Source organism: Sorex araneus, chromosome 6 (genome assembly GCF_027595985.1).
Source record: "Sorex araneus isolate mSorAra2 chromosome 6, mSorAra2.pri, whole genome shotgun sequence".
Taxonomy (NCBI): domain Eukaryota; kingdom Metazoa; phylum Chordata; class Mammalia; order Eulipotyphla; family Soricidae; genus Sorex; species Sorex araneus.
Genome location: NC_073307.1, coordinates 120,718,119 through 120,790,207, shown reverse-complemented (window position 1 = coordinate 120,790,207; position 72,089 = coordinate 120,718,119). Strand labels below are relative to the sequence as shown.

The following is a 72,089-nucleotide window of genomic DNA, read 5'->3' as shown; positions in this document are numbered from 1 at the left end:
CCAAATATAAATGCTTATATATTAGTACTCATGACAATAGAAACAAACAAAAAAATTAGACCTCACCATTCTCAAACATTCCTGTACAACTAAGGAAACATGGGCTAAAACTGAAAGAAGCTACATGAAGAGGGAGACAATATGAGCATTCAACATCAGATAAGGGTTTCCTATTTTATATTTTATGATTATGTCTTTAAGTTTATAAGTATTTATATTTAAACATGTAAAATATTATATGTACATTTATATATGTTTATTTTATATATAATACATATTTATACATGTATTTGTGTATAAATATGTATTTATACATATATGTATACATTTTATATGTATATGTTTATCTTTTATATAATATAAATTTATACACATTTATATGTCTTAATACATATTTTAAAAGGCTTACTTGCCAATTCTGTGAAATTTTACTTCTGTCAAAAATATGAGAATTTTTCACCCACATTGTCAACACAGCTGATAAAGAAATCGTTTGCACTTTTATTTAATACTGGAAAAAAACACAATTGTGAAAAATTTAAATTAACAAGCAAGTCATTGAAAACTGTGACTTTGGACTGTTTCTAATTGTCTATACTTGGGTTATTTTGTATATTATACAATATTTTTAAAGCGTTGTCATAATATTATCAAATAAATTTTATTAGAAGAGCGCTCGAATCCCCCGTGCCCACGGCCTAGGGCCCCAGAGACCCCAGGCCCGTCAGTCTCCCGCCTCTCAGTCTCCCTGCAGCGGGCCTGACCCCTCCCATCTCTATCAGGTTGTTAGGGGTGTGTCCACAGGTCAGGGGGCGTGGTCTCAAAAGGGGGCGTGGCCTCCTAGAGCCGAAGCCGCTTACTCAGACGAAGATATTTTTCCCACTCAATGCATTGTGCTCTGGTCATAATAGATAGAATCTATCCCTCTGAAGAATACCCTGGTCATCTTAGTCACTATATGTTAATAGTCAACTGACCTAGCCTATCCTCATTTCACAAAAACTGTTAATGAACTCACCGAACCACAGATAGAGTGCTTTGTAAAAAGATCATAGCCCCACGCTTTCTCTTGAGACCCCTCTCAAGCTAAGGAGAACGCCTAATAGTAAAACCCATATCAACATGAAGAAACAGCGAAAATCCCCACCACCAGCAGAGATGGAAGGGAGGATCTCTGCAACCCCAGCAATGACTCCCCAGAAACAAAGTCTCCTCTCTGATAAAAAATTCAAAGAGAAAATCGTGAAGATGGTTGAAGAACTCAAAGCAACTATGGAGCGAACATCCAATAAATTAAGGGAGGATATGGATGCAGCATTGGAACGATCCACCAAGATAATCCAAAAAGAAATGAGAGCAGAAATTTCAAAGCTATGAACAGAAGTGACATAATTAAAAGAAGCATTAGATGAAATAAAAAACTCAGTAGGAGCCCTTAACAGTAGAATGACTGCTGCCGAAGAAAGAATCAGTGATCTTGAAGACGAGCTGCAAAAGGCATATAGGCAACAACAAATAATGGCAAAAAAACTCAAAATGGCTCTAGAGTGAATTAGAGACCTAGGGGATGACCTCAAGAGAAACAACGTAAGAATCATTGGAGTACCAGAACCACAGTGGACCAATCTTAATGAAAAAGACACAATAAAAGACATCATTGCTAAGAAATTCCCAGAGCTAGAAAATATGGACATCCAGATCCAAGTAGTCCGAAGGGTACCAGCTAAAAGGGACCCAAATAAAAAATCCCCAAGGCATATCATAGTCAGAATGATGGATGCTATGGATAGAGACACAATACTGCAAGCAGCAAGATCAAAGAAGGAGATCATATACAAAGGAGCACACCTTGGATTCACAGCAGACCTATCAGAAGAAACCTTCCAAGCCCGAAGACAATGGTGGGATATAGTGAAAAAACTCAATGAAATGAATGCCTCACCAAGAATACTCTACCCGGCTAAACTCTCCATTAAACTTGAAGGAACCATACACTATTTCACGGAGAAACAACAACTCAGGAACTTCATAGACTCAAGACCAAATTTAAAAGAAGGACTCAAAGGGCTACTATAAGACAAGGAAAAAAACCTATAAGAACAACAAACCCACCAGAAAAATGGCACAAAATCCCATGACAATAATTTCTCTTAATGTTAACAATCTAAATGCACCAATCAAGAGGCACACAGTGGCAAAATGGATTCGGAAACTAAACCCAACTTTCTGCTGTCTACAAGAAACACATCTGAATAGTCAGAACAAAGACAGACTCAAAATCAAGGATGGAAAACAATCCTGCAAGCAAAGAGTTCCCTCAAAAAAAGTGGGGGTGGCCATACTAGTATCCGACAACATAGATTTCAGGCTGAAAAGATTAGAAGGGACAGCGAAGGTCATTTCCTATTCATGAAAGGATATTTACAACAGGAAGAAATCACACTATTAAACGTATATGCACCTAAAGAACGACCAGCTAAATACTTAAAAGAACTCCTAACAGAATTTAAGGAGGACATAACTAGCAACACGATAGTAGGGGACTTCAACACTGCTTTATCACCTCTGGATAGATCGACAAGAACAACACTCAGCAAGGAAACAATGGCTCTGAAGGAAGAAATGGAATATTCAGGCCTAATAGACCTATACAGGGCTATATACCCCCAAAAGAAAGAATACACATTCTTTTCCAGCGCACATGGATCATTTTCCAAAATAGACCAACGTTCTGGGTCACAAATTATACCTTAATAGAATTGGGAAGATAGAAATTGTATCAACTATCTTCTCAGACCATGATACACTGAAGATGGAAATTAATCACGCACAGACGCGGAGAACCAAATCAAACACTTGGAAATTAAACAACTCACTATTGAACAATGAGTGGGTCACAAAGGAAATCAAGGAAGAAATAAAAAAATACCTTGAAATAAATGAGAATGAAGACACAAGCTACCAGAACCTATGGGACGCAGCTAACGCTGTATTAAGGGGAAAATTTATAGCTTTGCAAGCTTTCCTCAGAAAGGAAGAAAGGGCCTATATAGATAGCTTGACTTCGCAGCTCAAGATCTTAGAAGAGGACCAGCAAAAGGAACGCAACCCAGATCGAAGGAAAGAAATAATAAAAATTAGAGCAGAAATTAACGATATGGAAACCCGAAAAACAATCCGAAAGATAAATGAGACAAAAAGCTGGTTCTTCGAGAAAATAAATAAGATTGATAAACCGCTAGCAAGACTCAAAAAGCAAGAAAGAGAGAAAACCCTATAAACCGAATCAGAAATGAAAAGGGGGACATCACAACAGAAACCAAGGAGATTCAAAATATCATCAGAGGCTACTTTGAAAGTCTATATGCCACGAAACAGGAGAACCTAAAAGAAATGGACGAATTCCTTGATTCCTACAATCTCCCAAGACTGAATCAAGAAGACTTGAAATACCTGAATAGGCCCATAAATATCGAGGAAATCGAAACTGTAATCAAAAGTCTCCCCAAAAACAAAAGCCCAGGTCCAGACGGATTCACTGGCGAATTCTTCCAAACATTTAAGGAAGATTGTTGCCAGTTCTCCTCAAGCTTTTCCAGGAAATTGAAAAGACAGGAACCCTTCCGAACAGTTTCTATGAGGCACATATCTTCCTAATACCAAAAGCAAACAAAGACACCACTAACAAAGAAAACTATAGACCAATATCCTTGATGAACACCAATGCGAAGATCCTCAACAAAATACTAGCAAATAGAATCCAACAACTCATCAAAAATATCATACACCATGACCAAGTGGGATTCATCCCGGGGATGCAAGGATGGTTTGACATTCAAAAATCAATCAACATAATTCATCATATCAACAAAAGTAAAGATAAAAACCATATGATCATATGAATAGATGCAGAGAACGTATTTGACAATATCCAACACCCATTCATGATAAAAACTCTCACCAAAATGGGTTTTGGAGGAACTTTCCTCAAGATAGACAAACCCATCTACCACGAACATATGCCAAGCATTATGATCAATGGAGAAAAACTAAGGGCCTTTCCTCTAAGATCGGGGACTAGGCAAGGATGCCCACTCTCACCACTTCACTTTAATATAGTACTGGAAGTATTAGCAATAGCCATCAGGCAAGAAAAAGATATTAAGGGGATTCAGATCGGAAAGGAAGAAATCAAGCTCTCACTATTCGCAGACGATATGATACTATACCTAGAGAAGCCTAAAAGCTCTAGTAAGAAATTCTAATAAATAATTGGCCTGTACTGTAAAGTCGCAGGCTATAAAATCAATACCCAAAAATCCATGGCCTTCCTATATGCAAACAATGAGACATAGAAAAGGGACATGAAAAAAGCTATCCTCTTCACAATCTTGCCCCAGAAAATCAAATAACTTGGAATCAGCTTAAATAAAGAAGTAAAGGACCTCTACAAAGAAATCTATAAAACGCTACTCCATGAAATAAAAGAGGACATGAGGAAATGGAAATATATACCCTGCTCATGGATAGGGAGAAAAAACATTGTCAAAATGGCAATACTCCCCAAAGCATTATACAGATTTAATGCGATCCCTATAAGGATACCCATGTCATTTTTCAAAGAGATGGATCAAGCAATCCTGAAATTCATAAGGAGCAATAAACGCTCACAGATAGCTAAAACAAGTCTTGGGAAAAAGACGATGGGAGGCATCACCCTCCCCAAACTTAAACTCTACTACAAAGCGGTAACAATTAAAACAGCATGGTACTGGAACAAAGGTAGAGCCGAAGACCAATGGAACAGGGTGGAATATCCCTACACACAACCTCAAATGTATGATCATCTAATCTTTGATAAGGGAACAAGAGATGTGAAGTGGAACAAGGAAAGCCTCTTCAACAAATGGTGCTGGCACAACTGGACAGCCACATGCAAAAGAATGGGCTTAGACCTCGACCTGACACCATGCACAAAAGTCAGATCAAAATGGATTAAAGACCTCAACATCAGATCACAAACCATAAGGTACATTGAAGACATGGTCGGCAAAACCCTCCACGATATTGAAGATAAAGGTATCTTCAAAGATGATACAGAACTAAGCAATCTAGTAAAAACAGAGATCAACAAATGGGACTACATTAAACTAAAAAGCTTCTGCACCGCAAAAGATACAGTGACCAGAATACAAAGACTATGTACAGAATGGGAAAGGATATTTACACAATACCCATCAGATAAGGGGTTGATTTCAATGGTATATAAAGCACTGGTTGAACTCTACAAGAAGAAAACTTCCAACCCCATCAAAAAATGAGGCGAAGAAATGAACAGAAACTTTACCAAGGAAGAGATACGAATGGCCAAAAGGCACATGAAAAAGTGCTCTACATCACTAATCGTCAGGGAGATCCAGATCAAAACAACCATGAGATACCACCTCCCACCACAGAGGCTAGCACACATACAAAAGAACCAAAGCAACCACTGTTGGAGAGGATGTGGGGAGAAAGGGACCCTTCTACACTGCTGGTGGGAATGCCGACTAGTTCAGCCCTTTTGGAAATCAATATGGAAGATTCTCAAAAAACTAGAGGTTGAGCTCCCATTTGACCCAGCAATACCACTGCTGGGAATATATCCCAGAGAAGCAAAAAAGTATAGTCGAAATGATATCTGCACCTATATGTTCATCGTAGCACTGTTTACAATAGCCAGAATCTGGAAAAAACCTGAGTGCCCTAGAACATATGACTGGTTGAAGAAACTTTGGTACATCTATACAATGGAATACTATGCAGCTGTTACAAAAAATGAGTTCATGAACTTTGCATATAAGTGGATCAGCATGGAAAGTATCATGCAAAGTGAAATGAGTCAGAAAGAGAGAGACAGACATAGAAAGATTGCACTCATCTGTGGAATATAGAATAATAAACTAGGAGACTAACACCCAAGAATAGTAGAAATAAGTACCAGGAGGTTGACTCCATGGCTTGGAGGCTGGTCTCTCATTCTGGGTAAGTCAGGGAAGGGACCACCAAGTAAAATGTGGTCGGAGTTCATGTAGGGAAAGGGTGATGCGTGCCGAATGTAGACTAGAGACTGAACACAATGGCCACTCAACACCTTTATTGCAAACCACAACACCTAATCAGAGAGAGAGAACAAAAGGCAATACCCTGCCATAGTGGTAGTGTGGGGTGGGGTTGGAGACGGGACTGGGGAGGGTGGGAGAGATGCTGGGTTTACTGGTGGTAGAGAATGGGCACTGGTGAAAGGATGGGTTCTCGAACTTTGTATGGGGGAAACATGAGCACAATAATGTATAATTCATTTCAATTCTTAATGTAATTTTATTAGATCAATGAATTCCAGATGACAAAAAAAAGAAATTTCAAAAAGTATAAATTTCCAGTCATTTCCTAAAATATTATGTGGGAAGAAAAATGATTCTATATGGGAATAAAATGATTCTATATGGGAAGAAAAATGATTCTATATGGGAAGAAAATGACAAAGAAAAATAAACATAAATGTATTCAAATCAATAATCATAGAAAAAGAATTTAGATGCAAAATATAATAAAACTTTTAGTTCTAGAAATGACATTAGCAAATTTTATATGAGTTGATACACTGTTGTAGCATTTATAAGGAATATAAAAGCTAAAAAGACATTACCATATTAACATAAAATTTAAGTGTCAAGTAGAGTTTGAGTCTCAGATAAGCAAAGTGTACTTTATTTCTAATATTCACAGATTCAATTCACATTGCTTTGTTGCTGGCCAGCCACAGGGCTGTCAGTGAGATAATCCACAATAACCACTAGCAGGGAAGTGTTTCACTTGGGGGTGGGGAAGCACAGGTTGAGAAAGAGATTTAATCAGACCTAATGTTGAGACACATCCTCAGGGTGGTCATGACATCAAAGACATTGTGGTCTCATTGGACAGCAGATCTTTGAAAAGGAAAATAGATGTTCACGGGAATCTTGATAAGCCTCCTTTTCATCAACTTCTACTTCTTCTGGGAGTCTTCTGAGGGCGGCAGAGAGGGTTCAAAATGAAGGAGAATCTCTATAGACTCTTCCTGTCAAAAGGAGACAGCTTGCCACCTAAAGGAAGAATGCAAAGCAGGTCATTTTATCAGGCTTATTTCCAAAGCCACTGCTGTGTTTTTGTCCTAAGGCACATCTATAACCTCAAACTTGGAGCCACTTGAGTGCGCCAAGTAAAGATAGAATTCAGGGGCCAGTGAGAAAATCCAACAGGTAGGATGTTTGCCTACCTCACTACATACTCAAAGCCTGGTAGGGAGAAAGTATTTCCAATAGCTGTCATCACCATTTTTTTACTCTCATTTTCCTGGATGCATCAGAGTCAGAGGAAATGGGAATCAGTCTGTGAGGCACAAAGATATTGTCTCTTGGATGCATAATCAATGGAGAATATGCAAATGGTTTTGGTGAAAAAGGCAAAATATTCTATCTTCATTAGATTTTTCAGAAAAGAAAGTTTCTGGGACTTTCTCTGGGTGATGGATCTCCTCTTTATACATTCCATCAAATAGTTTGCTTTACTTTTTTGTTGTCATAACAAATATAGATTTTATATTTGTTATATATACATTAATTTAAATAAATGTATGTTATATTATACATCCGCATAATTTCTTTGGAATATAATCTCAAAGGTACATCATTGTCAGTATAATTTTATTTTTATTTGAAAATAAGGTGGTATTTATAATTATTCATAAATATTTATTTTTAAATTATTTTTGGTTTATGATTTTTAATTTGTAATAAAGAATAGCAACTGTGTTTTAAATGAACTTCAATTACTAAAAAGGACCTAAGTCTTGAAACCCATGCCTCTCCCATTTTTGTGTGTAACCATATAAAAAAATTCTGGTAACACTGCGTGGCCCTCTGTAATATTTAGCAACCAGCTAGGGAAAACGAAAGGCAGAATACAAGGAGTAGGTGCTTTATTTATGCCATCCTCAAAGCAGGTACCCAATAATGAAAGGGCCCAGTTGCTTGGTACCATCCAGAATCAGGTAGCCCTGTTCCCATATCCTCAATATTATTTGTGAGGAGAATGGAAGTAATAGGTAACTGCAGTCTCTACAACCGTCATTCTCCCTCAGAAACTGCTCCATTAAAAGATATTTCTCTGGTGGGGCTGGCAGAAAATATGTGGTGCTCTAGATCCTGGCTTTCCGCATGCAGAGGAATGCTTTCTTTTCTACATGAACTTGACATGAGTTGATTTTGTCTGTCTGTCCACCCAGATGTTATTCTCCATTAAATACTTTGCCAGAAATTTCAAATTATACTTCGTCTCCATTTCTGATTTTCTCTTCATAGTGTTTCCTTTTCCCTATATTGCAAATCTAAGCATTCTTACTGCCATTAGCACTGAGCACTGCCTATCTGTTCTATAACCTATCTGGCATCTCTGCCATCGCCCAGAACAAATGTCATCTGTCATGGGTGCCCTGCTCTGGGCACTGTCCCTGGCCCTGAATGGAGCTCAGTGGTATTCTGTTTTGAGAACCTAATAAACATTTGTGAAAGTTAATTGATTTCAGCATTGCCATGTGGCTGATTTTCTCCTTTGTGCTTCTATTTGTATCCAGCTTAGTACTGATGACCAGACTGCTATGTGGCTCCTGGAAGATAAAGCTGACCAGGCTCACATTGTGCTCACAGTGCTGGCCTTCCTTCTCTGTGCCCTGCTTTTGGGCATCCACTGGTTTCTTATATGCTGGATTACAAATTTGGATATTAGGCACAACTTTACACTTTATCTAGTCACAGAAATATTAACCTGTCTCAGTAGCTGTGCCAATCCCATCATTTACTTCTTTGTTGGCTCTTACAGACAGCAGCAAGGAAAGCAAAGGAGCCACAAAATAATCCTGCCAAGAGCTTTGCAGGATGTTCCTGAGGATGATTGAATTCAAGCCAGCTCTCTTAGGAGACTCTGGAGTTGACAGGAAATAGTCACGGGTCCTAACTCATCACAATGTAAAAAATTTCTTTTCAGAAAATTTTTCACTGCATTTCAGTCATCTGGCATTTCTCACCATTTAAAGCTGAGCATTATTTCTTTTTTTTTTCATTTTTTTTGGGTCCCACCAGGCAATGCACAGGAGTTACTCCTGGCTCTTCACTCAGTAATTACTCCTGGCGGTGCTCAGGGGACCATATGGGATGCTGGGATTCAAACCTGGGTTGGCCATGTGCAAAGCAAACGCTCTACCCACTGTGCTATCGCTCCAGCCCCAAAGCTGAGTATTATTTCATTGCATAAGTATACTATCATTTATTTTCATAGTACTTATACATAGACAAAAAGTCTATTTTTTCTAGTGCTTACATGAAATAAATTTTCTATTAGCATTCATCTTTGCAAGTTTTCAGGACCTGTTTGTATTTCTCACAGATAAATAATAAAACGGGAAATCTGGATAATATGAAAGAAGTTGCATATGGATCTTGAAGTAATTTCCAAGGCCTTTTCTAGACGGGTGATTCTATATCTGTTTGTTTCATCTACTGTGTGGTGACAGTGCTTTGAACTTACTCTTTCTCCAAGAATTGCTCTCTTGCATCATACCATTTCTTATAAATTAAGTACGCAAGAAAACAGAAACAAAAATAAGCAAATGTGACTTCACCAAACCCAAAATTTCTACACAACTAAAGATACATGGCCTAATACTAAAAGATACCAACAGAATATGGAAAAAAGTGCATTCAGCACATGAGATAAACAATTCACATCTTCTCCCACGACCTCCCAGACCCTGTTCCCATTGCCATGACTCTCTGCTCACTCCCCAACTGCATCTACCCTGTCCTGCAGGTAATCGGCCCACCGTGAACTCCTCCTACTGGGCTTTGCAAGGCTCTCAGGCAGCCCCAACTATTCCCGGCTCTCCCCCAACCTCCCAGACCTGAGCATTGCCAGTGTCCCAAGTGGTTACTGTGGGCATGGCCTGTATCTCAGGGTGCGTGGTCTCAAAAGGGGCATGGCCTCCTGCCAGAGCAGTGGCCACAGTTATTATTATTTTTAGCATAATCTATATAATCTGTTTCTTTGAAAAATACCCTGACCATCTCAATCACTCTATGTCAGCAGTCTATTAGCTTATTCTATATTCACAAACACTATCAGTGAACAATAGAAACATTGCAAGGAGAGCATAGCCTTAAACCTTAACTAGAGGACCCACATAAATCAGGATGAATGCCTGAGAGTAAGGAAGAATTCTAGAGTAGGAACAAGGCTACCATTATCAATTTAGCACAAACAGTTCCCCTCCTCCCTCAGCAAGAGGGAATAGGAATAGACAACCAGAACGTTTCAAATCTATACTTCCATACCAATATGAAGAAACAGTAAAAATCCCCTCCACGAAAAGAGGATGAAGAAAAGAGTCTAAAAGCCTCAAGAGGTGCTACACACCTATACGACCTTTCAGAAAAAGAATTCAGAGAGGAAATCTTGAGGAGAGTAGATGTACTACAAGCAACCATGCAACAGACATTCAATAAACTAAGGGAGATATAAATGAAGCATTGGATCGGTCCACCAAGAAAATGCAGGAAGAAATGAGAGAAGAAATTTCAAAGCTACGAAGAGAAGTCACACAAATAAAGGAATCGATAGAAGAATTAAAAATCTCAGTAGGAGCCCTCAACAGTAGAAGGACTACAGCCAAAGACAGAATCAGCAAGCTCGAAGATGAGCTGCACAGAGCTTGCAGGCAACAATAAATAATGGCAAAAGACCTCAAAATGGCACTAGAGTAAATCAGAGTCCTTGGGGATGACCTCAAGAGGAGCAACATAAGAATCATTGAAGTACCAGAAGCACAGGGAAGTAACCCCAATGAAAATAATGCAGTGAAAGACATCATTGCTAAGAAATTTCCAGAGCTGGAAGAGGCAGGCATCCAGATCCAAGGAGCACGAAGAGTACCAGCAAAAAGAGACCCAAATATAAAGACTCCAAGGCACATCATAGTCAGAATGAGGGAAGCTGTGGATAAAGACACAATACTGCCAGCAGCAAGGTCAAAGATGGAAATCACATACAAAGGAGCACCCCTTACATTTACAGCAGACCTATCAGAGGAATCCCTCCAAGCCCGAAGACGATGGTGGGACATAGTGAAAAAACTCAATGAAATGAACGCTTCACCAAAAATACTTTATCCAGCTAAACTCTTACTCAAACTCAAAGGAACCACACACTATTTCTCAGATAAACAACAGCTCAGGAACTTCATAGATTCAAAACCAAACTAAAAAGAAGGACTAAAGGGGCTATTGTAAGACAAGGAAGAACCCCACAAGAACAACAAACCCAAAAGAAAGATGACATAAACCCCATGACAATAATCTCTCTCAATGTCAATGGCCTAAATGCACCAATTAAGAGACACAGAGTGGCAAAATGGATCTGAAAACTAAACCGCAACATTCTGCTGCCTGCAAGAAACACACCTGAACAATCAGAACAAACACAGACTCAAAGTCAAAGGATGAAAAATAATCTGGCAAAAAAACTCCCTCAAAAAAGCTGAGGTGCCCATACTAATATCCAACAACATATATTTCAGGTTGAAAAAGATTTAAAGGGACAGTGAAGGTCATTTTCTATTTATCAAGAGATATGCACAACAGGAAGAAATCACACTCTTAAACGTATACGCACCTAATGAATGACTGGCTAAAAACTTAAAACAACTCCTAACAGACTTTAAAGAGAACATCGCTAGCAGCACAATAATAGTTGGAGACTTCAACACTGCCTTATCACCTCTAGATAGATCGACAAGAACAAAACTCATCAAGGAAACACTGACTCTGAAAGAAGAAATGGAAGAGAGAGGCCTAATCGACTTATACAGGGCTTTACACCCCAAAAAGAAAGAATACACATTCTTTTCCAGTGCACATGGTACATTTTCCAAGATAGACCATGTACTGGGCCACAAAACATACCTCAATAGAATCAGAAAAATAGAAATTGTATCAACTACCCTTTCAGACCACAATGCGCCGAAGATAGAAGCTAATCACACACGGACACGGAGAACCAAATTAAACACCTGGAAATTAACACCTCTGTGTTGAACAATGAGTGGGTCAGGAAGGAAATCAAGGAAGAAATCAAGAGATACCTTGAAACAAAAGAGAATAAAGACACGAGCTACCAAAATTTATGGGACGCAGATAAAGCCATGTTAAGGGGAAAATTTATAGCTCTGCAAGCATTCCTTAGGAAGGAAGAAAGGGCCTACATAGATAGCTTGACTTCACAGCTCAAGATCTTAGAAAAGGACCAGAAAAAGGAACCCGAAACTGATGGAAGGAAAGAAATAATAAAAATTAGAGCAGAAATTAACAACATGGAAACCCAGAAAACAATACAAAAGGTCAATGGAAACAAAAGTTGGTTCTTTGGAAAATAAAGATTGATAAACCACTAGCAAGAATCACAAAGAAAGAGAGAGAGAACCCTAATAAACCAAATAAGAAATTAAAAGGGGGACATCATGACAGAAGCAAAGGAGATTCAAAAGATCATCAGAGACTACTTTGAAAGTCTGTATGCCATGAAACAAGAGAACCTAAAAGAAATGGATGAATTCCTTGATTCATACAATCTCCCAAGACTAAACCAAGAAGACCTGGAATACCTGAATATACCCATTAATATCAAGGAAATTGAAACTGTAATCAAAAGTCTCCCCAAAAACAAAAGCCCAGGTCCAGACATTCACTGCCTAATTCTTTCAAACATTTAAAGAGGACCTGTTGCCAGTTCTTCTCAAGCTTTTCCAGGAAATTGAAAAAACAGGAACCCTCCCAAACAGTTTCTATGAGGCACATATCTCCCTAATACCAAAAGCAAACAAAGACACCACAAAAAAAGAAAACTATAAACCAAACCCCTGATGAATACCGATGCAAAGATCCTCCACAAAATATTAGTAAATAGAATCCAACAACTCATTAAAAAGGTCATAAATCATGACCAAGTGGGATTCATCCCAGGGATGAATTATACAAATTCAAATTTATACAGAGCATTATACAGATTCAACGCAATCCCTATAAAAATACCCATGAAATTATTCAAAGAAATGGATCGAGCTATCCTGAAATTCATATGGAACAACAAACACCCACGGAGAGATAAAACAATTCTTGGGAAAAAGATGATGGGAGGCATCACTCTCCCCAACCTTAAACCTTACTACAAAGAGGTGCCAATTTAAACAGCATGGTTTTGGAACAAAGGCAGAGCCGCAGACCAGTGCAACAGGATGGAATATCCCTACACACAACCCCAAAAGTATGATCATCTGATCTTTGATAAGGGAGCAAGAAATGTGAATTGGAACAAGTAAAGTCTCTTTAACAAATGGAGATGGCATAACTGGACAACCACATGCAAAAGAATGTGCTTAGACCTCGACCTGACACTATGCACGAAAATCAGATCAAAATAGATTAAAGATCTCAACATCAGACCAAAATCTATAAGGTACATTTAAGACAAGGTCGGCAAAACCCTCCACGATATTGAAGCTACAGGTATCTTCAAAGATGACATGCAACTGACCTACCAAGTGGAAACAGAGATAAACAAATGGGACTATATTAAACTAAGAAGCTTCTGCACCTCAAAAGATACAGTAAAATACAAATGCAATCTACAGAATGGGAAAGGATATTCACCCAATACCCATCTGATAAAGGGTTGATATTAAGGGTATATAAAACACTGGCTGAACTCTACAAGAAGAAAACATCCAACCCCATCAGAAAATGGGCCAAAGAAATGAATAGAAACTTTTCCAAGGAAGAGATACGAATGGCCAAAATGCACATGAAAAAATGCTCTGCATCACTAATAATCAGGGAGATGCAGATCAAAACAACTATGAGATACAACCTCACACCACAGAGAATGGCACACTTCCAAAAGAACAAAAGCAACTGCTGTTGGAGAGGATGTGGGGAGAAAGGGACCCTTCAAACTGCTGGTAGGAATGCCGACTGGTTCAGCCCTTTTGGAAAACAATATGGACACTTCTCAAAAAATTACAAATTGAGCTTCCATTTGATCCAGCAATACCACTTCTGGGAATATATCCTGGAGGAACATAAAGGTATAGTTGAAATGACATCTGCTCTTATATGTTCATCGAGGCACTGTTTACAATAGCCAGAATCTGGAAAAAACCCGAATGCTCGAGAACAGGTGACTGGTTAAAGAAACTTTGATACAACTATACAAGGAATACTATGCAGCTGTTAGAAAAGATAAAGTCATGAACTTTGCATATAAGTGGATCAACATGGAAAGTATCATGCTAAGTGAAATGGGTCAGAAAGAGAGGGACAGACATAGAAAGATTGCACTCATCTGTGGAATATAAAATAACAGAGTAGGAGACTAACACCCAAGAATAGTGATATATAATACAAGGAGGATTGCTCCATAGCTTGGAAGCTGGCCTCACATGCTGGAGTAAATGCAGCCCAGATAGAGAAGGTAACACCAAGTAAAATGTGGTTGGGGACCCCGCGCGAGAAGAGAGAAGCGTGCTGAAAGTAGACTAGAGACTGAACATGATGGCCACTCAATACCCCTATCGCGAACCACAACACGCAAAAGGAGAGAGATCAAAATGGAAATGGAGTGCCCTGACACAGAGGTAAGGTGGGGTCTGGGGGGTGGATACTGGGTTTATTGGTGGTAGAGAATGGACACTGGTGGAGTTCTCGAACATTGTGTGAGGGAAACACATGCATGATGATGGGTAAATTTGTAACTGTACCCTCACGGTGACTCACTTGTTAATAAATAAATAAATAATGAAAAAAATATATAAATAAAAAACAATTCACATCTGACATATATATAAAACACAAAGTTTAACAGCAGAAAATAGTACAAAATACGATCCAAAAATGTTGAGAGAATATAAGGCACTTTTCTAATGGAGACAGATGGCCATTAGACACATGAAAAAAATGCAAGAATTATTGCCATGCTAATGCAAAATTTAAACAAATCTAATAGAGAATGACCCTCATAAGGAATGTGCAATTTATTCCTAATTATGTAGACATAGGATATATGTATTTATCTATACTTCAAAGCCAACAATACTGTAAGTATAAAATACAAATGCAACAATCAAATTTAGAAATGTGCCTGTCAAAATGCAATCTGGGATTGGGGAAACACCTGGACACATCAGTGGTAGGAAATCAGCACTGCTGGTGGGAATTTATTGCAACAATGCATGCCTCAAACTCTGCTAAGAATAACTACGTATATCATGGTACCATAAAATCTAGTGAAATATAATAAACAAATGAAGTAATAAAAGTTAGCTGCTCACATATGCATATAAATATATTTCTGGAGCTTAATGTTAACCCACTAGCATGTGTGGGTTTTTGTTCCGATTCCATTATTTGATTACTACTTTTATACTATCTCTTGAAGTCAAAAATTATGACGTATCTTCTTTATACTTCTTGTTCTCAGACTATGTTTATCACACAGAAACTTTAGCTTTTCATGTAAAAATGAAACAAAGCCCACTAACTGCCTCTGGAGCCATATAAGTTCATTTGTCCTAATCCAGAATCACTGTTTTGTCATGCTGGCATGGCTTTGAGAGTCAGTTGTCCTTTTAGTTTGAGAGATTTTTTGTTGTTGTTTATTCAGACATGGGTGCCTGACCTGAAAACCTCTTCCTCCTGAAAAACTATAATTTTTGTGCCTGTGTCAAGGACACTCTAAACCATATCATTCGCCACCATGTCAAGGCAGCATTAGCAAACATGTGTCTAGGGTGCATGAAATTTTACTTTGAAAAAATCCTCCCTCAGTAGAAATTGAAAGCAGAGCATAAAAATTCTGGTCTTGAAAGGAAGTCAGAGAACATTAGGGTTTCAGAGAAGTCTTTCATCACATTTCTAGAAACTCTAGAGAAAACTCAGAGTAAGAGTTCAAACTAGGTCTCTAGGTGGCTCTTTCTTGATGCAAGGTATCTTCCTAACAATGCATGTTGCTTGACTAAGTGACCTGACGAACAGTAGCGCATTACATTAAGAATGTGCTAGGACTGGAGAGATAGTGTAGTACATAAAGCACTTGCCTTGCACATAATCTGGGTTTGTGCCCAGGGCCACATGCGGTTCCCCCTATACCTCCAGAAGAGATTTCTGAGAACTTCTGGGTATGGTTCAATACTGCCCCCTATCCCCACAATCCCCAAACATACACAATGAGCTAAATCCATTTACCAGACTTGATTTACCTTTTAATTTCCCTAATTGATTGCTTCACCATTTTCAGGTTTTCATGCCTGAAGTTGAGTTTTATAACCAAATACATAATGTTAAAGCATATTCATGATTTCAGACAGTTCTCCTCCAGTGGTTTCTGGGCTCTTGCTCCTAGTGAAACCCAAGTGATACCTTCTGTCTCTTTTCCTTCATCCAGATTCTCTGTCTCTAGGGCTCTCTGATCCCTTATGGAAGGACTATTTGCTCTCTACTTTCTTGAAGAACAGAATCTCAGAACATTAATATCATTAGTCTCATTACATAAAAAGTTTCATTCTATGTTATCTAAATAATAAGTGTATATAATACATTTTATGATTATTTCATATTCTTTGGAAGTAAAGTTATAAAAACGTGTTAAGTGCAGATAAAATGCACAGTTGGATATGTTTTGAAAATAACTATACTCAAATGACTCAAACTTTAATCAAGATATAGAAAACATTATCATCACCTTTGCAAGGTCCCTCATGTATTTTCTAGTCATAATGCCCCAGAATTATTATTGTTCTCTCTTAATCACCAATGTCTATTTTGGCTTGACCTTTGGCTTCTTTGTATTAGTGATCATGCTATACATTATTATTTATACCTTCTTTGAATTAGCTAAATGCTTCAGAGTGTTAACCACAGATTATTTTATTTAATATTGATACATCACGAATCACAAATCATGAATCACGAAATCCCGTTGATCGTCGATTTCTCGAGCCAGCTCAGTAACCTCTCCATTCATCTTATCCGTTTTAGCAGCCTTTCTCCACTTGGCCTTCCCAAAGATGCCACATTAGAGGTTCTTTCAGGGTCAGGGGAATGAGATCCAGCTTGTTACTGGCTTTAGCATATGAATACACATTGGGAAGCTTGCAAGACTGTACCATGTGGGCAGAAAACTCTCAGTAGCTTGCTAGTTTCTCCCAGCGGGAGAAGTAGGTCATAAAATAACTCCTGGGAGCTTGCTTTTAAGTCTCTGGATGTTGGCCATTGATGGGATTACACATACCTGGGTTCTTCTGCCACTACCTTCATGCAAGAGGCTTGTCCAAATGTGTGGAGAGGGGCCTTCAGCATGGCTGTGGCTAGGTTCCGGTGGTTTTCAACCACCAGGAGCTCTGCTCAGAATGGGGAGGGAAGCTGGATCCCATCCCCTCTGAGGGGCCCCAGGGAAGATAGCCAGGCGTGCGGGCAGAGACTCTCTGCGGACAGTGAAAATAAGGCCAATAAATGAGCTTGTATAGCTGAGCCACCGGTGGTTTGTGGGTGTGGCTCCCACATACCTAACTTTTTTTTCCCCAAGTTGATGGGATCTGGCAACAGGCACAATGACAATATCAAGGTATCAGGAAGTCTGATGGCACCATCAGGCTGCTGAAGCACTTGCCCCGCAGGTACAGACTAACATGCTGGTGGCACCATACTCCCAAACTTTTTAATAGCTAAGCAGTACTGCATTCTATATTTATACCATATATTCTTTGTGTTTTTTTCTTTCGGGCCACATCAGTGGTGCTCATGAACTACTCAGAGCTGTCAATCAAGTCTGGGGCCTCTCGTATGCAAAGCATTCAGTCCATTCCATTGAGTCATTTCTCTAGTTCCTATACCACATTTTCTTAATTAATCCTTAATTGATGAACACTCTATGATGTTAATAAAAAATAAACATAGTCGGTGAGGGGAAAATGTTTTAAACATTTTTTTCATGTTTTAGTTATTTTATTTAGTACTAGAATAAATATAGTTTGTTCATATGTTTTACAAATAAGAGTTCTTCATTTTCATTATCAAGAAGTTGAACTGCAGAAATAATAGTTCTCATATGGTTTTGAAACTGTATACTATTTTCTAAATAAGTTGAATCAATTTACAGTCTACCAAAGTATGAAAGGGTTCTCATTACTCTACACACCCAGTAGTGACACCTCATTGAGTTTTGATTTTTATTCTCCTAAAAATAAGTCATAAGGAGCATTTAAAAATATCTCTATTAGCAACTAGAAAAACATTTTGTCTAATGGACTATTTTAGATCGGTTCTTTGGCACATGAAATAGCACTGGGGGGAGGGGGTAAGAATGTGTTAATCTATGGGTTCCCAGAAGAGATTAAAAAGGGAGAGAAATAGAAAGGGAGAAAGAATTATAGTCTTCTAGCAAAGTTAATGAGCTAGAGTGTAAAATTCAAGGTCAAATTTGGGCCAGATGAAAATGAAAAAATAAATTGTGAAATAGTTTCAGAGCCTAGGGGAAAATATCAAACCCTACAATACCCATCTAATAAATTCCCTTTATTTAAAAAAAATATATATCTCTATTGACCATCTATATATAGGACCTCTTTGCATATGTAAAGTCGGTTCTTCAGTTATTTTTTAAATAGAATTTTTCTTTTTTTTGCTTTTTATGTCACACCCGGCAATGCACAGAGGTTACTCCTGGCTTTGCACTCAGGAATCATCCCTGGCAGTGCTCAGAGGACCATATGGGATGCTGGGAATTGAGCCCAGGTCAGCCGCATGCAAGGCAAATGCCCTACCCGCTATACTATTGCTCTAGCCCCTTAAACAGAATTTTTTAAAAAATTAAACATTTTATTATTCATTGGGGTTCTGTGATTTAGAATACTACTGATGATGGCTTCCTGTTCACAAAACTCCAACACCACACCCATCACCAGAGTATCCAACTCCCTACCCCAAGTTTGTCCTCAATCCTCCTTTCCACCACCCCTCCCACCATCAACTCAATTGTGTAGATCAATTCTCCAATTGTGCTGCCTTTGGTCTTTTGTTGTGTGTCTTTAAGAGCCACATATGAGTGAAGTTATTCTGTATCTATCACACTGAAAATAAGAATTATTCATTTTATTAATATTGAGCAGGTAACAATAAAGTACATTGATTTATAAAGTATGTTGGACACTTTGACTTTTACCAATTTGTTTGATACAAATAGTTGTACATTTATTAATTTTGCACCTATATCTTTGGGACATGTCCATATATTTGTTTAAGACAAATTTCTATATACTGATCTAGAAGAGAAAAGGCATATTTCATATATGCTTGTATGTATTTAGAAATTTCCTACCTTAATGATACTTTCAATTTTGTTTCCATAAAAATGTGTAATCAGCAGGCTTTTCAGAGATGGTTGGAAGCTCGGAGACAAATGGTTGAGGAAGGTTACAGTGGTGGTGGGCCTTATGTTGGAATGTTGAATGCCTGTAACAAATCATATTAAACAACTTTGCAAATCTTGGTGTTTAAACAAGGTAGGAGGAACATGATTTTCTGTTGTCCCCCAACTTGTAAATCAATTTGTAGATTTATATTTCAATGAGAAAAATCTAATTCTGTAAAAGTTTAAGTTACAAATTGTAATTTTTTACCATTTTTGGATGTCTGTAATTTGGATACAAAAGAAATGGATCCTTGTCATATAATACACTTTTCCCATTTTTAGTATTAGCATATTCTTTACAATTCATTTTCTAGTTTAATTCTAATTTTTTTGTACCATAAAGTTTTGTCATCTACTGTAAAAATGTATAAACTGCTTGAGTCATTGCAATAAAACCAAAAGAAGTTGGAGATAGAATACAAAGAGTCTTGTTTTATCTTTTGGTTGGGGCTATTCATTTGCTTGCTTTCGATTTGGGGTCACGCTCAGCTGTGCTCAGAGATTACTCCTGGTTCAACACCCTAGGTTCACTCCTGACAGGCTCTGGAGATTGAGCCTGGGTTGGCTGCTTGCAGAGCATTTCCACATGCACTGTACTATCGCTTGATGCAAGAGAGATTTTTGGTTTTGTATGTGGGCCACACCCGACAATGCTCAGCGGTTATTCCTGGATCTACTCCCAGGAATTAGTCCTGGTAATCCTTGGGGAACCATGTGGGATGCGAGGGATCAACCTTGGTAGGCCACTTGCAAGGTAAATGCCCTACCTGATGTACTATCACTCCGGCCCCGAAATAGAGTTTTTTAATGTTCATCGAGTGGGCACCAGTAACGTCTCATTGTGAGACTAGTTGTTACTATTTGGGGCATATCAAATACACCACGGGTAGCTTGCCAGGCTCTGCCGTGCAGATGGGATACTCTAGGGTTCTCCGAGATGGACGAAAGAATCGAACCCGGGTCAGCTACATGCAAGGCAAACACCTTACCTACTGTGCTATCGCTCCAGCCCTTTTTAATATTAAATAAAGAAATTGCATTTTATGTTTAGATAAATAAATGCCCACTCACATTGCTTGATAGTAGTGTCCAGGCATATAGCTGACACTGAGATAATATACAACAATCACATGCAAGGAAGTGCACATGTTGCGTTGGGGATGTGTAGATTGAGAGATAGGGGATTAATCATCAAGTGTTGAGGGGTGTAATGTATCCAGAATGGTCAAGACTATATATCATTTACAGTTATCTTACTAGGAGGAAATCACAAGACTTGTTTGGAAACTTGATATTCTTCCCTCCTTCACCAGATTCCATTCCTCCACAGGCTCTGCTTCGGGGCAGAGAAGCATTCTGAAACACCCTCAATCTCTGAAGATTCTTCATTTCAACACAAGTCAACTTGTTACTTCTAAGGAAGGATGGAGGAAAGGTATGTTTTATCAATTTTATTACCAAAATCACATTTGTCCTTTGATGGCTGGTACACTTAACTGAATATCTAAGAATAAAAGCAAGACTGTTTGCTTTTACTGCTGCCTCTTCCCATTCTATCCTCCCCCTCTTTCAAATTTGCTATCATAGGAAGAAGTATGTTGTTTTACTGATTTAGTAGCAGAGAAATCTAAGTGTATGTATCCCTTGCCAAAATTGTGGTGAATAATCCTGTCCTCTATTTTACCTTGGAAAAGTTCTTTTTCTTACACACACACACACACACACACACACACACACGAGACACACATAATCTAAAATTGGATGACTTAAGAAGACTTAGAAGACTTAAGAAGAATTTAGTCAAGGAAAATGTTAGCGAAATGGGTGGCTTAGGTAAATTTGCATGGAGTGGTAGTCACAATTTGTTAATAAAATTAATAGCAAAGAGTTTTGATGTCACTACACTTGAAAGATAAAAGCAATGAAGTTAGCAAAATTCAGAAAAGGTTATGGCTATATAACCTATGTTACATATATAGCCATATACATATGGCTATATAACATATGTACTATTGTATAAGTACAATACATACCTATACCATATGGGGTTTGATGATAAGAATAGAAGATTATATATTTTAACTGCTTTTGGAACAGACAACAACTAATTATTATTCCCTCTACTGTTCAGCGTCATGAATAAGAAGCATAGGTGCCTGATAGAGAGCAACATTCTTATGGTTTTACTCCGTCTCTTTACAGGCCACCATGAATAGCAGAACCAAGAGACACTTGCTGGTTAATTCAATCCTCTCAGTTCTGGAGGAATGAAAACTCTTTGAACTAGGAGGTCTCATACTATGTGACTCTTCCTCTTTTTAGAGAAATGATTGTCTTTTCTTTGCAGAAAAGGGCTCATGCATTGATTATTTTCCTCAAGAGATTTCTAATAACACGCAGTTTTCTCCTAGTTACTTATTTCTACTCAGTGGCCCACTACACGAATCATCTGCTTCTGCTCACATCAATTTTTCTCCTTCATCACTGTATCACTGTGTCACTGTCATCCTGTTGTTCATCAATTTACTCGAGCGGGCACCAGTAATGTCTCCATTCATCCCAGCCTTGAGATTTTAACAGCCTCTCCTTACTTGTCTTTTCCAGCGATTGGAGACTCTTTTCTGGGTCAGAGGAATGAGACTGTTATTGTTACTGTATTTCGCATATCAAATACACGACAGGGAGCTTGCCAGGCTCTTCCATGTAGGCAGGATACTTTCGGGAGCTTGCCAGGCTCTCTGAGAGGCATAAATACATCCATACATCCATACATACATACATATATATGTGTATATATACATATATATATATATAAAATTTCCCTCTATGATGATGTGTCGTGGCCTTGGTCCAGGAATACGTTCACTCATGCATGAGGTTCAGCCCAAGTGTGTGGAGAGTGTCCTGAAGCGTAGTGGCCATTAGGTAGTAGATGTCGGCTACCAGGGCTTCGTCCCTTGGGGTGGGGAGGGCTCTCACCTGCCCCCCTCTGTGGCGCCTCTCAGGCAGAGTCTGGTGGCATGGTTATGGGGGTCTCATTTTATGCTCCCTTCCGGGGAGAAGCAGCCATAAGTTCTGGAGGGTGGCCAATGAGAAGATTATCTCTTATTCTCCTTCATTCTTTTGTTTATTCTCTTTACTTTCTGTAATTGTTTTACCTAATGTTGGAATATAGCTCTAAATATTTTAGGCCTGACTTTGGTTTGTCCTTTCTCCCTTGCCACAGAGTTTGGGTTTCTCTGGTAATAATCTCTGAACAATTCTAGACTACATTGGTATGTTCTGCTCCTCTTGCCACTAGGAGCTTAGGTATATCAGTCACGCCCATCAAGGTGCTCCCGAGTCACTCCCATTCCTTTGTTTATTCTTAATCACTTCTATGCTCCCTTCCCAAACTAGTTATTCAGTCCTTCCCCTAATCAAACTCTGTTAATCTGTAAGGTCAGAACTTGTATTGTAGGTTAATATTGTCTTTGTCCTCTCTTATGTCTTTTGAATAGTTTACTTTAAAACAATATCCTTTTTGTATGGACAAAGAAAGACATTTGTTAATATGCTTTGGTAACATGGGATTTAATTGGCTTCAAATATTATTTACTCCTGGACATCTGCTTTCTTGACTTAAGCCTCAGCTACCCTTACTTCCTAGCACACCCAAAAGCAGGGTCCCAATGAGGGATGGGACGTACCCAGGGCAAGCGGTGAGTTGTGTGCTACCCTGGCATCGATATGGGCCTGGCCAAAGAGCCTAATGCTTAACTATATGTTAAGAGCTTGGTCATGGACAAATCATGTCATGATCCAAAAGCAACGACAAGACTAGGACCCTGCTAGGGATAGAAAAGACTAATCTGGCCTAGGAAGTGGGGAAATCAGGAACTTGGAATATTTCCTGTTTGTGAAGAGTTGATATTCAGAAATAAAATTCAGGATTTAATCAGATCAGATTGAATCCAAGTAGAAGACTCCAAAGTTGTGTGGCCTCCTTAAACTATTTCAATCTCTTCCAGCTTCTGTTTCTCTCTTCTATCATAGGGGATGTCACTTCATGAATTAAACAAGGGCAGAAATATGTCCGTGAGAATAAGTGATGATAACAAAAACTCTTCTTCTGTATGTTTGTTTTGTTTTTCTTTGTTTTATTTTATTGCGAGCCATGATTTTTTCTGTATGTTTTATGTTCCCAGGAACACCACTAGAGAATATCTGAGCCTGAATACAACTGTGACAACCTGGGTGACAGTAAGCACACCACGGAATGAAAATGACAGGGGGAACTTTCTACAAACAATCGACAGGGCTTTCTTGATCACATGGATTCTGGAATGTATCGTTGCCCTGGTGGGGCTGGCAGGAAATGCTGTGGTGCTCTGGCTCCTGGGTTTCCGCATGCAGAGGAATGCTTTCTCCGTCTACATCCTCAACTGGGCAGCAGCCGATTTTGTCTTTCTCTTTATGGGGATGACATCGTCCATTAGCTCACTCTTTCCAGGATTACGGTATTTTTATGAATACACTGTTCGAATTTTTTGTTTATTTTTTGTCTTTACCTATATTGCAAGCCTGAGCATTCTCACTGCCATTAGCACTGAGCGCTGCCTGTCTGTCCTAAAGCCCATCTGGTACTATAGCCACCGCCCAAAATACTTATCTACTGTTGTGTGTGCCCTGCTTTGGGTCCTGTCCCTGCTCCTAAGCATCCTGAAAATTGCATTCTGTGACTACCTGAGTGAAATCTATGATGAATATTTGTGTAAACTAACTGATCTAAGCATTGCCGTGTGGCTGATTTTCTGGTCTATGCTTCTATTAGTATCTAGCCTGGTGCTGCTGACCAGATTGCTGTGTGGCTCCTGGAAGTTGAAGCTGACCAGGATGTATGTAATCATTGGACTCACAGTGCTGGTCTTTCTCACCTGTGGCCTACCTTGGGGCATCTGCATGTTCCTCCGAATATGGGATGGTATATACAACTTTAGATTTTATCTTGCGACAGAGATACTATCCTGTGTCAATAGCTGTGCCAATCCCATCATTTACTTTTTCGTTGGCTCTTATAGAAATCAGAAAAGTCAGCAAAGAAGAAGCCTCAAAATAATTCTGCAGAGGGCTTTGCAGGACATTCCTGAGGAAAATGGAAGTGAAGGCCGCCCTCCTCAGGAGACTCTGGAAATGTCAGGAAGAAGTAATGATTCCTGTCTCAGAGTCATGCTTTAGTCATAATTTTCAGAAACTTTGTCATTGCATTTCAGGTATCTGAGTGTTGTCTCTTTTTTAAGTTGAATTCTAATTCATAGTACTAATAAACCACTGTTTATTTTCATGTATGCCATATAGGTAGAGCTAGAGTCATAGCACAGCAAGTAGGGCTTTTGTGTTGCACGCAGACGACCCAGGTTTGATTCCTTTGCCCATGTCGGAGACCCCGGCAAGCTACTGAGAGTATCTTGCCCACACGGCAGCGCCTGGTAAGCTACCAGTGGCATATTCGACATGCCAAAAACAGTAACAAGTCTCGCAATGGAGACATTACTGGTGCCCGCTCGAGCAAATCAATGAGCAATGGGATGACAATGACACAGTGATACAGTATAGGTAAACATCTATTTTTACTAGTATTAACAAAATTATACTATGGACATTCATCTTCAAGTTTTTTCACGACCCTTTTGATTTTTTTATGATAAATAATCAGAAGGGATACATCTGGATAAGATCAAAGAAGTGGCATGTGGATATCTACAGTAATGGCCAATGATTTTCCTGAAGCCTTAGTTTTATATCTGTTTGCTATGTCTGCTTTGTGGTATTAAAGATCTTGAGTTACTTGGTTTGATGATATAGTACTTGCATGGGTTACTTTTGCTCTAACCGCATATGTTATAAACTTAGGTGCTCAAGAGAAAAGAAACAAACAAGCAAAAAAAGGGAATGAGACTCTGTCAAACTACAAAGTTTCTGCACAGAGAAGAAAACATGGACTAACATAAAAAAACATAATTAAAAGAGAATATGGTTGCATACAAGACATCAAACAAGAGATGAACACCCAAGACATATAAAGCACTCATAAATATTGAGAACAAACCTGCCAAAGATTTAGGCTATTGATTCAGGACTTAAGTGAAACCTCTGGACAAGAACTGAGTGCTGAAATTAGGTGGACAGACAAAAATGATAAATTTCCAGTATGTGTATTGCAAACCATGATACCCAAAATGAAAGAGAAAGAAAGAGAGCAAGAGAAAAAAAGAATAAAAATGTTTGCCATGGAAATAGGCTGGGGTGCCTGGGAGTGGCAGGGAGGGTGGGAAACGGGGGACATTAGTGGTGGGAAATGTACAATGGTGAAGGGACGGGTGTCCAACATTTTATGACCGAAACCCAAGGTGAACAAATTTACAACTGTGCGTCTTGCAGTGATTCAATTTTTAATAAAGTATTAACAATAAATCATAATCCACAAGACCTATCCATCTAAAACTGGGAAAGGAAATTATCAGGCAGCTCTCCAATGCATATAGCTGAAAGACACACAAACAAAAAGACACATGAAAAATTACTGATCATTTATTATTAAGAAATTCAAAAAATGAAGACAATGAGATATCACCTGTCTTCTGACACCAGTACAAATGGTACTCACATTCTAAAAATGGGAACAATTTATGTTGGCAGTATGTAGTGAAAAGGGAGACCTCACCCACTAAGGCAGAAACGTTGTCTGTACAGCCCAGTATGGATATTTTTCAGAAGAGTGAAAATAGTATTACCATTGGACCCAACAATTCACAATTTCAGAGATGGGGTACATATATATGTGTATATATGCATATGCACATATATGTAATATAGCTATACTATAGAGCGAATATTGTAAGTATGAAATCTAAACTAAAACAATCAAATTTAGAAATGCGTATGTCAGGAGTCAGGCTGGGGTTTGGGAGGAAATCTGGACATCAGTGTAGGAAAGTCAACACCACTGGTGGTATAGGTGTTGAGACGTTATACTCCTAAAAGTCAGCAAAGAATAACTGTAGGATAACATTGGCTTTGTCCTCTTAGCCTTGCCACAGGGAATTTATTTTACCTTAAAGCAATGTCCTTTCTGTGTGGACACAGGAAGACTATTAATATTATGCTTTGTAATTTGGGAGTTGATTGACTGCAATAATAATTACTCCTGGGCATCTGCTTTCTCTTCTCAGTTGCCCTTATTTCCTAGCACCCCCAAAAGCAGGGTCCTGACAAGAGACTGATTGGACCCAGGGAAAGCTGTGAGCTACCCTGACATTGAAATCAGAGTAGGGCCAGGCCAAAGTGCCACAATCCTCAATTATAAATTGAGAACATGGTCATAAACAAACGCTGTCATGATCCAAAAGTAACAATGAGACTAGGACCCTGATGGAGTTAGGAAGACTAATCTGACCGAGGACTGTGGTCTGGAATATATAGTGAATGTCTTCAGGAAGAACCAAACTTTAAGTTTGATATATCTCTTACTGTGCTTATACAGAAAAACATTGCTAGAAATATTAGAAGTAAATTTTCTATAGCTATTTAAGTGGATTACTAGCTGAGAAAAAAAGAAAGTGACATACCCTGGATGGGATCCAGCCTTTAAGCGGATCTCCTGGTAATCTGAAGTAATCTCCTTAGATGAGATTTTGTTAATCTCCTTGAGGAGTGGTCTTACCCCTCTTTGTTGATTTGTTAATGTTCAACACACTTATGTGTTACATCCTATGTGATTTCTATATAAACTAAGACTGTAAGAGAAGTAGAGAGAGAAAACACAGAAGCAGAGCACAACGGGAAAGAGAATCAGTGAGTCATCAGAACCGGAAGCAGGGGAAAGAAAGAGCATAAAGTGAGTCAGAAGTAAGAGTCAGAGTCAGAAGTAAGGATCAGAGTCAGAAGTAAGAGTCAGTCAGAATTGAGAGCAAGAAGGTCTCCAGAGAGAGAAGCAGAAGAGCTTCAGAGAGAGAAACAGAAGGATTCCAGAGAGAGAGGGATTCGAAGAAGAGAGATTGGAAAAAACCAGAGGAGAGATGACAGACAGAGAGAGGTTGGAAGAGACCAGAGGGGAGACTACGGAGAAAGAAACAGAGATAGAGAGACAGACAGAAGAGAGCACAGTGGCACACAAAGAAGCAGAGCACAAGGAGGAGCCATCCTGATCTGGTCCATACACAGTGGCTTGAGAGCACCAAATGTGATCGGCGAGAGTGAAAGAGAGAGAGAGAACACCACCCTGAGAGCCCAGGAACAACACACACACAATACCCACTTCCACACTTGCTCATTTGTATTTTTTTACAAATAACTGGTGCCGCTGGTATCAGAAGCATCCATCGAGGACCTCATGGTGCAAGCACAGAAGATCAAGTACGACATCATTGGTCTGACCAAAACGAGAAGACATCAATCACATCACGCCATTTCGACACTGGAGAAGAATTGTTCCTCGGAACATGCGACAACAGAGGCGTCAATGGTGTCCGTGTACTTGTCAACACGAACTTGGCCATGAGCATTGATTTATTCAAATGCCTAATAACCCGAATCAGAGATGAAGCTTGAATAGATGTGGCTCACTGTCTGCAGTTTCTATCTTCGTCGTCTATGCACCAACTTCCAACTATGATGAAGAAGAAATTGAGAGGTTCTACATGGAACTGGAGAAGTTCTATAAATAAGGCCACACCTTCTACAAGATCATTGTTGGTGATTTTAATGCCAAGATAGGTCCGAGAAGGTTGCAGGAAGAACTCCACATGGAGACCCATGGCCTAGAATGGAACGATTAGGGTGAGAGACTGTCTGAATTCATCTTGTCGACCAAGACCATCCATGATAACTCACAGTTCCAGAAGGCCGAATCTAAACGCTGGACATGGGAGTCTCCCGGTGGACAGTTCCACAATGAAATTGACCATATCATATTCATATTTTTTAATTTTTATTAAATCACCATGTGGAAAGTTACAAAGTTCTCAGGTTTATATGTCAGTTTTACAATATTCAAACACCCATCCCTTCACCAGTGCCCATATTCCACCACCAGAAACCCCAGTATACCCCCCACCCCCACCCCCTACCCCCTACTGCTTAACTAATGAATTTCACTTCATTTTTTCTTTACCTTGATTACATTCCATAATTCAACACAAAACTCACTATAGTTGTTGGAGTTTCCAACCAAGAGAGACAGACCTACTACATTTGATAATTAGTTTTTCATTGCTGGAAATGAAGAGATATGTAGCCCCACTGCTACAAGTACATAACTCTCTCTCTTTTTTTTTTCCTTTTTCCTTTTCCCTTTTTTTTTCTTTTTCCCCCTCATCCCCCTTCCTGCGCCTCATAGTATGGTGTACGCCACGCCGCGTCGGCCAGCGTGGGGCTTTTACTTAGTTCACAGTCCAGAGGTGGCTGCTACATTAAAAACCTTCAATATTTCAACAAAAACTTACTGTTATTATTTGGAGTTTCCCCCCCAAGTCAGACCTGTTCAAATAGAACCGTTTCACATTGCTGACAATTATAAATGTTAAGTCGCGTGGCGCGGTTTTAGATTTCTGTATAAAGTCCAGGGAAAATTCTGCCAGAAATTACATAGCCCAGCTCACAGTCCCAGTGCATTGCTGTAAGAAGTCTCTGAATTCAAAGTCTTTAGGCGCAGAGGGTCCGATTCGCGCTCAGCGGCTCCGGATTTATCTGGGCTGAGGGCGTGCCGGTTACGTCCCCTTCCCATGAGTTCCTGGGAGCCCCAAAAGTAAAAACCGAATACCTGTGGGTTTGGAGTCACAGAAGATGGCGCCTGCCACATGGGTGCCGCCAGCCCGCCGCTTTCCGTGCAGGAAGACAGGGTGGGGAGGAAAAAAAATCCACCCCTGGCAGCACAGAGTTGTAGCCCAGTTCGGTGTCCCAGTGCATCGCTATCAGATGCTGCGCTGGATGCCCGAATGTGTTACATCTTTGGAATCAAAGTCTTTAGGCGCAGAGGGTCCGACCATATCATATTCAATCGAAGGTTTTGCCTGACCAATGTCGTTGTTGTCCCAAAATTCCAAACAGGATCGGACTATCGTCTTCTTTATGCAAAATTCTACTTCACAGAGTGGGGAGAAATGTCTGCAAAATTTAGTTCTAAGAAGGAAACTCCCAGAATGACCACCAACTGGGAGTTCTTTGGCAATTTGCAGCAATGTGGTAAGATGCCATCCTTGACATTATCAATGAGGAATACAATCGACTGGTTCAGCACCTCCATGACTGTGCGAAGAATGCCGAGAGTGAGAAAGCCACAAACAGACGCCTGTCTTTGGAAACTCTCGAGCTCATTCGTTAACGTGGTTTGGCGTGAGCCTCAGGCAACCACAAGCTAATGTTCAAGCTCCCAAAGCTGTGCAGAGATTCGATAAAGGAAGACCTCAAAGAGAGAAGAGCAGCAGTGTTGGCCATTGCGGCAGAAGCCGGGAAACATATTCACAATGCACGCCTATCCTTCACCAACTACAAGACGAAGATGATTGCCCTCCAATGTCCTGATGGATCTATCACATCTTCCTTTGTAAAAACACAAAATAGAAAAAAGGAAGCGGGCGAGGAGCACCTCACCGCACTGCGCCGGGCACTGGGCACAGGGCAGCGGCACTGACTCTCCTGCCACTCGCGTTCAGTAGTCTCCAGCCGCTTCCCCCACCCCGGCAGGTTGATGGCGATGATGAGGCAGGCAAAGGAAGGAACGGAGGCCAGACTGATTGGTCTCAGTTGCAGTTTATTCCATTCCCATCTCCATTCTCCTCTGATTCTCCTCCTGCTTCTTCCTCCCCCATCCTACTTCATTCTCCTTCTCCTCTGGATCTGCCCTGGAACTCGCCCCCAGCCCCCTCATATAGCCACCTTAAGTCCCCCCACATCCATCTCTGGATGCGTCGGCGCCGGGGCTTGTGCATAGGTGTGGTTACAATCAATAGGGGGTAAAGTCCTATCCCTTAGGGGATGCTTTCACTAGGACAGAATCTCTTTCAGCAGGACACCCGCCCAAGAGTGGAATCCCATGGGTGTGTTTCTCCTCTCTTTGTCCAACTAACATATAGGTATTCATATTATAAATCATTTTGTATGGACATAGCAAGAAATACATTAAGTTTCTAGACTTGCTCTCCTGGGGTCACCTCAATCTCAGACTACAGTGCTCAGGACAGATTAGTCTTTCCTATCCCTAGCAGGGTCCTAGTCTCATCTTTGTTTCTGGATCATGACATGACATGTCCATGACCAATCTCTTAACATATAGTTATGCATTGGGCACTTTGGCCAGGCCCATCTCGATGCCAGGGTAGCACATAACTCACCGCTTGCCCTGGATCCGTCCCGTCCCTCATCGGGACCCTACTTTTGGGGGTGCTAGGAAGTAAGGACAGCTGAGGCTTAAGTCGAGAAAGCAGATGCCCAGAAATAAGTAATACTTGAAGCCAATTAAATCCCATGTTACCAAAGCATATTAATAAATGTCTTTCTTTGTCCATACAAAGAGGATATTGTTTTAAAGTAAACTATTCAAAAGACATAAGAGAGGAGAAAGACAATATTAACTTACAATACAAGTTCACTGTCCTAGCAAGGTCTGACCTTACAAATTAACAGAGTTTGATTAGAGGAAGAGCAGATAAACTGGTAGAAGTGGTTACAGATAAACAAAGGAATGGGAGTGACTCGGGAGCACTTTGATGGGTGTGACTGATACAACTAAGCTCCTAGTGGCAAGGGAAGCAGGACATACCAATGTAGTCTAGAACTGTTTAAAGATTATTACCAGATAAACCCAAATTCTATGGCAAGGGAGAAAGGACAAACCAATGATATCCAACATCTCCCAGAAGGGCAATGGAGAGGATTATTCATGACTTCTACTCGGATCTCACTGACAGCCATGTCCACCTGCCCACATACCAAATTCCGAAGGATGGATATGTTGTTCCCAACGTCCTCCCTTCCGAAATCCGACACACCATTTCATTGGTAAAGACGCGTACAGCACCTGGTCTGGACAAGGTTAGACCCGAACACCTGAGGAATCTGGCACCAGTACTCATCAATACACTGGCTCAGCTCTTTACACACTACCTGTCTGAATGCAAGGTTCAGTCTCAGTGGAAAACCAGTAGGACAGTTCTGTTATACAAGAAGGGAGACATCCACGACATCAGCAACTATTGCCCAATCTGCCTGCTGTCTGTCGTCTACAAGTTGTTCACTCATGTTATCCTGAATAGAATAGGCAGAACACTAGACGAAGGACAACCGTGCCAGTAAACCGGGTTCCAAAGGGGATTCAGCACAATAGACCATATCCACACAGTGACCAAACTCATTGAAGTTTCGCAAGAGTTCAAGATGCCGCTCTGTCTAATGTTCACCGACTGAAAGAAGGCCTTTGATTCTGTTGAAACTGAAGCAGTCATCAAAGCCCTAGTCACACAGGGCGTTCAAACTCAGTACATCAAAATCCTCCATGAGCTATATTGTGGATTCACCACCAGGATCTCACCATTCTACAAGGAAGTGATCATTGATGTAGAGAGGGGTGCGGCAGGGTGATACCACTTCACTGAAACTCTTCAGTGCCACCCTCAAGAACATCATGCGATGACTGAAATGGGAAGGAATGGGAGTGAAGATAGACGGTCAGCAATTACACCACCTCCTCTTCACTGATGACATCGTTCTCATAACGCCAAACATTAGCCAAACGGCACAAAAGCTGGCAACTTCGACCATGAGTGTGGAAAGGTCGGATTGCAGCTGAATCTCAACAAGACAATGCTCATGAAAAATGAACTGGTCCCTGAAGCTCCATTTGCTCTCAATGGAACAAACATCTCCGAATGCAGCAGCTATGTGTACTTGGGTCGAGAAATCAACATGAGGAATGACTTGGCACTAGAACTGCTCAGGAGGAAGAGAGCAACATGGAATGCCTTCAAGAGCGTCGAAGAAGTGGTTAAGAGGATGAAGAACCTCTGACTCTGGGCACATCTTTTCGATTCCACCATGCTTCCTGCACTAACATATGCCTCAGAGACCTGGGCTTTATGCAAACAGGATGAGAATGCTATTAGGGTATCCCAAAGAGGAATCCAAAGAGCTATGCTGGGAATATCATGTCTCACTCAAGTGAGAGAAGGAATCTGGAGTTCTGACCTCTGTCAATGGTCAAAAATCAGGGATGCTGTCTCGTTTGCCAAGGCATCAAAAATCAGATGGGCTGGTCATGTAATGCAATTCAGAGACAACCGCTAGACTAGAGCTGTTACAGATTGGATTCCACGGGACATCAGAAAACCGCGTGGCTGCCCACCAACTAGATGGTCAGATTTCTTCGTCAAATCCTTGAATGAACAGTCTGAGACTCTTTCTGTTCCTGGAGTACGCAGATATCATTGGGCTGCACTAGCACGCGACAGGGACAAATGGAGAAGTTACTAGTGCCCGCTCGAGCAAATTGAAGATCAATGAGATGACAAGTGATACAAGTGAACCATATAAATAAAATGAAATGTAAAAAAATATGTGCTTCTGTATGTGTATAAATATAAATATATATGGCTTTATTTATAATATATATATTCACACCATATATATATGGTGTGAATGTGTGTATTTGTTCCAAATCTATTAAGTTTTTATTACAACCTATTGTATTATACCTTGAAGTTAAAGAGCATAACATGTCTTTTATTGTTTATTTCTTCTTTTTAAATTAAAAACAGCTTTATTAAGATGTAATTCACATACCATATAATTTGTGTATTATGGGCTCTAGTAGTACAATCATTTGTATTATGTTTTCATCCAACAAGAAAGTAAATAGCAATTTGTGATCATTTCCATCTCCCAAAAATCTCCCAGCTCCACTCTGTTTGCCTGGCTTCCTGCTCTTCTACTTCCTGTCCCAATGCATTTTCCTAATTTACACTTTCCAGGTAAACGGAATCCTGTCTGTCATAACTGACTTCTTTCATTTATCATGAGAAATTCAGATTCACCAACGTGAAAGGAGATGCTGTTTCTCACTGATTTTTTCAATTAAAATTTTTATTGAGGCACGATTATTAACAAAGATGTCCATAATAGAATTATTTCAGGCATACAATGTTGGAACACCAATCGCTCCACCAGTGTCCCCAGAGTCCTTGCCCCTCCCCAGCCTGTCCCCTTTTATCTCATTGCTTGTAGTTGCTTTTTACTTTAAATCTTGTATTGATACATTACAGTTTATAGATGACAAATGAATCCTCTATTTGTTGTCCATATCCATTATGGGGATATTATAAATGATTCTTCTGTAACATTGATGTTCAAGTTTAGGATGATCCTGGAATATGAATCTGGAAGTAAAATGACAGGCTCTGTGACAATTTGGATATATCTATCTATTTTTCAAAGATACATAGTGAGGCAGCAACAAAAATCCAAAAGCAAGATACTGGGGAACTGACACACACAGTGCACTGGGGTGCAGGTGTGAGGGAGGAGGGGAGACAGGTACAGTGGTGATGGGTGTGGTGTCAGAATAATGTCCATGAGAATCCATTATTTACAGTATAAGTAAAAATTTAAATTATCCAAAATAAATTCAGAATTGCCACCAGACATGTTATTTTATGTTTTTGTTTTGTTGGGGTCCAGAGTAGACCAGCCCTCAAGGTCAGAGAACAGACCCAGTAACGTATATCATACAATGAGGCTTATTGTTCTAATTAGTTGAAATCCAAGTATCTGCCCAGCACAGCGGATTTCAAGAGGGACCTCGAGCACTGGATTCAGAAGTTCTTATACTTTCATTTTAGCAAGTGTGCATTACTCAGCAACTTTTATTTTAGCAAGTGTTCATTACTCAGCAATTTTCTACTATCTATAGAGTACATATTTTTTGACCCACATGTTCCAGCCCACCTCGTGGCAGTTACATTCGGAGACCTAGCCTTATTCCAGGGACCTAATGTTTCACAGCCATCTGTTTTCTCTGCTTTAACACTTTTGTAACCCTCCACTCTTGTTTACCAGAAATGAGCTAGTTCATTGTTCCTGGAAGAGGCCTGCGCCACCCAAAGTTCACAAAGCCTGTTATGGCAGTTCTTCAGCTAGCTGGCCCTAACATCCCCCCCTTTAGCTGTTAAGAATGAGGAATCTTCCTCATTCTGACCACTCAGGTGTAGGTTCCCCAGGTTTGGGAGCTTCTGGTACACCTGCCTGAGGACTATCAACTATACTGTGCTTATTCTTTCCTTTATATGCTATTTTATTAAGTTTATTAAGGATGCAAGGTCCAAATATTAAGATGAGGAGGAGAATTAGAAGGGGTCCAAGTAATGTGGAAATCAAGGTGGTCAGCAAAGGGGACATGTTAAACTATGCCTACAACCAGTCCTCATTTGCTTCCCTCTCCCTTTTTCTCTTGGTTAGTCCTTCCTGGACCTTGGCCATGGAATCCTTAATAACTCCTGAGTGACCGGCATAGAAGCAACACTCTTCACCTAGTGCAGCGCACAACCCCCTCTGCTATAGGAACAGCAATTCCAGGCCCTTCCAGTTTTGGAGTACCACCTCAGATAGAGAGGGGAGGGATTTTTCTACATGACTTATGGACGTCTCTATCCTTTTTTAAGTCCTTGTCTGCGGCTACCCGCAATGAGGTCAGTCTGGAGTGTTGGGTGGCGAGGGAGGCTGTACCCGTCCTGGGCCCAGCCATCCCTAGACTGAGTAGGGTGGCTATGATGAGGGCGGAAATTGGCTCCCTTTTTCCTCTGAGGGTGCCTTCCTTCTCCCTGTGCTGACACATGCTCTCCTCAGGGTGATAGAGGATATGGGCAAAACCACGACCAAGACTCAGAATTCTTTGGGGACATTGAACACAGAAAAGGAAAGACACGGGGTCTGACCTGTCCTGGAGCAAATCCATCATCCTCCTTTATCCGGCACTAGCCAGCCTGTCGAGCCACCGTGCAAGTCTATGTGCAAGCCTAGCACATAGTCCCTTTTGTGCCGAAGGAACAATCCCTAAGCAGAGCCCTTCCCCTCTCACGAGCTGCATAGTGAACCCTACTTTGCGCTTACCCCCAGGACACTGCAGTGGGTTGTCTGTCTGAGACATATTAAAGGTATCTTCAACCCTACTGCCTCATAGAAGGGGGGGATGGATATCATAACACAGCCAGCAAGAGGAGGTTAAGTTGGGGCTGGTATGGTTCAAGGTTAGAAAGGTGGCCTGAACTAGGTTCAGAGAGAGTCCGTGACTCCTGGCGGGCTGCCAGGCACCACAGCAGGGGTACTCTGTGGGCTCTACCTTGGGATCCCATGACCCTGGGGTGGGGTGGTAGTGGGCCAAGTGTCAAATCCTGCTTTCTTCAGGGTGGTGCTAGCATTTTTGGGGGATGGATCTAAGGGATCTGCCTTCAGTCTAATAACCAGTAATGACCCCTTGTGTGCCCTATAACTGTAGATCACTATCTCCCATGTTCTCCCCTGTACCCAGCCAGTGTCCCTCTTCCCTGATTCGAATCCGATCCAAATTGTCGGGTTTACAGCCATGCCGTACTTCTAGTTCCAGGATGCTTGTCCCATTGTGATCAGCTTGGCTCTCTGGGCTGAGGTTCCTTGTGGTAGTGGGGCGCTCCAGATAATGTTCCCCTCCTGGTCCACTACTCCCACACCTGCCCCTCGTACCCTATTTAGCACAAAGCTACTCCCATCCGTGTTCCATACCAATTTGCTGTTGGGAAGGGCTGAGTCCAGCAAGTCTGGTCAAACCTGGGTGATCTCTGCCATAACTTTCCTGCAGTCTTCCAGATGGGCTTTCAGGTCTAGTGTTGGTAGTAATGTGGCCAGAGTCAGTAATGTTGCCTCAGTGAAGGTATCCAACAAGAGTCCCTGGTAGTGAGTCAACCTGGCTTTGGTCATCCACTTTCCTGGTGTTTGTCTCAGGACACCCTCTATTACATGGGGTGTCACCATTTTTAGGTGTTGCCCAAGAGTCACCTTGTCCACATCCCTTACCATCAGAACAACTGCACTATGATCCACAGGCTATGTGGCCAGCCTGCTGCAACCAGGTCTAGTCTTTGGACAGATAGGCCACCCGGATGCTTCCAGGGTCCCAAGCACTGCATCAGCACCTCCATAGCTATTCCCTTCTTCTCATCTATGAAGAGGTTAAAGGGATTTTTTGTTGTTTTTGGGTTTTGGGTTTTTTTTTTTTTGCTTTTTGGGTCACACCCAGCAACGCACAGGGGTTACTCCTGGCTCTTCACTTAGAAATTACTCCTGGCAGTGCTCAGGGAACCATATGGGATGCTGGAAATCGAACCCGGGTTGGTCGTGTGCAAGGCAAATGCCCTACCTGCTGTGCTATTGCTCCAGCCCCAAGGCTGTAGGGTTTTAAGCGGTTGGGCAGTACTAGGGCTGGGGCCCTTAGGAGAGCGGTCTTGAGCTTTTCAAATTCTGTCTGCTTGTCTGGGCTCCAGTCTCGGGGATTTCTGTCTCTGGTGGCCTCGTATCTCAGCATATCCTATGATCCACAATCGGTAGTACCCAGCTGTCCCCAGGAACTCACAGACTTCCCAAGCTGAGGTGGGAAATGGGAGCCTGAGAATAGTCTCTTTCATGGCTTTTGTTAACCACTGGGTTCCTTCTTTCAGCTGATAGCCCAAGTAGGTAGTAGCCTGCTTGCAGATTTGGGCCTTCTTTGCGCTGGCCCAATAGCCTAGCTTCCCTAATTCCTGAAGGAGGTCTTCAGTGACTTTCCGACATGCAGGTTCAGAGGGGGCTGCCAAAAATAAGTCACCTACACACTGTAGTAATGTAATACTACTATGATTCTTACAAAATGAGTCCAAATCCTGGTGTAAGGCCACACTGAACAGGGTAGGGGAGTTTTTTAAGCCCTGAGAAAGTCTAGTGCAAGTCAGCTGTCCAGGAGTCCCTGTGTTTTCATCGTGTCACTCAAAGGAGTTGTCTTGGCTACCGGGTGCCAGGGCTACACTGAAGAGTGTATCTGTCAATTCTAGGGTAATATACCAAACATGCGAAGGCAGCAAATGGCTTAACAGGGTGTAAGGATTGGGCACTGTAGCATGGATGTCCTCTACTCTCTTATTTACCTCCCTTTGATCCTGTACTGGTTTGTAATCCTTCCCTCCCAGCTTCCTGATGGGGAGAAGTGGGATGTTCCAAGCAGAGTGGCAGGGTCTCAGTATCCTTTCTTTCATAAGCTGATGGATGTGGGAGGTGATACCCCTCCAGGCTTCAGAAGACACAGGACTGACCCAAGTAGGCTATACTGAAACCTTAAGTTCCACCACAATTGGGACTATCAACCAGCCAGTCCAATCCCAGCTATCTCTTCCCAAGCCTTGGGGTATGTCTGAATCCAGTATGTCATCTCTGGACTCCACCCATCTGAGGGCAACAGCATTTGTTCAGAAAACAGGCGATGTTCATCTGCCAGGGACAGGGTTAATACACGGAGAGGCTATCCTTGACCATGTGTCACTCGAATGCCGTCCAGCTTGAAATATATTCAAGCCCTCACTTTGGACAACAGATCTCATCACAAAAGGGAAACTGGGCACTCAAGAATCACCCGATGCCGGCTCAGGTCTACCTGACATTTACTGGTCCATTGATATGTCTTGGACCCTGTTGCCCCTTGGACCAAATTTATCCTTTGGGACATTGGCTCAGTGTGTTTGTTTAAGACAAACTGTTGGGCCCTCTTGTCTACAATCATCCTTACTGTCTTCCCCTCCATATATATAGTTACCCAAGACTTGGGGAGGGGGTCTGAGCCCCATTCTCCCTAATCACTATCCCCTTCAGCCAGCAGAACTGGAGTCTCGCTTCCAGGTCTGCCTTCCTGCCCTCTCTGTTCCTGACACTTTGGGCATTCCCTTTCCCAATGCCCAGATTCCTTACAATAGGCACATTGCTCCCTATAGAGCCAAGAGCAGGACCCTGGTCCCTGGGGTTGGCTGGAGCTGACCACCCTAGGTCCCTGGCCAGACCCTTGGACTCCCACTAGAAAAATCTTAAACATTTCCTTCTGCTACAACCTATTCTGCTGCCTTTTGTGTTCTCTGTCTTCTTTCCTGAACCTCTCCTGCACTTTCCTATCTTCCTTCCTAAGTCAGTCTTCCCTTTCCACTGGAGTCTCATGGGTATTAAAAACCCTCTCTGTCACTTTCCTCAGATGCAGGACAGACAATTCTCCCAACCCTTTCTGTTTATACAACTTCTTTCTGATTTCTGGGGCTGCCTGGTTAATAACGGACATGATAATGGTGGGCTCATTTTCTTCTACTAAAGGATCCAAGCATGTATACCATCTATAAGTATCAGAGAGGTGTTGGAGATACGCGACCAGGTTTTCACTATTCCCTTGTACCACAGCTTTTAACTAGGCTAAATTTGTGGGGCAGTGTGTCACTGCATGGAGACCTGCCATAAGAGTCTGGCGGTAAACTCGGAGACGCTCCCCACCTCCCACATTCTCAAAGTGCCAATTTGCCGATCCAGAGCAAATGACTGATAAATCAAGTTCGGTAAAGTTTCTGGCCTCCTGTCATCCCCAAGAACATTCTTCCTGGCTTCAGAGAGAATTCGTTCACACTTTTGCTGGTGAATAAAGGGTTAAGGAGCTGTTGACAGTCATCCCAGGTGTGGCTGTGGGTGTGCAGGATGGACCCAACAAGTCCGTGAGAACCCTAGAATCCTTGAAGAAGGCATGATTTTTGAGCCTCTCTGTTATATAGGTCACTACTCAAGAAGGGCCAGTACTGGAACGCCTAGATCGGGAGGATAGGAGCCCCTCCAAGGTAGAAAGAGAGCCTCCTCTGGGATCCCTTCCCAATGCCGGCGTGGTCTAAGTCCCTGCTCCGGCCCAATGTTAGTGGCAGAGACTGCTGACAGCAAGGCCATAGAGTGGGGAGGTTTTGGGAGTCCTGTCACTTCGGGCTGAAGGGGCGGGGCAGCTGCATAGAGTGGGGGATTTCCCTCAAGATCTAAGTCTATCAGGGACCAGGGACGAATAGACATCCCAACCTTCCTGCATGAAGATGGGTTTCTTAGGAAGATGGGGGAGGGGCTGAAACTATGGCAGCTTGTTGCAGACACTCTGGCCAGCCCCAGTTATGGCCAAAAATTTGGTGGTGGGGGGGGGGGGGTTCCCTCTGGTTTTTAATGAACAAATGGCTTCAACCAGGAGGGAGGATTTTCTAACAGAGCCTGCCACATCAGAATATAAGGATATTGGTCCAGGTGGCCATTTATGCTGGGTCTGTTAATATTATCCTGGACCCTTTTGATCATCTCCAAAGAGATGGTGCCCTGGGGAGTCCAGCTGAATTCAAAGGTCAGCCACTCTGCAGAAAAGGGTGTCAAACTTAATTTTTTTCAGTTTCAAACCATAATTACTGGCCTTGGTGCGCACTTCAGAAAAATGACTCAGAAAGACGAATTTTGGGGTCACCTGAGCCTGGCCCATATTGATCAAGAGAAAGGGACAGAGAAGACAGAAGACAACAATACACACTATACTGCACTCCAACAGATTCGCACGGGGTCTCTCCACACATACCAGCTGGTCAGACACACTGTTCTTACAGGCCTAACACTCTTCACCTCATTCACACCCAGATCAGGATCCTTACCAGAAACAGTCCAAAGAGCACCCACTGGGGATGGCGTTCTGACTCCTGACCATCGGGGACTCTCCCACGACCTCCAGTAGTGGAACCGTCAGGGTCACCAGCCCCTTCCTTCTCCATCTGGATGAGAATACTCGACCAGATCCAGACAGAGACCTCCCAGTCCCCAGATGGAGGTGGCCAATGCACCTTTCTGCAGTACTTGCCCTAATAGTTTAAACCTCGTTATTGGGGTCATCTGTTCTCGAGAAGGGATTCTTATCCTGGTGAACCCCCGAGTGATAGGGTCCGAAGTCGACCACCCCTCAAAGACAGAAAACAGAGCTGATAGCACAAATTACACAGTGGGGTTTATTGTTCAAGGTAGCTGGGGTCCAAGTATCCGCCCGGTACTGCAGGTTTCGACAAGTTTCAGAGCAGTAAATTCAGCAAGTTCTCTTACTTTCATTTTAGCAAGTGTGCATTACTCAGCAATTTTCTACTATCTATACAGTACATATTTTTTGGCCTGCATCATTTAGCCCACATCCTGGCAGTTGCATTCCAGAGATATAACCTCATTCCAGGGGCCTAATGTTTGATGGACATCTGGTTTTTCTGCTGTAACAGTTTTGTAACCCTCCACCCTTGTTTATCAGAAATGAGCTAGTTCCTTGTTCCTGAAAGAGGCCTAAGCTACCCAAAGGTCACGCAGTGGTTGCGACCTATCATGGCGGTTCTTCTCTAAAATTTACTTTCCCTGCATAGAATCATTAGCTTTTCATTTAACAACAACAACAAAAAAAACACTCCTGACAATTATTTTACTATTTCCTTGAAATTGTCATTATCACTCTAACAGTGGATCCATGCAACAGTAGAGAAAACCACAGTTTCAGAACTAAGGGGACCTAGGCTGGAATGCAGGAAACTACAGCATCGGTATTCTGACCCCATCTCCCTCTCCTTTCACATGCCTCAGGAGAGGCTCATCAGCTCTTCCCATTCTGTCTTTACATACATGCTTAGATTTTCAGCATGTGTCTATGTTCACCTGTTGGATATTAACCCTAAGTGTTTTAGGCTTCATCAGTGAATTACCCCTTTTCCTCCTCTCATAGAAGTTTGTCATGCCCTTGTTAGCGTCCCTAATTTAGATAAAGTTTATCTTTAACCTTTCCTATGTGGTGGATAAAACTCTAAGTGCTCTTTCCTTTGTATTTTACCTCTCATTGTAGCAGTTCTCCAAGTCAGTCTTGATTACTTGTAAGCCAAAACTTTCTGGTAATTTCGAACTTTGTATTTGTACTGCTTTGTATTTCAAGAGATGTGTATTTGTACCGATTCTCCATTTCTCCTATAGCCATTTTATATTTTACTATAGAGCAATGTTCTTTGGTTAAACACAGAGAGGCCATTAATGCTATGCTCCTAATATTTGGGAGTTGATTGACTGAACTAGATCTATTCCTTGGCATAATTTCTTGGTCATAATTATTTGACTTGGGCTTCAGTTGCTGCTGTTCCTAACACCCCACATGGGAGTAGCAAAGGTACACTGGCATTGAAATGGGACATTCTAGAAAGCATAAATGCATGATCTTGATGCACACTATTATGACTTAAGAGACAGGACCCCCAAGTGGAAGGACAAACTGAACTAGTGTAAAGACTTATTCTGGGATTTACGGTAAAAGCCGTGCTTGCTCTCAGCCCAAAGCACCAAGTGTTAAAACTCTTGCTTGCTCTCAACCCAGAGAACTAAATATTGGGATCTTTGCCTCTTACTGTGTTATTCAAACAACTGCATGTATTGATAACTTATACAACTAGAGGGAAAAGATATAAGTAATGTAGATGTTTACAGGCAACAACAAACAAGGGGAGGGGAAAATACCTCAAAATAGCTCTAAGACAAATTAGAGACCTAGGGGATGAATCCAAGAGGAACAAGGTAAGAATCATCAAAATACCAGAAGGACGGGGAGGCAACCCCAATTAAAAAGCCACAGCTAAAGACATCATTCATCATTGCAAGAAGTTCCCAGAGCTAGAAAAAGCAGACATTCAGATCCAAGGAGCCTGAAAGGTTCCAGGTAAAAGAGACCCTAATAAAAAGACTCCAAGAAATATCATAATCAAAATGACAGATACCACACATGGATAGGGACACAATACTGCAAGGAGCAAGGTCAAAAAAGAAATCACAGACTAAGGAGCAGCCCTTAGATTTACAGCAGATTTATCAGAGGAAACCTTCGAAGTCTGAAGACAGTGGTGGGATATAGTGAAAAAACTCAATGAAATGAATGCCTCACCGGGAATACTTTATCCGGCTAAACTAAACTCTCACTCAAACTCAAAGGAACGATACTATATATCATGGATAAACAACAGCTCAGGAACTTAATACACTCAAACTAAACTTAAAAGAAGGACTAAATGGGCTACTGTAAAAAAAAACCCTAAAAGCACAACAAACCTCTATGAAAAGATGACACAAAACCCCATGGCAATAATCTCTCTCAATGTCAATGGTCTAAATGCACCTATCAAGAGACACAAAGTGGAAAAATGGATTAAGAAACTGAACCCAACATTCTGCTGCATACAAGAAACACATCTGAACAGTCAGAGCAAACACAGAATCAAAGTAAAAGAATGTAAAACAATCCTTCAAGCAAACAACTCCCTCGAAAAAGCCGGGGTGGCTATGCTAGTACCCGACAATATAGATTTCAGGTAGAAAAAGATTAGAATGGACAACAAAGGCTATTTAAAAAAAATTTTAATAAGTGAATCACCATGAGGATACAGTAACAGATTTACACATTTTCGTACTTGTGTTTCCCTCATACAATGTTAGAGCACCCCCTTTCTCCACCAGTGTCCATTCTCCAACACCAGTGAACCCAGTATCTCTTCCACCCCCCAATCCCATCCCACCCTCTCCTCCCACCTCCGTGGCAGGACATTCCCTTTTGTTCTCTCTCTCCTTTTGGGTGTTGTGGTCTGTAATAGGGGTATTGAGTGGCCATCGTGTTCAATATATAGTCTACTTTCAGCATGCATCTCCCCTCCTGAGCAGGTCCTCCAACCACAGTTTACTTGATATTCCCTTCTCTGTCTAACCTGCCTTTTTCAGAGCGGCAGACTGATGGAACAGGGTTGAATATCCTGACACAGCACCCCAAATATATGATCATCTAATCTTTGATAAGGGAGCAAGAAATGTGAAGTGGAGCAAGGAAAGCATGTTTAACAAATTGTGCTGGCAAAACTGGACAGCTACATGCAAAAAAATGGGCTTAGATCTCCATCTATACCATGTACAAAAGTCAGATAAAAATGGATTCAAAATCTCAACATCAGACCAGAATCCCTAAGGTACATTGAAGACAAGGTCGGCAAAACCCTCCACGACATTGTAGCCAACGGTATCTTCAAAGCTGACACGCCACTGGTCAAGCAAGTGAAAACAGAGATAAATAAATGGGACTACCTTAAACTAAGAAGCTTCTGTACCTCAAAAGATACCGTAACCAAAGTACAAAGACAGCCTACAGAATGGGAAAGGATATTTACCCAATACCCATCCAATAAGGGGTTGATATCAAGGATATACAAGGCTCATGTTGAACTCCACAAGAAGAAAACTGCAGACCTGATCAAAAAATGGGGTGATGAAATAAACAGAAACTTCCCAAAAAAGAAATCCGAATGGCTGAGAGGCACATGAGAAAATGCTCGACATCACTAATCATCAGGGAGATGCAGATCAAAACAACAATGAGATATCATCTCACACCACAGAGACTGGCCCACATCCAAAAAAACAAAAGCAACCGATGTTGGCGCGGATGTGGGGAGAAAGGGACTCTTCACTGCTGGTGGGAATGCCGACTTGTTCAGCCCTTCTGGAAAACAATATGGACAATTCTCAAAAAATTAGAAATTGAGCTCCCATTTGACCCAGAAATACCACTCCTGGGAATATATCCCTGAAAGGCATAAAGGTATAGTAGAAATGATATCTGCATTTCTATGTTCATTGCAGCACTGTTTACAATAGCCACAAACTAGAAAAAACCGGAGTGCCCAAAAACAGATGACTGGTTAAAGAAACTTTGGTACATCAACATAATGGAATACTATGTAGCTGTTAGAAAAGATGAAGTGATGAAATTTGCATATAAGTGGATCAACATGGAAAGTATCATGTTGAGTGAAATGAGTCAGAAAGAAAGAGACAGACTGCCTTATCACCTCTGGATAGATGAACAAGATTAAAGCTCAGCATGGAAATACTGGCTTTGAAGGAAGAAATAGAAGAGAGAGAGCTAATATATCTATACGGGGTATTATATCCCCCCAAAAAGAATACACATTCTTTTCCAGTGCACACTAAACATTTTCCAAAATAGATAATGTGTTGTGTCACAAAACATACCTCAATAGAATCAGGAAGATAGAAACTATATCAAGTACCTTTTCAGACCACAAAGTAGCCTGCTTGGGATGGGAGATGTGTGCTGAAAGTAGACTATAGACCAAACATATGACCACTTCATACCTGTATTGCAAACCACAGCAACCAAAAGGAGAGAGAGAGTAAAATGGAATGCTCCTGCCACATAGGCGGGGAGGGGGGTCGTGGTGTTGGTGGGAGGGACACTGTAAAATTGATAGTGGAGAATGGGTACTGGTGGAGGGATGGATACTTGATCATTGTATGACTGAAACTTACGCACGAAAGTCTGTAAGTCTTTAACTGTACCTCATGTGATTCATTTTTTAAAAAAATTCTATTCTTGAAGCAGCAAGCAAGTAGATAGGATAGAGCCCCTGTGGCAATGAGTTCTTGGGAAGTAAAAAAAACCACTGGTTCTAAAGTTGCTAAAAACCCAAGCTCGTTGACACAGGAACTAAGGCCTGATAACACCTTTATCTGGCACCAAAACAGACCCATGGAAGATCCCACCTCTCTTAGAGAAGCTCCAAAAGGAACAGAGCTCCAGTAAGAACAAAGGTAGGGAAAAGAATATCAAAGATGATCATTAGCTGCTCTCACCTTTACACCCATGACAGCAATACTAGCAACAGACTCTTTCCTAGGTGGGAAGCCCCATGAGGGACAGGTTGGGAAAAACCCTATAAAAGCCATTTTGAACACGGGAAACATGTGCATATGCTGCCTGAGTCCACGTGCTGTCTGTGCCCATGTGTTGCTGCCTTTCACGTGTACTGCCTGAGCACATGTGTCTTCCAATGCCCCCATCTCCCTTCCCCACTCTTGAGATGTACAGTTTCATGCTTTTATAACTAATGCTGGGATTCGTACTGTAGCTTCCTCCCCACTCCTCTCTTGCTCCCTCCAGGAAAGGAAAATCAGTCCGAGACCTTTCCCAGGCCCAGACAATTTGGGTCCCTGCCTTTCCCTCATAGAAATGAATTTCAGCAGAAAACTGCAATGAAGCATAACATTTTATTTGGAAATTTTGAGGAAGGTGAGGGAGAGAGGGAGGGAGATGGTGGAGGGGGGGAAGAGAGAGATGAAGAGAGAGAGATTAGGAAACAAACTTTTAGAATTTGACATTTTCCCCAGTTTTTGTGGGGCTTTATTTGGCTTTTTTAGGTCACACCCAGCAATGCCCAAGGGTTGTTCTTGGCTTTTCACTCAGGAATCACTTCTGGCAGTGCTCAGGGGGGGTATATGGAATGCTGGGGATCAAATTCAGTTGGCCACATGCAAGGAAAAAACCCTCCCCACTGTACTATCCCTATAGCTCATATTTTTAATGAAATAATGTCATTTACAACAGTGTTCATATCTGTGTAACAAGATAACATGTGAGGTATCCACCAATATTTTAAAGGGATATACATTGTTTTTTATTTTTTCTTTCTTATTTTTCTGTCTTCTCTCTATATAATTCCATTACACATATGCTCTATACCTTCACTAATGAAAGAGGAAGCCTCCGTTTCTCCTTGCCAGCAGTTACAAGCAGCCCTATTTTTGAACTCTCTCTTCGACATTTTTAAACACACCTGCAAATTGTTGGACTCTTTCTGAGAAAGAGAAGTAAACAATTCCCAAATATAGATTTTGACCCAAACTTTAGGTTCATCAAAACTAAGAAACAGCAGATAACCCAAAGTCCCATGACTGAATAATTCAGGAGACCCAACTAGCCAGATCATGCTACATATAATCTTTGCCTTCTCTGTAACATCCTTGTCACTTGACCAGTAACACAAAAATATAGTTTTCCTAAAAAACCACCACAAGCAAGCCAGACTTAACTTAGTCCTATACTAAGTTCCTCCCCAGTTAGGGAATTTCTCTTCTACTTCCCAGTATATTTTTAATTTTTCTGCCTCTGAGATCTGAGTCTGAGATCTTTCTTACATAGTATTTTCATTCTGGGACAGGATGAATCCAGAGACCTGCCTTCACTGCTCCTGTGGCACTACTCATTCACATTTTCTTGAACGATGTTTTATTTTTTTGTTCAGTTTTTAACTGAAAATTCTGCTCTTCAATTTATTTTTTTATTTGAGAAAATTTATATCATGCCATTAAAATGAATGACAGTTTTAAAGAACATGCTAGCTTTTGGAAAATAGATTTTCTCATTCACTGTGAAATGTGTTGGCTCTATACAGGTGGCAAGTAAAAGCAGAAGAGAACGATTTATTTTGCAATAGATTTACAAGTATGCATAAGAAACCCCAACTTCATCTATGACCATTGCCTCGTTCAAGCACTTTGCCTTTCATAGGTAGAAAAACCAAAACCTTTTACACCTCCAGATGTAGTCATATTCTCTCTTTCAGACTTTGGTCACATAGGAACCCAATAAACCACTGTGTCAACTCCATTAATATTAAGTTAGTGTGAGATGTTAGCCCTATACAGAGGCAGTGTCTGTGTCCTTTTGTCAGTATTGAAATACAGAAGATGGACCTCCACCCTTGTATTCCTTAAGAGTTCAAGAGGGTGAAATATCTAGGAAGGAAAATGTTGAACTCAGAGAATTAGGGAGCCCCTGATAATGCATAGTGGGAAGAACATTGTTTGAACTTCAATCAACCCCAAAGGCTTGAAAGATCCATTATCTGGAGGCAGAAAACTTTTGTGTTAGGGAATTGCAGGCCCAGAGCTTGGGAGGAGAGGCCCAGGAATGCCCGAAGCTGCAATAAGAACTCAGGAACAGGCCTCCAAAGATCAAAGCTTTTCCCCAGTAAAAGACATTCAGGACAAAGGTAGTTATGAACTACCATTTAAAACCTTGCCCCAAACATCTCCCTGGGCATTTATTTTTCTTATATGTTTATAAGAACATATATTTGTATTCTTTTGTGGACAAGCCTGTGTCCTTCTCTTATTAATATACTTCTTTCTATTCCTCATTAATGTCACTTCAGAAAAAAATATTTTCAGCCAGAGAAATGATACAGCATGTAAAGAGCATGACTTACATCTGGCTGATTCAGTTTCTATCTCCAGCCCCACATGTGGTCCCCTGAGGCTACCGGGAGTGATTCCTGAGCAAAGAGCCTAGAGCAAAGTGTAAGCAGCCACATAGAAGAAAATTAAATATTTTAGTTCTCTACATTCCCTGTCTGAATTTACATGTTTTTCCTTACATGATCTATCATCCATTGCTTATTATTCAACTTTTCTTTTAAATATTAATGCATTGATCACATTTCTTGTTATTTCAAATAAGATAATTCTTAATTTTCTTTTTTTTTTTTAATTTATTTATTTTTAATTAGAGAATCACCGTGAGGGTACAGTTACAGATTTATACACTTTTGTGCTTATACTTCCCTCATACAAAGTTTGGAACCCATCCCTTCACCAGTGCCCGATAATTCTTAATTTTCTACCAGACCATAAGTCTAACATATTTTTATGAGGAAAAGTTAATTCTCTTGTTTAAACTGATGAATAAAAATAGAAATATACATTAGCCATTCAAATGTTAACCAAAGGAAAATAATTTAGATGAGAAGCTAAAAGGACTTATTGTTTCTTGGAACAGGATCAAAAAATCTCCTACACAGGATTGGATACTTTATTGTGAAACAAACAAAAGTGTATGACTCATCACCATGAAACAAACAAAAAATATAGAGACAAGACACATAAAATCTTTAACGTTAGAAAAGGAAAGTGTGGGATGTGGTGCTGCCAACAGATCAACCTGCATCTGCAGGGCGAGTGCATCAGCAGCCTGATGGTGCCTTCAGGCTTTCTGGTACCCCAAAATTGTCGTTGTGCTTTTTGGCCAGACCCCAACAACTTGGGGCCAAGCTTACAAGAAATTAAATAGCCAAAAGTACGTATGTGGGAGCCACACCCACAAACTACCTCTGGCTCAGCTATACAAGCTCATTTATTGGCCTTATTTCAAGACCCATAAATAAATCTTGAAAGAGATCAAAAGTCTCAGTTAATCTCGGACTCTCAATGGCTGAAGAGTTGGGGGTAAATTTGAGGGGGGGGTGTTGGCCTGGGGCCTGCCCAGCAGAGTCCCTGGCAGCCACTTGCTTCCAAAATAAAATCAGTACCATACCTCCAGCCTGACTCTACAATCTCAGGATGGACCTCACCAAGATATAATCTGCTGAAAATTCAGGTATAAGGGTTTTGTGACTGAAATCTCCAGACTTTCTTGGGGTCTGGATGGGCTACCTTCCCCCATGTTCCTTCTCTACTGGAAGCTTCAGCAGTCACATTTACACCCCAAAGTGCCCACTATATTGAAAAGCTACTGCAGTCTTACTGTTTCAATAGAAATACTGAATGCCCTGAACAACACCATGACCTCTTAGCAACTGTATTGCAAACCATAATGCCCAAAAGGAAAAGGAGAGAGAGAGTGAGAAGAAAAGTATCTCCTAAGAGGGAGGCTAGAGGTGTGGGGGTAAGGTATTGGGGGATGGTGGTAGGGAAACAGGAAACTTTGGTGGTAGAAGATGTACACTGGTGGAGGAATGGGTGCTGGATCATTGTATAACTGAAACCCAATTATGAACCACTTTGTAATAAATGGTCTGTCTCACGGATATTCAATTACAAAATTTTTGCACAATTCAACCAGCTTAATCAATGGCTGAATAAATAGTAGTACTCCTAATAAAAAAGAAGAAAAGGAGAGTGCACTTTACTCTTTCTCGTGGAGCAGGCAACAACATTCAGTGGTAATCAGAAATTGCTCCTAGACCTGAACCCAGGGCTCACTCCTGACAGAGTTGGGGGACTCTATGAGGGTCTGTCTTTAAAGCCAGGTTTCAATACAAGTCAAACACCCTACCACTGTAGTTGATTTGAATGCTATACTTAAATAAGTAAGCACCAATTAACATTGCTTGGTATGTGAGCCCAACAATCACATACAGGGAAGTACACCGTATTGCGTGGAGATGTCTAGATTGAGAGATATATGTTTCATCAGGTCATCTATTGAGAGACATCTCCAGAGTGGTCAAGACTTTATATTATCACTTATCATTATCTCACTGGGAGGAAGTCACAGGACCTATTTAGAAACTTGACAAGCTTTCCATCTGCCCCAGATTCCATTCCTCCAGGGAACAGGCTTTGCTTTTCAGGGCAGAGGAGTATACTGAACCACCCCCAGTCTCTGAAGTTTCTTCATTCTGACACAATTCAACTTGTCATTTCTAAGGAAGGATGGAGGAAAGGTATGTTTTATCAACTTTATTTCCAAAGTCACATTTGTGCTTAGGATGGTTGGCTGACTTTACTGTGAAGATCTGAGTAGAAAAATAAGACTGTATTTGCTTTTACTGTAGCTTCTTCCAAATCTACCCTCTACCCCATTCAAATTTGCTGTCGTGGAAAGAAATATGATATTTCACTGACTTGGATTGCAAGATATCCTACATTTAAGTATTACTTGCCAGAAGTGTTGTGAATAAACTTGTCCTCTGTTTAACTCTTGGAAAATTTATTTTCTTACTTACACAGAGAGAGAGAGAGAGAGAACCTCATATAGAATGGCTTAAGAACAATGTAGTCATGGAAAATTTTATCAAAAGGGGAAGTTAGGTAGATTTGCATTGAATGGTAGTCACAACTTGTTAATAAAGGTAATAGCAAAGAGCATTGGGCTCACTATACTTGAAAGATAAAAGCAACACAAGTTAGCGAAACTCAGAAAGGTTTAGGTCTGTATTTCTTGGTGTAGTTGGGGGCGGGGCATAATTATGAGTGTAGGAATGCACAACAGAGAGAAGCTATGACCTCAGTTAGATCACCACAGTTTCTGTCAACTCACAACCTCAGAAGGTGAGGTTGTCATCTCACTCTTGTCAGTTTCTCCATTTTCCGGAATTCATCAGGGTCAGAAGTAATGAGTGTTCACCAATGAGGCACAAAGATTTCTCTCCCTGGAAGGACAGTAGTTTTCAGGTATACCTATATCAAATGGGATTTGATGATAAGAACAGAAGATTATATACTTTTAATTGAGTTTGGATCATATCTGATCATTTTCAAGTCTTATTCCTGGTGCTTTGCTCAGCTAACACTCTTCGTGGGACTCAGAACCATGTTTGCTGCCAGGTATTGAGCATGGGTCCTGTGCTATCAATTTGGCTTAGAAGATTATATATTCTTTAGCATGCTCACATATATTTTTTTTACATTTTTATTGTAAAAATGCATTTTCATTTATATAATTTCTATGTTTCCTTTTAAAAATTTTTTAAATTTAAACACTATTGTTTACAAAGTTGTTCATAATACAGTTGTTACAGGCTCTTAATGCTCAAACCTCAGTTCCACTATGAGAGTGACCTTCCCTCTCAGTGACTTTTCCAACTGCCCACTGCCCCCAAAACTGCCCCCTTGGCAAGCACACAATAATTTATTTCATGTTGCTTGTTACAACTAAATGAGTAACGAAATACTCAAACATGCTACAGTAAAAGAAAACTGGTGAAAATTGTTCTCTCTACACAGGAAGTTAAGTTCTTGTCTGACATTTAACTAAGTTGTTTGTTGCTAGCGGAGGCCTTCTGTATTATTGTTTGTTGAGTTTACTTTGACTTCTATGTTCCGTTCCCAACAAATTTAGTGTGCTCTCACTACAATGTCAGTACTGAGGAATTTGAAGGTATCACGCTGCCATATCTGGCTGTGTGATGCAGAACTTCGGAATCTCTAGAACTGGACCATGAGTTGATCAGGTAGTAAGCCTGGGCGTGGCCTCCAGGCTTCTAGAAGTATGGGCAGGAGGGAGTAGATCACCACCCCCACTCAGAGAAGATTACAGAGTTCTAACCTGAAAGCTGGTGTGTACCTGGAATTTTCATGCTTTGGTGTCTCTACAGAGATTATTCATGATGAAGTGGAACTGGGCTCTTGGTGTAGCAGCTGTGGGTTCTGGGTGTGGCTGCTGGGCTCAGGAGGACTCGGATGCAACTTGGCCCCCTCCTGATGCCCCCGAGTTTTCAGACAGAAGACTAGTATATCTATTAATTTTAACAGCTTGGTTTACATCTCCTCAGAGATTTACTCGTGAATCTGGAAAGCAGTGAAAGTGAGATATTTAGATAATTTCTTTGAAAATACTTGAGTACATATTATAAAATATTAGCAATATAATTTATGGCAGAACCAAGAGACACTTTGTGGTCAATTCAGTCCTCTCAGCTCTGGAGAAATGAAAACTCTTTGAACTGGGAGGTCTCCTACTATGTAAATCTTCCCCTTTAGGGGGAAATGATTATCTGGAAAGCGCTCATCCTTAGATTATTTTTTCTCAAGAGATTTCTAATAACACCTAGTTTTTTCCTAGTTTACTTCTTTATGCTGTGTCCCACAACATGTATCATTTGATTCTTCTCTCCACATTTTTTCTCCTTCAAAACTTTCTTTCTTATCTTTATCTTCTTTAATTGTTTTATCTAACAAAAGCAAAAGCCCAAACTGTGATATTCTTCCTGGGATATTGATGAATATTTCTGACTTCTTTCTCTCTCTCTCTCATATTCAGATATATTTCATTCTGACATGTAAGTGGGTCTACAGTTTCCGTAAGGGAAAACATTCTGACACAATCTAATCAAGAAACAACATAGTGAGCCCATGGCCTGGGACCCCGGAGAGCCCAGGCCCGTCCATCTCGCGCCTCTCAGTCTCCATGCAGCTGGCCTGCCTGACCCCTCCCATCTTATCAGGTTGCAAGGAGCGTGTCCACACGTAAGGGGGCGTGGCCTCAAAGGGGGGCGTGGCCTCCTTCTGGAGCCGCAGCCGGTTACACAGCCGAAGATATTTTTCCCACTCAATGCATTGTGCTCTGGCCATAATCGATAGAATCTATCCCTCTGAAGAATACCCTGGTATTCTTAGTCACTATATGTTAATAGTCAACTGATCTAGCCTATCCTAATTTCACAAAAACTGTTAATGAACTCATCGAGCCGCACGTAGAGCCCTTTGTAAAAAGATCATAGCCCCACGGTTTCTCTTGAGACCCCTCTCAAGCTAAGGAGAGCGCCTAATAGTAAAACCCATATCAACATGAGAAAACAGCGAAAATCCCCACCACCAGCAGAAATGGAAGGGAGGATCTCTGCAACTCCAGCAATGACTCCCCAGAAATATAGTCTCCTCTCTGATAAAGAATTCAGAGAGGAAATCGTGAAGATGGTTGAAGAACTCAAAGCAACTACTGAGCGAACATCCAATAAATTAAGGGAGGATATGGATGCAGCATTGGAACAATCCACCAAGATAATCCAAAAAGAAGTGAGAGCAGAAATTTCAAAGCTACGAACAGAAGTGACATAATTAAAAGAAGCGGTAGATGAAATAAAAAAAAACTCAGTAGGAGCCCGTAGCAGTAGAATGACTGCTGCCGAAGAAAGAATCAGTGATCTTGAAGAAGAGCTGCAGAAAGCATATAGGCAACAATAAATAATGGCAAAAGACCTCAAAATTGCTCTAGAGTGAATTAGAGTCCTAGGGGATGACCTCAAAAGAAACAACATAAGAATCATTGGAGTACCAGAACCACAGTGGACCAATCTTAATGAAAAAAACACAATTAAAGACATCATTGCTAAGAAATTCCCAGCGCTAGAAAATATGGACATCCAGATCCAAGTAGTCCGAAGGGTACCAGCTAAAAGGGACCCAAATAAAAAATCCCCAAGGCATATCATAGTCAGAATGATGGATGCTATGGATAGAGACACAATTCTGCAAGCAGCAAGATCAAAGAAGGAGATCATATACAAAGGAGCACCCCTTAGATTCACAGCAGACCTATCAGAAGAAACCTTCCAAGCCCGAAGACAATGGTGGGATATACTGAAAAAACTCAATGAAATGAATGCCTCACCAAGAATACTCTACCCGGCTAAACTCTCAGTTAAACTTGAAGGAACCATACACAATTTCACGGAGAAACAACAGCTCAGGAACTTCATAGACTCAAGACCAAATTGAAAAGAAGGACTCAAAGGGCTACTATAAGACAAGGAAAAAAACCTATAAGAACAACAAACCCTACAGAAAAATGGCACAAAATCCCATGACAATAATTTCTCTTAATGTTAACAGTCTAAATGCACCAATCAAGAGGCACAGAGTGGCAAAATGGATTCGGAAACTAAACCCAACTTTCTGCTGCCTACAAAAAACACATTTGAATAGTCAGAACAAACACAGACTCAAAATCAAAGGATGGAAAACAATCCTGCAAGCAAAGAGCTCCCTCAAAAAAGCGGGGGTGGCCATACTAGTATAGTACAACATAGATTTCAGACTGAAAAAGATTAGAAGGGACAGCGAAGGTCATTTCCTATTCATGAAAGGATATTTACAATAGGAAGAAATCACACTATTAAACATATACGCACCCAATGAACGACCAGCTAAATACTTAAAAGAACTCCTAACAGAATTTAAGGAGGACATAACTAGCAACACGATAGTAATAGGGGACTTCCACACTGCTTTATCACCTCTGGATAGATCGACAAGAACAACACTCAGCAAGGAAACAATGGCTCTGAAGGAAGAAATGGAATATTCAGGGCAAATAGACCTATACAGGGCTATATACCCCAAAAAGAAAGAATACACATTCTTTTCCAGCGCACATGGATCATTTTCCAAAATAGACTATGTTCTGGCTCACAAATTATACCTTAAAAGAATTGGGAAGATAGAAATTGTATCAACTATCTTCTCAGACCATGATGCACTGAAGATGGAAATTAATCACGCACAGACATGGAGAATCAAATCAAACACTTGGAAATTAAACAACTCACTATTGAACAATGAGTGGGTCACGAGGGAATCAAGGAAGAAATCAAAAAATACCTTAAAACAAATGAGAATGAAGACACAAGCTACCAGAACCTATGGGACGCAGCTAAAGGTGTATTAAGGGGAAAATTTATAGCTCTGAAGCTTTCCTCAGAAAGTAAGAAAGAGCCTATATAGATAGCTTGACTTCGCAGCTCAAGATCTTGGAAGAGGACCAGCAAAAGGAACCCAAACCAGATCGAAGGAAAGAAATAATAAAACTTAGAGCAGAAATTAACAATATGGAAACCTGAAAAAGAATCCGTAAGATCAATGAGACAAAGAGCTGGTTCTTCGAGAAAATAAATAAGATTGATAAACCCCTAGCAAGACTCACAAAGAAAGAAAGAGAGAGAACCCTAATAAACTGAATCAGAAATGAAAAGGGGGACATCACAACAGAAACCAAGGAGATTCAAAAGATCTTTAGAGACTACTTTGAAAGTCTGTATGCCACAAAACAAGAGAACCTAAAGAAATGGACGAATTCCTTGATTCCTACAATCTCCCAAGACTGAATCAAGAAGATTTGAAATACCTCAATAGGCCCATAAATATCAAGGAAATCGAAACTGTAATCAAAAGTCTCCCCAAAAACAAAAGCCCGGGTCCAGACGGATTCACTGGCGAATTCTTCCAAACATTTAAAGAAGACTTGTTGCCAGTTCTCCTCAATCTTTTCCAGGAAATTGAAAAGACAGGAACCCTTCCGAACAGTTTCTACGAGGCACATATCTCCCTAATACCAAAAACAAACAAAGACACCACTAACAAAGTAAACTATAGACCAATATCCTTGATGAACACCAATGCAAAGATCCTCAACAAAATACTAGCAAATATAATCCAACAACTCATCATAAAGATCATACACCAAGACCAAGTGGGATTCATCCCAGGGATGCAGGGATGGTTTAATATTCGGAAATCAATCAACATAATCCATCATATCAACAAAAGTAAAGATAAAAACCATATGATCATATCAATAGATGCAGAGAAAGCATTTGACAATATCCAAAACCCATTCATGATAAAAACTCTCACCAAAATGGGTTTTGGAGGAACTTTCCTCAAGATAGACAAAGCCATCTACCATGAACCTATGGCAAGCATTATGATCAATGGAGAAAAACTAAGGGCCTTTCTTCTAAGATCGGGGACTAGGCAAGGATGCCCACTCTCACCACTTCTCTTTAATATAGTACTGGAAGTATTAGTAATAGCCATCAGGCAAGAAAAAGATATTAAGTGGATTCAGATCGGAAAGGAAGAAATCAAGCTCTCACTATTCGCAGACGATATGATACTATACCTAGAGAAGCCTAAAAGCTCTAGTAAGAAATTCTAAGAAATAATTGGCCTGTACAGTAAAGTCGCAGGCTATAAAATCAATACCCAAAAATCCATGGCCTTCCTATATGCAAACAATGAGACAGAGGAAAGGGACATGAAAAAAGCTATCCCGTTCACAATCGTGCCCCAGAAAATCAAATACCTTGGAATCAACTTAACTAAAGAAGTAAAGGACCTCTACAAAGAAAACTATAAAACGCTACTCCATGAAATAAAAGAGGACATGAGGAAATGGAAATATATCCCCTGTTCATGGATAGGGAAAATAAACATTGTCAAAATGGCAATACTCCCCAAAGCATACAGATTTAATGCGATCCCTATAAGGATACCCATGACATTTTTCAAAGAAATGGATCAAGCAATCCTGAAATTCATATGGAGCAATAAAAGCCCACGGATAGCTAAAGCAATTCTTGGGAAAAAGACAATGGGAGGTATCACCCTCCCCAACCTTAAACTCTACTACAAAGCGGTAACAATTAAAACAGCATGGTACTGGAACAAAGGTAGAGCCGAAGACCAATGGAACAGGGTGGAATATCCCTACACACAACCTCAAATGTATGATAATCTAATCTTTGATAAGGAAGCAAGAGATGTGAAGTGGAGCAAGGAAAGCCTCTTTAACAAATGGTGCTGGCAAAACTGGACAACCACATGCAAAAGAATGGGCTTAGACCTCGACCTGACACCATGCACAAAAGTCAGATCAAAATGGATTAAAGACCTCAACATCAGACCAAAAACCATAAGGTACATTGAAGACAAGGTCGGCAAAACTCTCCACGATATTGAAGATAAAGGTATCTTGAAAGATGATACAGAACTAAGCAATCTAGTAAAAACAGAGATCAACAAATGGGACTGCATTAAACTAAAAAGCTTCTGCACCGCAAAAGATACAGTGACCAGAATACAAAGACTATCTACAGAATGGGAAAGGATATTTACACAATACCCAACAGATAAGGGATTGATATCAATGGTATATAAAGCACTGGTTGAACTCTACAAGAAGAAAACATCCAACCCCATCAAAAAATGGGGCGAAGAAATGAACAGAAACTTTCCCAAGGAAGAGATACGATTGGCCAAAAGGCACATGAAAAAGTGCTCTACATCACTAATCATCAGGGAGATCCAGATAAAAACAACCATGAGATACCACCTCACACCACAGAGGCTAGCACACATCCAAAAGAACAAAAGCAACCACTGTTGGAGAGGATGTGGGGAGAAAGGGACCCTTCTACACTGCTGGTGGGAATGCCGACTAGTTCAGCCCTTTTGGAAATCAATATGGAAGATTCTCAAAAAACTAGAGGTTGAACTCCCATTTGACCCAGCAATACCACTGCTGGGAATATATCCCAGAGAAGCAAAAAAGTATAGTCGAAATGTCATCTGCACCTATATGTTCATCACATCACTGTTTACAATAGCCAGAATCTGGAAAAAACCTGAGTGCCCTAGAACAGATGACTGGTTGAAGAAACTTTGGTACATCTATACAATGGAATACTATGCAGCTGTTAGAAAAAATGATTTTATGAAGTTTGCATATAAGTGGATCAGCACGGAAAGTATCATGCTAAGTGAAATGAGTCAGAAAGAGAGAGACAGACATAGAAAGATTGCACTCATCTGTGGAATATAGAATAATAGACTAGGAGACTAACACCCAAGAATAGTAGAAATAAGTACCAGGAGGTTGACTCCATGGCTTGGAGTCTGGTCTCTCACTCTAGGCAACTCAGAGAAGGGAACACCAAGTAAAATGTGGTCGGAGGCCATGCGGGGGAAGGGTGATGCGGGCTGAATGTAGACTAGAGACTGAACATAATGGCCACTCAACACCTTTATTGCAAACCACAACGCCTAATCAGAGAGAGAGAACAAAAGGGAATACCCTGCCATAGTGGCAGTGTGGGGTGGGGGTGGAGACGGGCCTGGGGAGGGTGGGAGAGATGCTGGGTTTACTGGTGGTAGAGAATGGGCACTGGTGAAGGGATGGGTTCTCGAACTTTGTATGGGAGAAACATAAGCTCAGTAATGTATAATTCATTTCAATTCTTAATGTAAAAAAAATAGTGCTACAATGAACATGGAAGTGCAACTACCTTCTCTGCGGAGATCTTTTGGGCCCTTGGTATACATAAGTGCATTTAATAAATTATGTTGATGAAAATACAAAAAAAAAGAAACAACATAGTAGTTGTTTTCATGAAACATAGGACCTATCAACCAAGCATTTGGTGCTTCTGTTTTCTTTTTTCTAAGTGAAAATGATGGCAAATATTAATATTTTATTCTTTTCCATTAGTTTTTGCTTGTCTTAAGTGCTCATGTATGGAGTAGAAGGGTTAAATTCCTATATCTAGGAGTGTTTCTTACTCGTCACATCCTCTATAATGTTTCAGTCACCAGATAATACCCCATTACAAAAAAGACCCTCTATGCAGCCTTGCAGTGACCTTCTTACTGTCACCACAGTTGTAACTCTTAGATTAATTTTTTCTCAAGAAGTCCATAGAGATTTTATCTTGAGTAGCTTAAAATCAGTTCAACTAGTCTTACAATCTATTCCCTAATTGGAATATACATGTGCATCTGCAGTTTACTCCCAAACAACTCAGTATAAAAGCACCTCCCCAATATCCCACTTCTTCTGCAGAATTCCTTTTTAAAAAATGCCTATTAAAAACTCAAAACATCATCTTTCTCTATTCCTCCATATAGAACAGAATTCAGTAAATAATGAAGCTACTGATTCAGCCCTACTTCATTGCCAACCTGACCTTTTCCATACTAAAGTGACCAGTAAAATAAAATTTTAGTTCTCATCATAAGCTTTTCGTGAGCGAACTATAGTCTCTAAGATTTAGAGCCCAGAGGCCAGAAATAATTATTACAAAAGAGAAAAGAATACCCTCAAAGAAGTAAGAGAAAGCTTTTCACAGTACTTCTTTTCTTATTCTATTATGTATGTTTAATATGGCGACTAATCCATTTGATGTGTATTTTACATTCGATCTAACTTTACCTTGCTTTGAAACTTCTCCCTCACTAATCTTTATCCATTTGTTGAATAACTTCTTATAACTACACAATGTGTCCCTCACAAATGATTGGTATTTGGAACATACTAAAGTCCATGAAAAGAGATCTTGATGTTTTCAGAGGACTGACATGGGGGGACTGAAAGACCAGACATAACAGGGTCTTATTCCTTCATTTGTCTGGGGATACAGAGTTGGTGACCTGGAGAGGAGACCTCAGGTCAGAACAGAGACCTGTTGGGCTCAAGAGTCCTGCTGCTGTCCCTCACAGCCTGCCTGGAGTGTCTCCTCTGACACTGTGCAATGTAGCATGGCCTAGGAAGTGGGGAAATCAGGAACTTGGAATATTTCCTATCTGTGAAGAGTTGTAACTCAGAAAGAAAATCCAGGATTTAATCAGATTAGATTGAATCCAAGTAGAAGACTCCAAAGTTGTGTGGACTCCTTAAACTATTTTTCAATCTCTTTGGGTTCCAGCTATAATATAGAATGTCACGTCCTGGGATGTAACACGGGCAACAATATATTTGTGAGAACCAATGATGATAATAAAAACTCTTCTGTATGTTTTATGTTCCCAGGAACACCACTGGAGAATATCTGAGGCTGGATACAGCTGTGACAGCCTGGCTGTCAGTAAGCACACCACAGGATAAACCTGACCAGATGGACATTCGACAAATAATCCAGAAGGCTCTCTTGATCACAAGGATTCTGGAATGTATCATTTCCCTGGTGGGGCTGGCAGGAAATGCTGTGGTGCTCTGGCTCCTGGGCTTCCGCATGCAGAGGAATGCTTTCTCCGTCTACATCCTCAACTTGGCAGGAGCCGATTTTGCTTTTCTCTTCATCTTCATGACTGCATGCATTAGATCATTCTTTCCAGGACTACAGTTTAAATTCTCCTACAAGATTAAATTTTTGCGCAACATTTTTAGCTTTCCCTATATTGTAGGCCTGAGCATTATTACTGCCATTAGCACTGAGCGCTGCCTGTCTGTCCTAAAGCCCATCTGGTTCTATAGCCACCGCCCAAAATACTTATCTGCTGTTGTGTGTGCCCTGCTTTGGGCCCTGTCCTTGCTCCTAAGCACCCTGAGAATCACATTCTGTGACTACCCGAGTGGAATGTATGATGAATATTTGTGTGAGCTAACTGATCTAAGCATTGCCATATGGCTGGTTCTCTGCTCTGTGCTTCTATTAGTATCCAGCCTGGTGCTGCTGACCAGATTGCTGTGTGGCTCCCGGAAGCTGAAGCTGACCAGGCTGTATGTGACCATCAGTCTCACAGTGCTGGTCTTCCTCCTCTGTGGCCTACCTTGGGGTATCGGCTTATTCCTCAAACCCTCAAGAATAATTTGGAATGGTATACATGGCTTTAGATATAGTCTAGCAACACAGGTACTCTCCTGTGTCAACAGCTGTGCCAATCCCATCATTTACTTTTTTGTTGGCTTTTATAGGAAGCAGGAAAGACAGCAAAGAAGGCACCTCAAAATAATACTGCAGAGGGCTTTGCAGGACAATCCTGAGGATAATGGAATTTGAAGGTCGCCCTCAGGAGACTCTGGAAATGTCAGGAAGAAACAATGATTCCTATCCCAGAGTCATGCTGTAGTTATAATTTTCAGAAATTTTATCATTGCATTTCAGGTATCTATGTTTTGTCTTTTTTAAGTTGAACCCTATTTCATAGTATTACTAAACCACTGTTTATTTTCATGTATCCAATATAAGTAAATAGTAATTTTTCTAGCATTTAAAAATACTAAGATCTGTAATAGAAAAATCTGTTATAGAAAAATCTATTAACAAGGAAAAATCTGTTATTAACAAGAAAAAATCTGCTATTAACATTCATTTTCAAGTTTTTCACGACCATTTTGATTTTTTATGGATAAATAATCAGAAGGGACATATCTAGATAATAGAAAAGAAGTTGCATGTTGAACTCTACAAGTAATTGCCAATGACTTTCCTGAAGCAGTAGTTTTATATCTGTTTGCTATGTCTACTTTGTTGTGTTAAAGATCTAGAGTTGCTGTTTCTGAATAAGATACTTTTGCCCTAGCCTCATTTCTTATAAATTTAAGTGGTCAAGATAACAAACAAACAAACAGAACAGCAAAGAAGACTCCATCAAACTCAAAATTTCCTGCACAGTGAAGAAAACATGGACTAATCGTAAAAATCATAGTTGAATGGGAAAATATTTGCATGCAAATATTTATAAGCAAAAAATAAATATCCTAGACATATAAAGCACTGATAAAGATTGACAATAAACCTGCCAAATATTTAGGCTATTAGCTCAAGAAATAAGTGAAATCCCCAAACAAGTACTGAGTATGAAATTAGTTGAAGGGGCAAACATGATAACCGTTCAATACCTGTATTGCAAATTATGATGCCCAAAAGGAAAGAAAAAGAAAGAAATTAAGAGAGAGAATAAGAAAAGTGTCTGCCTTGGAGGCAGGCTATGGGGTGTTGAGGTGGTGGGAGGGAAACAGGGAACATTGGTGTTGGGAAATGTACAATGGTGAAGGGATGGGTGTTAAACATTGTATGATTGAAACCCAATCATGAACAAATTTGCAATTGTGCTTCTTGAGGTGATTCAATTTTTGATAAAAGAGTAATAATAAAACATAATACACAAGATCTATCTATTAAAAAATGGGGAAAGGGCATTAACAGACACTTCTCTGGTGCTAATAGCTAAAAGACACATGAAAACTAGACACATGAAAAAATACTCATCATTATTTATTATTAGAAAAATTCAAAAAAAGTAGACAACGAGATATCATCTGACACTGGTACAAATGGTACACATATTCTAAACAAATGGGAGCAATTTATGTGGCAATATGTAGTGAAAAAAGGAGATCTCATCCACTTGTGGTAGTATCTCATCCACTTGTCTGTTCAGCCCGGTATCAAGTTTTCTCAGAGGAGTGAAAATAGTCTTACCCTAACACCCAAGAATAGTAGAAATAAGTACCAGGAGGTTGTCTCTATGGCTTGGAGGCTGGTCTCTCATTCTGGGCAACTCAGAGAAGGGAACACCAAGTAAAATGTGGTTGGAGATCATGCGGGGGAAGGGTGATGCGTGCCGAATATAGACCAGAGACTGAACACAATGGCCACTCAACACCTTTATTGCAAACCACAACACCTAATCAGAGAGAGAGAACAAAAGGGAATACCCTGCCATAGAGGCAGTGTGGGGTGGGGGGAGATGGGACTGGGGAGGGGGGAGGGATGTTGGGTTTACGGGTGGTGGAGAATGGGCACTAGTGAAGGGATGGGTTATCAAACTTTGTATGGGGGAAACATGAGCACAAAAATGTATAAATCTGTAACTGTACCCTCACGTTGACTCACTAATTAAAAATAAACTATTAATAAAAAATTAAAAAAATTAAAAAAAAAGAAAATAGTCTTACCATTGGACCCAACAAATCACAATTTCAGAGATGGGGTATATGTATATATCTATAGTATAGAGCCAACATTATTGTAAGTATGAAATCTAAACAAAGTAATCAAATTTATAAATGTGTCTGCCCAGAAGTCAGTGTGGGATTTGGGGAAAAACCTGGACATCAGTGCAGGAAACTCAGCGCCACTGGTGGGATTGCTGTTGAGACTTTGTATGCCTGTAAGTCATCTAAGAATAACTATGTAAATCATGATACCTAACTATGTAGTGAAATAAAATAAAATGTCCAAAAATCAGATGCTTCTGTATATATATATGTATATGTATAATGTATATATATATATATATGGCTTTATTTTATTCTAGGCTGGAGTGATAGTGCAGCGGGTAGGGCGTACACCTTGCACGAGGTCGACCCGGGTTCAATTTCTCCGCCCTTTTCAGAGAGCCCAGAAAACTACCGAGAGTATCTGGCCCACATGGCAGAGCCTGGCAAGCTACCCGTGGCGTATTGGATATGCCAAAAGCAATAACAAGTCTCACTTGAGACATTACTGGTGCCCGATTGAGCAAATCTATGAGTAACGGGATGACAGTGACAGTGACAGTGATTTTATTCTATTGGTCTGAGTGTGTGTATTAGTTCCAAAATCATTAGGTTTTTATTATAACATTTTGTAATAAAGCTTGAAGCTAAAGAGCATTACACATCTTTTGTGCATTCTTTTTAAATTAAAAACACCAATATTAATTTATTCATTATGGCTCTAGTAGTACAATCATTTGTTTTATGTTTTTATCAGTCCCCCAGAAAAAGTCAATAGCTATTTGTGATCATTTCCATCTCCCAACAATCTCCCAGCTCCGCTCTGTTTGCCTGACGTCCTGCTCTTCTACTTCCTGTCTCAGTGTATTTGTCTAGTTTTCACTTTCCAGGTAAATGGAATCCTGTCTTTTATAACTGACTTCTTTCATTTATTATGAGATATTGAGATTCATCCATGTGAAAGAATATGCTGCATCACACTGATTTTTTTAAATTAAAAAGATTTTATTAAGACACCATGATTTACAAAGCTGTTCATAATAGAATTGTTTGAGGCATGCAGTGTTCAGCACCAATCACTCCACCAGTGTCCCTAAAGTCCCTGCCATCCCCATGCCTGCCCCCCTTGTATCTCACTGATTGTAATTGCTTTTTATTTTAAATATTACTATTTATTATTACATTATATATCAAATAAGTGAATCCTCTATTTGTTGTCCATATTCATTATGAGGATGTTATGAACGACTTTTCTGTAACATTGATTTTCAAGTTTGGCATGATCCTGTAATATAAATCTAGAAATAAAATAATAGGCACTGTGGCAATTCTGAATACATCTATTTTTAAAAGATATACAGTGAAGTCCCAATTCCCGCCATCCCAGTGCCATCTGATAGTCCCGAAGTCCCAACCAGACCCAAGCACCTTCCAGAGCCCCAAGACCAGTTTCTGGCCCCCAATTCCCTCGGTCTCAGCGCTGCTGGTTTGTCCCACAGGTACTTGACTGACGGGACCCAGGCCCAACAGCGCACACATCCCAGAGCCCCACCTGGACCCAAACACCTTCAGTGCCCCAGAACTGTCTTCCGGTCCCCAATTCCTGCCATCCCAGCACCTCCAGTTTGTCTCACATGTGAGTGACTGACCAGACCCCTGCTGAACAATGCACCCGAGTCCCACAGCCCCACCCAGATCCCAGCACCTTTCAGTGCCCCAGTACAGGCTGGGTAGTGACCTCCACACCAGGAGGCATGAGCCTCAGGGGCAGTGAGTATGGCCTCCTATGGGACTGGCAGCCACTAACGAAGCCACAGTTATTTTCCCCTTTCGCAGCACTCTGGACTCACATCTCCATCTCCATCACCTAATTCTGGGGAGAATATCCTGGCCATCTCAAACACATTAGGCCAAAATAGTCCATTAGCCTATTCCAATTGCATCATAACACCAGTGGACACAAGAACCTGTACATGTTCAATATAAAAGAATACATTCTCCGAAACTTTGCTAGAGGCCTCACATAAGCCACAGAGGAGCACCTGAGAGGAAGCTGGAACTCTAGAAGGGGAAAAAGGTAACCACCATTGACTGAGCTCAATCAGATTCCCTTCTCACACCAAGAGGGAAAAGTGATAGTGAACTGGAAGGTCCCACCTCCATACTACAACAACAATGTGAATAGACAGCACAAATCCCCAGCATGAGGAGAAGATGCTGGAAAAGGTTCAGAAGCCTCAACAGGGGTTACCCACAAATACGACCTCTCTGATAAAGAATTCAGAGATGAAGTATTGAAGATGTTCAATGAACTCAAAGAAACGGTGGAACAATCATCCAGTAAATTAACGGAGGAAATGAAAGAAACAGTGGAACGGACAGCCAAGAAAATACAGGAAGAAATGAGAGCAGAACTAAAACAGCTACAAACAGAAGTGTCATGAATAAAGGATTCGGTAGATGGAATGAAAAACTCAGTGGGTGGCCTCAACAGCAGAATGGCCACAGCCAAAGCCAGAATCAGTGAGCTTGAAGATGAGCTGCAGAGAGTTTACAGGCAACAGCTAACAATGGGAAAAGTCCTAAAAATAGCTCCAGGGCAAATCAGAGTCCTACGTGATGAATCCAATAGGAACAATATAAGAATCATCAGAGTACCAGCAGGACAGGGAGGCAACCCCAATGAAAATGCCACAGTTAAAGATATCATTGCCAAAAAGTTCCCAGAGCTGGAGAATGCAGGCATCCAGATTCAAGGAGCTCCGAGAGTGCCAGCTAAAAGAGATTCTAATAAAAATGACTCCAAGACATCATAAACACAATGATGAATGTGACCGATAGAGGCACAATATTGCAAGCAGCAAGGTCAAAGAAGGAGCACATACAAAGGAGCACTCCTTAGATTTACAACAAACCTATCAGAGGAAACCCTCCAAGCCCAAAGACAATGGTGGGATATACTAAAAAAAAAACTCAATGAAATGAACACCTCACCAAGAATACTTTTTTCTCACTCAAACTCCTAGGAACAATATACTGTTTCATGGACAACAGTCAGGGACTTCATAGACTCAAAACCAAACTTAAAAGAAGGAATAAAGGTGCTACTTAAGATAAGAAAAAACCCTACAAGCACAACAACCCCCTACAGAAAGATGGCGCAAAATCCCATAACAATAATTCCTCTCAATGTCAATGGTCTAAATTAACCAATAGAGACACAAAGTGGCAAAATGGATTTAGAGACTGAACCCAACATTTTGCTGCCTATAAGAAACACATCTGAACAGACAGAACAAACACAGACTCAAAGTCAAAGGATGAAAAACAATCCTACAAGAAAACAGCTGCCTAAAAAAAGCCAGAGTGGTCATACTAGTACCCGACATCATAGATTTCAGGTTGAAGAAGATTGCAAGGGTCAGCAAAGGCCATTTTTTACTAATCAACGGATATGTACAGCAGGAAGAAATCACACTCCTAAACATATACGCACCTAATGAAGGACCAGCTAAATACTTATAACAATTTCTAACAGATTTGAAGGAGGACATTGTTACAAGGACAATAGTAGTTGGAGACTTCAATACTGCCTTATCACCTCTAGATAGATCAACAAGAATAAAACTCAGCAAGGAAACACTGTACTTGAAGAAAGAAATAGAAGAGAAAGGGCTAATAGATCTATACAGGGCTTTGCATCCAAAAAAGAAAGAATACACATTCATTTTCAGTGCACACGGAATATTTGCCAAAATAGACCACGTGCTAGGTCACAAAACATACCTCAATAAAATCAGGATGATAGAAATTGTATCAACTATCTTTTCAGACCACGATGCACTGAAGATAGTATTTAATCACACACAGATGTGGAAAACCAAACAAAACACCTTCAAATTAAACAAATCAATGTTAAATGAGTGGGTCAGGAAGGAAATCAAGGAAGAAATCAAAAGATACCTCGAAACAAATGAGAATGAAGACATGAGTTAACAGAACCTGTGGGATACAGCCAAAGCCGTGTTGAGGGGGAAAATTCATAGCTCTGTAAGCATTCCTCAGGAAGGAAGAAAGGGCCCACGTAGATAAGTTGACTTCACAGCTCAAGATCTTAGAAGAAGACCAACAAAAGGAGCCCAAAACAGGCAGAAGGAAAGAAATAAAAAAAACTTAAGGCAGAAATTAATGACATGAAAACCCAAAAAACAATTCAAAGATCAATGAAACCAAGAGCTCGTTCTTTGGGAAAATGAACAAGAGAGATAAACCATAAGCAAGACTCATAAAGAGAGGGAGAGAACCCTAGTAAACTGAGTCAAAAATGAAAAGGGGGATATCACAACAGGAACCAAAGAAATTCAAAAGATCATCAGAGACTACTTTGAAAGTCTGTATGCCATGAACAAGAGAACCTAGAAGAAATGGATAAATTCCTGGATTCCTATAATACCCCAAAGCTGAACCAAGAATATCTGAAATATCTGAGTAGACTTCTTACACCAAAGAAATTGAAACTGTAATCAAGAGTCTTTCCATAAACAAAAGCCCAGGTCCAGATGGATTCACTAGTGAATTCTTCCAAACACTAAAAGAGGACCTATTGCCAGTTCTTCTCAAGCTTTCCCAGGAAATTGAAGACACAGAAACTCTCCCAAACAGTTTCTATACAGCTCATATCTCCCTAATACCAAAAGCAAACAAAGACATCACAAAAAATGAAAACTATAGGCTGATATACCTGATTAACATGGATGCAAAGATTCTCAATAAAATATTAGCAAATAGAATGCCACATTTATTCAAAAAGATCATAGACCACAACCAAATGGGGTTCATCCCAGGGATGCAAGGATGATTTAACATTTGAAAATCAATCAGCATAATCCATCATATCAACAAAAGTAAAGATAACAATCATATGATCATTTCAATAGATGCAGAGAAAGCATTTGATAAGATCCAGCACTCGTTGATGATGAAAATTTTCACCAAAATGGATTTTGAAAAAACTTTCCTCAATATAGTCAAAGTCATCTACCACAAACCTATGGCAAACATTGTACTCAATGGGGAAAAATCAAGAGCCTTCCCTCTGAGATCAGGAACAAGACAAAGATGCCCACTCTTACCACCTCTGTTCAATATAGTAGTGGAAGTATTTGCAATAGCTTTTAGGCATTAAAAAGATTTTAAGGGCATCCAGATAGGAAAGGAAAAACTCAAGTTCTCACTATTCGTAGATAATATAATACTATATTTAGAGAACCCTAAAGCTTCTACCAATAAGCTCCTAGACAAAATATACTTGATAGTAAAGTAGCAGGCTATAAAATCAATACCCAGAAGTCCATGGCTTTCCTATACGGAAATAATGAGAGAAAAGAAAGTGACATGAAAAATGCAATCCTGTTGACAATTATGCCTCACAAAACCAAGTATTTCAGAATCAGCTTAACTAAGGAGGCAAGGACCTGTACAAAGAAAACTACAAAACACTACTGCATGAAATAAAAGAGGACACAAGAAAATGGAAAGATCCCCTGCTGATGGATTGGGAGAATATTGTCAAAATGGCAATACTCCCCAAAGCATTAAACAGATTCAATGCAATCCTTATAAGGATACCCATGAAATCCTTCAAAGAAATGGGTCAAACACTCCTGAAATTCATATGGAACAGGAAATAATCATGGGTCCTAACTCAAGTGATCATGATTTAGTCATAATTTTTAAAAATTTTGTCATTGCATGTCAGACATCTAATATTTGTCACTTTTAAAGTTGAATTCTATTTCATTGTGTCAGTGAACCATGGTTTATTTTTATATTATGTATATATAGGCAAATTTTTTGTATTTAATTTAATTTTATATCTTTTCAAGTATTCACACAGGATGAAGTTGCTAGTAACATTCATCTTTGAGATTTTCCAGGCCCTGTTTGTCTTTTTCATGAAAATTAATCACATATGAAATTTCTGGATAATATAAAGGAAATTTTATATGGCTTTTTGAGTAATTTCCAAGGTTTTTTCTGGAGTCGTGGTTCTATATCTGCTAATTTCTTCTATTATGTGGTATTAGTGATCTAGAGTTACTGTTTCTACATAGTTGTTCTCTTGTACCAACACCATTCCTATAAATGAGTTATTTGTATAAATGAATTTGTTTCTGGGTGCATTATTTTGTTCCATTGGTCTATATGTGGTTTCTTCTTCTAATATCATTATGTTTTATTACTATCATTTATAATTTACCTGAAGTTAAAGAGTGTGACACATCTTTTTTTTTTCTTATTTTCCCTCAGAAGTATATTGGCTATACAAAGTCTTTAGCTTTTTTCATTAATAACCAGAAGTCTTCTATTTTTTGGAAGTTGCCATTGTAACTTTTATAGTGGTTCCATTAGAAGTAAAGAAAACCATTGTTTAAGTACTAGGGAATGCAAGTTTAAAAACTACAAGGCGTGGGGTCTGGAGGGATAGCACAGCAGGTAGGGCATTTGCCTTGCACTCGGCCAACCCAGGTTTGATTCCCAGCATCCCATATGATCCCTTGAGCACTGCCAAAAGTAATTCCTGGGTGCAGAGCCAGGAGTAACCCCTGTAAAACCAGGTGTGACCCAAAAAGCAAAAAAAAAGAAAAGCCAAAAAAAAAAAAAAAACCTTACAAGGCTTTTGGTAAGTTGTGCAATCTCTTCAATGCTCCATTTCTTTCCTCTTAAACATGCAAGTAGTAAATTGCCTAGTAGCAGCATGTCCACAGTTGATCAGACTGCAGAGGCTCGTGTCTTTTCTTCTTGTCCCACGGGCATAAATTTATGTGTTTCTGAACAAGGATCCGACTATTGTAGCCATAAAGACTGAATTCAAATAATCAACGCAACTAACCAGGCCGTTCCTGAACTTTTTATATTCAATGCTAGTTATACCAGGCTTGTTGGTCATTGCTATTGTCCTATTTGGACAATAGGAAACACTATCATATTCTGATTCCTGGACTTTCAAAGGTAGAGGAATGCTTCCTTTGCAGCTTCAACATGATGTATTTAGACCTCCGATCCCTCCCCTTCCAGAAACCTCTGAAAGAATTCGTCAACTTCATCAAAGAGGCTCAGAAGTTGTCATGAATAAAGTAAGTTACAGAAGCAAATTAAGCTAATTAATGGTTAAGCTGACTTACAGTCATGGAGAATAATTGGCTTTCAGTTATGGGGGATAATCATGATTGAGGCAAGGTTGATTCTGGGAGCTGAATACTTTGTTTATGGGTAGTGCTTGTTAACAGTCTACACCTGACTCTTGAAATAATGGTGAGGAGATCCCTTCCTGCTGACAGGAAAGTAAAGCTGGGGTCCCTTATGTTAGAAGCTCCCAGCTCAGCAATAGCACCAATATATATATATATATATATATATATATATATATATATATATATACGTATACCCCAAAGATTTCAACACTGCTATTTAATATAGCCAACGTTTTTGCCAACTCTTACTGATTTCCCTTTTTTTTATGTAGGATATTTAATATATGCTTAATTGGAGTCCTTTAAGACGTTATAAATACTTATAATGTAAGCAGTTTTCCTATTTAATAGATTTAACATTGTAGATTGCAATTAGATTTTAGAAAATGTGTGTAAAAAAATCAAATATTTTCATAGTCTCTTCTTTCCTTTCCCACAAGGCTTTTCTTATTATTAATATCTTAAGGAAGTGAAATATTTTAATTGATAATTACTAATGCACTATTGTAAGCAAAAATTCATGTGTTACATAAGTTTTTGTTCACTCTGAGTGTTGTGCAGCTTAGTGAGTTTCACAAGTGCAAAATGCCATTTCTCTTTTTTTACAATATTATATATTTCTGGTCTCAGCATGAATGATCTACTTTTCACATTTTCTTTATTCCTTGCAGCTACAAAAGACTAAAAACAAACTCTTAAGGATTTAAATTTTTCCCAGTTATTTTTAACGAAATGTGGTTAACAACAGTGCCTATCTATCTGAAGCAACAAGATAACTCATCAGGGTTCTATCAATAATTTAAAGAACTTTGAATTATTAATTTATTTATTTTTACCTCTCTATATTATTCTATAACACATATATCATAACTTTACTAATGAAAGAGACGCCTTAGTTTCCCCCTACCCAACTGTTGCAAGCAGTTCCATTAGAAGTCTCCATTCCACATTTTAAACATTCCTGCAAATTCCTGGGCTCTTTCCATGAAGGGGAAATTAATAATATTCCCAAAATTATAGATTCTGAAAGACTGCAAGAACTAACATTAGGGACTCCAGATTAGCCATAGCCCCACATTGTAATGATTTTATGCTAAGCAGGCATATTGAACAGGATATTTGGGTTTTCCTTTAACCTAGCTGAGACAATCACTGGCATAAATTCTGGGAAGGCGTGTAAAAGCAGAAGAATAAGCACAGTACAAGACCACAAAACGCAAGCACCCAAAAGGGGAGAAAGGAAGTCAGGTAGAGCAACCTGAGTTTATGGCCAAGAATTGCAAAGAAGGAATAAGCCAATCAGAAAAAAAACAGGACCCTAGGTCCAGGGAGGAAGCCAATCCAAGGCAGGAAGTTCCGAACCCAAGTATGGTTATAAAAGGGGGAACCTACAGCAAGACGGGGTTGCCCTCTGTGCAGGAGACCCTGGTCGACCAGTATATGTGCTTGACGCGAATAAAGAACTTTATTTGCTCAGATTTTTGTCTCTGTCTTATTCCTTGGATCACAGACCCTAACAATTCTGAGCCAGATCTCTGGCTCATCAAGATTGAGACAAAAGATAACCCAAAAGATGCATGGCCAAATAGAGAAGCCAAAGACCCCAAACAAGCCAGACATTCTATGTAGTTTTTTGAAATCTCTAACATTCTTGTCTCTTGACAAGTAACACAAAGACCCAGTTTTCCTATAAAAACACCACAAACAAGCCATACTTAACTTAGTCCTCTACTAAGTTCTTCTCCAGTTTCTCCTCTACTTTTCAGTCATTTTTTTCTATTTTCTAACTCTGAGTCTGAGCATCTTTATTACTTAATATTTTCATTTTTGAAATAAAATATTTTCATTTTTTTTAATCGGAGTCATGGATGAACAGAGACTTGCCCTCACTGCTCCTGTGTCACTATTCACTCAAATTTTCTTGAACAATCGGTCTGTTCCTCTTTTTTTTTCAGTTTTTCTCTGAAAAATCTGTTTTTTTTCCATTCCAATAAAATTTCTCTTAACATATCTGTAAAATCATTGACATTTTCAAGCACTATGTCTAGTCTATGAAAGACAGTTTTTACTTAGCTTGAAATGTTTTAGTTCCAAACAACTGGTCAGTAAAAGCAGAAACAATTTCTTTTACAACAGATTTCCCATTATGCAAAAGAAGAAAATAAGAACTTCTTTTGTAATCATTGCCTTGTTCAAAAGCTTGGTCCCTGGGCGGTTGTGCAGCTGTTGGGATTGTGGCCAGTCCAGGTTCGATCCCCGCACCCAATATGGTCTCC

At 40.2% G+C, this 72,089-nt stretch overlaps 1 protein-coding gene across 1 annotated transcript; it reads left to right on the top strand.

Moving 5' to 3' along the window:
- Positions 1-40,477: 40,477 nt before the first annotated feature.
- Positions 40,478-60,687, top strand: LOC101549722 (mas-related G-protein coupled receptor member X4-like). Its single transcript, XM_012932560.2, is given in 4 exon segments — positions 40,478-40,670; positions 59,259-59,433; positions 59,648-60,614; positions 60,616-60,687. Coding segments are annotated over 4 exon segments (1,407 nt in total).
- Positions 60,688-72,089: the final 11,402 nt, after the last annotated feature.